The sequence below is a fragment of the Petaurus breviceps genome, unplaced genomic scaffold (genome assembly GCF_028583685.1).
Source record: "Petaurus breviceps papuanus isolate PSGF00001 unplaced genomic scaffold, PetGlider_PUasm1.0 40, whole genome shotgun sequence".
Lineage (NCBI taxonomy): Eukaryota > Metazoa > Chordata > Mammalia > Diprotodontia > Petauridae > Petaurus > Petaurus breviceps.
In genome coordinates this window covers 5,530,929-5,596,941 of record NW_027186315.1, presented here as the reverse complement: position 1 = coordinate 5,596,941, position 66,013 = coordinate 5,530,929, and the positions used below count along the sequence as shown (strand labels likewise).

Below are 66,013 nucleotides of genomic sequence, written 5' to 3'. Positions count from 1 at the left end.
CTCCATCTGTAGATGCCTGATAGCTTAAGCTGGATGTCACCCCCTGTCTGCAACTGTGATGTGTCACCCTTGGACCTGGCATCAAGCATATTAAGAACTGACCTCTCAAATGGGACCCCTAAGGACAGGGACAGCTCTACATCCGATTTCAGCAGCAAGTAGCCATAGAAGAATAGATCTTCACCCCTTACCACAAGATTTTGGGGCCCCATTTGTTCGGGGTGGGGGGAATGATGGGGAGCTTGTGCTCAAGCCCCACCCTAAAATATGTTTTTTTGTGTTTATTGTGTACTATTCTTGTTATATTGTTTTGAAATTTTGTTGACACCAGTTATTCCTACTGTATTTTTGCCAAGTAAGGGACATGAAAGATCTTGGGGCCGAATGTAAGGGTTATGGGATTTAAAGATCTCCCATGCCCCATGGACGTGCTGACATAGCAGAGCAAGAGAAAGTGAAAAGCCGAGCTAACGGTCCTGCGGTTGGCAGTTGGTGGCAGTTGCCTTTTTTTTTTTTTTTTTTGAGTTGGGACTCCTGCTGAGGACTGCCAGGGGCCGGAACTGCTGGGAGTGTGCTTCCAGGACGCTGGGTGGTTGCTGTGAGTGGGGAGAGGAGGACCTTTGCCTGAGGTAGCCTGTTCTGTTTTAAAGGCTTGAAAATGTGGGTGCTTTCTACTTTATCTACCTGTGCCAATGTCATAACTACTCTGATGGCTTTCACTTTCTGGTTTTGGGACTCAGTCTTTTGGTATCTTAATAAATTTTCTAGTTTATTTCCCCAAATGGTAAACCTGACGTATTTTGTGATGGATAATTATATCAGCATATTTGTAATCTCTTTAGGCATTGTGAATATGGCATTGCTGATACAGAGGCCAGATTTGAACTCAGGTCCTCATGACTCCAGGGTTGATGCTCTATTCACTGCACCACCTAGCCACCTCTATTTACCCTATTTTTAAGATGAAGATATCTGGTTTGTGAGAAATTAAATGCCTTGCCCTAGGCCATGAAGTTGGTAAGTGTCTAAGAGGAATCCAAATCCAGGTTTTCCTGTTCCAATTCTAGCATCCCCTCTACTATGCTAAACTGCATAGCTTAATATTGTTTTTGGTCCTCATTGAGGAAAAAGCTATTTCATGTCCATTTAGAGTTTTTCTACAATTTTCACATATACTATATATGTAATGACATTACTTCCATGCTGATGAATTGCTCCCATTTTTGGATCTTACTGAAATTCTGTGTGAATGTGTATAATATAAAATGGAAAATTGAGGGAATTGTTCATAGGAAGACTCCAATATTGTAGGACATTTTACACCTAATCAGAGCTTCTAATAAATACATCCAATTTATCCCTCATATGTAACATACATATATTCTTTTTGGACAGTATATCCCACATTAGAATGTTAGCTACTTGAGGTAAGGGATTTTTTTTTCTTTGTATTCCCAGTGCTTCAGATGTGTGCCCAAAACATTTTAGTTGCTTAATAAAAACTTATTGGTGGATAGATAAATCAAGCATTTATTATGTGCTATGACAGGCACTCAGCTAAGGAATGGAATACAAATACAAGGGTAAAAAAGAAACACAGCACAAACATTCTAGTAGAAGACAGTGTACCTTAGGGATAATCTTTTTAAAATGGGGTTACTATTAAAACTTTCTTTCTATGCAATAATTATATTTTTATATTTTTCTTATGAAAGCTATGTGGCAAACAAAGCAATCAATTTCCTCTCTCACCTTAAATGATTTATAGCAGCAAAACAAATTTTAATTTTAGTTTCAATTATCTGTAAACACACCTCAGTCCTCTCATTAAAATGGCATGTATAGAAAAAGTCTCCGTGATTTTTTCTTGTCTTCCTTGTTGAAGACAGAACATATTTGATCCAATGAATGTGCTCCTAAAGCTGGATATGATGCCTGTCAAGTCTAAAATACATCATGCTGGCTGCACTGCAAAATTGTAACTTGGTCCAATGATATTTTTTTTCAAATTTCTAACTTCCAGAAGGTCATTCTGGATTTATTGATTCAGTTTTCAACTTTTTAAAAAATCTATTAGATTTCTTTTGAAAAGTGTATTTGCTGATAATAGAGTGGGTTTTGGTGACAGCTTTCAGTAACATGTCACCCACAAAGTTGTGACTCCCTGTAGTCTTTTCCTGGGACAGATTGGTAATGAGCTCAGTCTTTGTCAGGCTGATTGTCAGTTCAGAGCACTGTGCTGACTTTGCTGTTCTGTCCCTCATCTGTGGGATTCTCCTTATGTGGGCATTTCTAAAGAAGAATCACCAGCAAACTAAGCTTTCTCACTTATACTGTAGTAGTTGTGATTGTGGTCTGGACCATAATCATACAAGCTGGAAAGGTTTCGCAAAGTCTGAGAAATAGAGCTTATTATCACTTTTCATATCTCTTGGTACATCAGAATACATTTCAAGTGACCAAAAAGAGAAAAAAAAGAAAAGAAAAGACAGCTTATCTTATTATGTAACTTTAGTTCATGTTTTGGTTTTGTTATGGTTTTGTTTTTGTTATTGTTTGTAAAGAGGGAAGGATAAATCTAGCTGTGAGACCACAGTAAGGCAAAGCTACTTGAAGTCTTGTCAGGAACACAAATGTCAGCTTTATTGTTGACAACTGACTGAGGACATTCTGGGTTACAGAAGCCTGACCAAGAAATTCCTAGATTCACACATCCCTATCAAATGCTATGCTCACCATTTTAGTATTTCACCACTTACCAACAGTTAAAAGTTCACACTGAAAAATTTATAGGATAAACTAATATAAGACCAGTCAGTAAATCAATAAATAATAATTAAGTACCTATTTTTTGTTAGGCACTATGCTCAGTGCTGGAGATATGCCCCCCCCCCAAAAAAAAAACATAAAAGACAATCCCTCCTCTCAAGTAGCTCATAGTCTAATGGGGGAAACACCAAATGACTTTGTATAAATAAGATAGATACTGGGTAAATTGAATATAATCAAATGAGGAAATGCACTCATATAAAGAAGGAACAAGAAAGGCTTTCTATAAAAGGTGGGATTTTAGCTGGAATATGAAGGAAATCAAGAAATCCAGGGTGCAGAAATAAGGAGAAAGAACATTAGACACATAAGGGGATATGTTGTGAAAATGGCCAGAATTAAGAGATTTATTTTCCTAAAACAAGAATTATTTTAATACCTCACAAACCAATAATGTTTTTATGAACTGCTGTTAATCCTATTGGATGAAATGAGCTTTTTTCTATGAGAATGAATGGAAATTCTTTGGGTGGTACAGGAAATCCTTCTTCTGGTATAACATATGCTAAATAAAATCACAAGTCCCCTCTCAGTGTAGCTCAACAGATGGAGTGCTGAATTCACAATGAAGAAGACACACTTCAGATCCACCTTTCATAACTTGGAGCTCTGTTACCATAAGCAATTCATTTAAACTTTATGAGCCTCAGTTTACAAATTTGTAAAATAAGGCTAGGGAAAGCTAGGTGGTGCAACGAATAGAGCACCAACCCTGAAGTCAGTAGGACCTGAGTTCAAATACAGCCTCAGACACTTAAAACATACTAGCCCTGTGACCTTGGGCAGGTCACTTAACCCCAACTGCCCTCCAAAAAGCAAAAAATAAAACAAAATGAAATAGGGCTAATATTTATGATGCCTAACTCTTTGGGATGATTAAATGAGATAAGGAACATACCACACATTGCATGCTATTAAAACATTATAAGAATTATTGTTATCAATTAGTTTTGATAATAACTGTCTGATTTATTCTTCTGTTTCACTTAAAGAAAGACACTGTGGAAAGGGAATTCATTTCTCAATGAGAATTATTTGCAAATGCACATGAGAAAAGGGGGATTCTATTTCTTTAGTGTCCAGAGACCATTCCACAGCTTGTCTATTATGGGAATTAACATTTTTTCCCAAGACATATTCACTTAAGATTGCCACAGAAATGTAAACTGATTTTGTATTATCAGGAGAGCAAAGAATTCTTAGCTTGGATATTTGTCTAATTTTGCACAGTGGAGAGGGGCCAAAATAATGGCTTTAGCTACTTACATTCTTTGAAGTGTTAAGCACTGATGAAACTGAGCTACTGACTAAACTTGAGTGATTATTATGTTACATAAACTGTATTATGCACTGTGGATATAAAATAACAACAACCACAAAAAAATTTCAGCTTATACTCTAAAGGAGATTATTTTCTATCAAAAGAAGACAACATATACAAAACACATGTATGACCCAAACTTGTATATAAAAATATGTAAAATAAATACAAATTAAGTTTAAGTCAATTTTTAATGAGAGTAGTACTAGCAACTGGGAAGATCAAGAGAGGACAAATTGAGAAGATAGTACTTAAAGTGACCTTTGACAGAAATTAACACATGCATTTAAGAAAGGAGTAAATTCCAGGAAAGACAAACAGAGTTTGAATCCAGATTGAAGCAAACTATCTTATCTTTTTCTTTTTCTTGTTTAGATTTGTTTCCTTTTTCCCATTGTTCATTCCATCTGATAACAATTCTTCTTTATAACCTGACTAATGTCTAATGTGAAAGTATTTGCAGATCCTATACTTGATTGTATGCCATTGTGTGTGGGGGGGGGAGGGAGGGAGAGACAGAAAATTTGAAACTCAAGAAATTGTGGAACTGAATCTTGTAAACTAAAAGTAAACAAACAGATTAATAAAGAACAAGAAATTAAAAAAAAAGAAAAAAATTCAGGAAAGGTGACAAAAAAGTGAGATGAAGTATAGTAAGTGAGGAACAAGAAAAAACTCAGTCTGGTGGAATAAAAATGTGTAAAATGAAGTCATTTAAATGAGCCTGAATACTGGAATTCAGACACTTAGCATCTAAAAAACCTTATAGCATTAATAGATAATGAAAACTCAGTGAGAATGTCAGTCCCTTCTTATAGTCAGTGAAATCAAGTCAAAAAGCATTAAGAGAGCCCAGGACTTTTACAAAGCACCAGGGATACACAGAAAGGAATAAAGGGAAAGGGAAAGGAGTTCACAGTATAATGGAGGAGGGGAGTGAAGAAATCTGTACCAAAATATTTTTAAGATATATAGGATATATTGCAGATAATTAACAGAATATGATAATATAATATTAAGGGAGACTAAGAAAGTCCCTATATAAAAATATAACTTCATCTGGGAAATCAAAAGAAGCCAGGAGAGCCAAAATATGGAAATGAGGAAACAGCGAAAGAAGAAAGAGAGAAAATCGGGGTGGCCAGGTGGCTCAGGGAGTAAGAGAACCAGCTCCAGTGTCAGGATGACCTGGAGATCGAATCCCAGACTCAGATACTCAGCACCACAACCAGAAATAACTGGCCGTGTAACCTTGAGCAAGTTACTTAACCCTGATTGCTTAAAAAAAAAAGAGAGAGAGAAAATCCTAAACGTCAGAAAAAGCCAGTGAAAATTCATAGAAGTGAGAAGTGTTCTATGTGAGGAACAGCAATGAGAACAGTGTCACTTGATAGCAGAGAATGTGTTGGAGAATAGGGTATAAGAATATTGAGTATGTAGGAAATGATCAAATTATGAATGGCCTAAATTCACACATTTTTCATATATGATACTGTATATAATAGGGAAACACTGAAGTTGATTGAATGGTCGGTCAGAGGGGGAAAATTGAAATTGTAAGACATTAGTTAGGAATAGAAATCTGACAACTGAGTAGCAGATGAAGTGGAAAGAGTTGAAACTGGAAGTAGAAAACACAGTGAGAAGGCTATTACACTGTTACTGATGTAAAGCAATGAGGAACAGACAGCTCTTGGGAAGTGATGATGTCAGGAGAGAAAAAAAAAGGAAGCGTGGGTAGCAGAGAAAACTAAAGCAGCTGTAGCTCTCTGTAGTTCTTCAGTCTTGCTTCTGACCCAGTTTGTAATACAATCCTGACCCTATCTACCACATTCCTTTCTGCTGAAATAGCAAAGAAAATATTATCTATTAGGGCAGGGCGACAAGTGATAGCTAACCTGAAAAAGAACTTTTGCTATTGCAAAAGGTTCCTAGCAACAGGTCCTGCCTGATCAAGGGATGTCACATCCTTTATTCCTACCCTAAAAGCCCCCACTAACAATATCTGCCCAAACTTGAGGTACTCCATTTTGGATTCACCTTCTTCCTAAATTGAAACCTGTATACATTTTATCTTTTTGTTCCTTTGGGGTGTTTCCACCCATGTGGGTGGGTCTACCTAATTGGTGAAAATCAACATTGTTGATACCTAAAATTTGCATTTAGGTTTGGGTTTGGTTTTAGTTCTGGGTTGTCCTGGCACTAATAGTTCATTCACAAAAATATACAAAAGATGATACAAAGGTAGAATCAACAAAACATGGCAATATATTAGATATGGAGGATGTAACAGAAAGAAGAGTCAAGGATGACAAGTAGGTTTCAAGTGACTGGGTGAACTGGGAAGATGGTGTTGCTATTGATAGTAATAAGAAAGTTAGGAAATCAGAAGTCTTTGAAGGAAAGTTCTGTTTTAGACCTGATAAGCTTGAGATTTCTGTGCAGCATACCATATGAGATAACCAGAAGGCAGTTGGAGATAAAACAGGAAATTATTAACAAAATTTGGGTTGCACAAGTAGAACTGAAAATCATCAGCCAATAGATGATAATTGGTCTATGATAAATAAGATCGTCAAGTGAAATAGTATAAAGCAAGAAAAGCAGAAGTCCCATTACAGAGCCTTGGGATGGATAGACGATTTATAGCCATGGCCTATCTATGAAGGCAGAGCAAAGGATCATGAGAGAATAGGACAATGTATAGATGAAGTGTTTCACCAAGAGGTAAAGTTGGAAAAGGGAGGATAGTGTAGCAGGAGCATGAGTCAATGATTTGGAAATAACAAAGGTTGTAGGGATCAGAAGTCATGATGGGAAAACAGAAGAGAGTTAGTGACTGCAAGGCAGAGGGAAAGTAGAAATGATGATAAATTGTGTTCAGTCAAGGTGATTTCAAGGTTTATCAAAACGGAAGTGCATCATGTGAGGTTGATAGCAAAATCAGGGATACTATCATTGTAACTGAGGTTTTAGAATTGAGTGAGTATAAATTTGTTTTTTTGAGGGCATATCATTATGTACATCAAAGTCTCATAGTATGAAGACAAGATGTGGGGAAGAGAGAAAAACAATGAACTAGTCATTAATGTGGGTGAGGAAAGAAAAGTGTCCCTGTTGTATAATAGCAACCAGAATTTTGCGTGAGATTTTTTTAAGTGATTGATGCTTTATTTTATACACATATATATTTGAATATTTGATTTTAAAACTTTCAATTCCAGATTCATTCCCTTCCTTCCTTGTCACCCACCCTTACTGGGAAGATAAGCAGTCCAGTGGAAGTTGTACATGTGTGGCTAATGGAAAACAATAACATAGTAGATACATTGTAAAAGACTGACTATATTTCCCTCCCTACTATCCCACCTCCAACTTGTTCTATTCTCTACTTCGATACCATCCCTTTTTAAAAGTGAGTGCTTCCAACTTCCCTGCCCCCCAGCCTGCCCTCCCTTCCATCATCCTCCCTCTCATCCCCTTCCCCCCCCTAATCTCCTGGAGGGTGAGATCCCCTATTTAGTGTGTATTTCCCTCCCTCCTCAAGCCAGATTCAATGGGAATAAGGTTGACCCATTCCCTTTTGCCTTCCTATTCTTCCCCTCCATTGTAACCATTTTCCCTTGCCTCTTCTGTAAGAGATAGTTTACTCCAATCTGTCTCTCCCCATCTCCTCTCATTATATTCCTCTCACCTTTTAATTTCACCTTTTAAGTATCATCCCTTCCTGTTAAATCGGTCCTGTGCCCTCTGTCTATGTATACCTGTAAACATATATACACACATTCACATATGTATTCATATGGCCATATACCCTCATATATAGACATACATATTTCTAATCCCTTCAGCTACTGAAAAAAGTTTCATAAGTTACAATTATTGCTTTTCCATGTAGGAATATTAATAGTTCAACTTTGATAAGTTCCTTATGATTTCTTTTCCCTGTTTACCTTCTCATGTTTACCTTGCTTCTTGTATCTGAATGTCAAATTTTATGTTCAACTCTGGTTTTTTCAGCAAGAATGCTTGAAAGTCCTCTATTCCACTGAATGACCATACCTTCCCCTGAAACATGATACTCAGTTTTGCTGGGTAGGTGACTCTTGGTCTTAATCCCAGCTCCCTTGACCTCCGTAATATCATATTCCAAGCCCTTCAATCCCTCAGTGTAGAAGCTGCCAGATCCTGGGTTATCCTGATTGTATTTCCACAATATTCAAATTGTTTCTTCCTGGCTGCTTGTAATATTCTCTCCTTAATCTGGGAATTCCAGAACCTGGCTATAATATTCCTAGGAGTTTTCTTTTTGGAATCTTTTTCAGGAGGTGATCGGTGGATTCTTTCAACCTCTATTTTGCCCTCTGGTACTAAAACATCAGGGCAGTTTTCTTTGAGAACATCTTGGAGGATGATTTCTAGGTTCTTACTTTGGTCATGGCTTTCAGGTAGTCCAATAATTTTTAAATTATGTCTCCTGGATATATTTTCCAAGTCAGTGATTTTTTCCCATGAGATATTTCACATTGCCTTCTATTCTTTCATTTGTTTGGATCTCTTTAACAGCATCTTGATTTCTCATAAAGTCATTAGCTTCCATTTGCTCCACTCTAAATCTAAAGCAATGATTCTCCTCATTGAGCTTTTGAGATTCTTTTTTGAATTTTGAGATTCGGCTTTTTAAGGCATTCTTCTCCTCATTGCCTTTTTGATCCTCCTTTGCCATTTGAGTCAGTCTGCTTTTTAAGGTATTATTTTCCTCAGTCAAGCTGTTGACTCTCATTTCATAATTTTCTTGCATTGTTCTCATTTCTCTTCCCAATTTTTCCTCCACTTCTCTTATCTGCTTCTTAAGGTCTTCTATGGCCTGTAATCAGCTTGTATTTTCCTTTGAAGCTTTTGGTGCAGGAGTTCTGACTTCACTGTTTTCCTCCTGTTCCATATTTTGCTCCTTTTTGTCCCCAAAATATCAATGTATTGTTAGAATCTTCTGTCTGCTGTATTTCCTTTCCTTTACCTGTTCCTTTTGCCACTCAATTACTTGACTTTTGGACTTTTTGCCACAGTAGGACTCTGCCACCAGACAGGGGAGCTTTCCTCCCAAACGCTGGGGTTTTCTCAGCTGCCAGAGGTATTAGATAGGTGCCCCCTCTGAGGTCTCCACACGCTCAGGCAAGCTGGACACGCACCCCAGGACCTCCACCCTAGACTGCAATCCAGATCCAAGCAGGTTAAAGCAAGAGCGATTACCCCTCAGACTGTTGCTTTGTCCCCCAACACTCTGCAGGCCAGGAGCTGAAGCTGACACGTGGTGCTGGCTGGCTGTGCTGGTGTCTCAGCAGCTTCTGGCCCAGGGGGTAAAAGCCATGCACTTCCACTTACTGGTCCCAAAGTCCAGACTGCACTGTCCTCTCACTTTGTCCTTTGCATCTATGTGTTGATAAAGCTGGTAACTGCCACCGCTGCTCCTTATCTGGAGTACCTCTGTCCAGCATTTGTTCAGGCTTGCCCTGTGGCTAAAGCCTAGGTGGCATGGGTCTGGGCTCAGCTCCCAGAGCACTGTGCTGGATTCCTTCCAGCCTGCCGAGCTGTTCTCAGTGGGAGGTTAGCTTCTCTGTGTCATTTTGTGGGTTCCGCAGCTCCAAAGTTTGTTTAGAGTCCCCTTTTTACATGGATTGGGGAAGGTGGAAGATGGAGCCACGGGAAAGTAGTGCTTCTACTCTGCCATCTTGGCTCCACCCCCTTGGTGAGATTTAAATGTGTACTTAATAAACTATTAAAGGGTAGATATTACTGAGTTATCGAGGTAGATTGAAAGCTTGGAAGTCATAATCTCAACTTGAAAATAAACAGATAGACAAACTTTCCAATTAACAGACAGACAGACAGATAGATAAACAGATATGTTTACATCTCTCTTTCTCTCTCCATCTTTCTGTCTCTGTATCTCTCTGTTTCTCTCTGTCTCTCTCTGTCTGTCTGTCTGTCACTCTCTGTGTCTGTCTGTCTCTCTCTCCTCTCTGTGTCTCTGTCTTTCTGTTGTTGTTCAGTCATTCAGTTGTGTCCAATTCTTTCTGACACTGTAGACAAGTACAAATGCTGCCTATGGGGTTTTCTTGGTGATGATTTAGGAGAGGTTTAATATTTTCTTCCCCATAAGCAAACAGAGTTTAATTGACTTGCCCAGGGTCACACAGTTGGCAAGCATCTGAGGTCACATTTGCACTCAAGTCTTCCAAATTTTAGACCCAGAACTCTATCCACTGGGCCATCTAACTGTCTTGTGTGGTGTGTGTGTGTGTGTGTGTGTGTGTTTGTGTGTGTGAAAGATGGGGGGGGTAATGAGTGAAAATGTCATCAGTGCTTTAAGGGAGAACCATGAAAACATCAGGTATGAGGCAAGTCTCATTGAGTGTAGGAAAATGTCAGATCCTTAGGACAAGAAGTAAGTAAATACCTAGCAAAGCATTCCAGGGAAAGAGAATGTTCCCAAGTTAAAAAAAAAAAAACATTAAATCACCATACTGCAAATAGTTGCGAGGCCTTCTAACTTCTGGTTCATCACTATTTCTTCTTATGTCAGAGCAAGTAACAAACCTCTCAGACTAATTGAGTTCTTGTCTGAGAGTATGGCATGAAAATTCCATTATCTTAATTTTGTAAGAATGATAGTTTGTGGGGTGGCTAGGTGCCTCAATGACAAAGCACCGGCCCTGGAGTCAGGAGGATCTGAGTTCAAAATCCAGACTTAGACACTTAAAATTTACTAGGCATGTGACCTTGGGCAAGTCACTTAACCAAAATTGCCCTGTGTTCCTCCCTCCAAAAAGCAAAAACATAATAAAAATAATTTGTGAAAAACCTTCCTAGAAATGAATACAAATATACACATAAACACATACATGTTTACATGTATGTATTCATAGACATATATACTATGTGTGTGTGCCCCCTCCATTCAATTAGGATAGCCTTATATAAAGGCAGTTCTTGATAAACAATTTTTGATTAATCAATTGTTGATGATATAAAATCAATATATCCGACCCCATCTGATATTATTAAATGTATTATGAGGTCACATTATAGGAAACTTTTATATTTTTCTACTTATGATATGAGTGTGTGTATGCATGTGTGATGTTGGCAATATCTAAAGTGGGAGAGGAAAAGAAGAAGAAAGGGAAAAAATTCATAACATATTTAAAAGGAATAAAAAATTGTACACAGTAGATTTACAGTTTCATGTGCAATCATTTTTTTTAAATTACACTGTTACAGAAACATTCTTTCATTGCATAAATTAAAAAAAATAAAATCTTTTTTAAAGAGAAAATAACCTAAGAAGAAAATTTGGATAGAAAATAAATAAGAAACCAGGTGCAGTTAGCTTAACCAAGAGGGATTAGCTGAAACACCCAGAAATCTGAAATGAAAACTTAAAAAAAAAAAAGTCTCACGTTATATTTCAAATTACCCACATGTGAACACAATTTATTCTCTACATTTTTGGTGCAGCTAGGTGGCTGTGAGGTGTCCCAGTGGATAGAGTACCTGGGTGTGGGGTCAGGAAAATTGATTTTCCTGAATTCCAATCTGGCTTCAGACACTTACCAACCATGCGACATTGGATAAGTCACTTAATCTTGCTTGCTTCAATTTCCTCAGCTGTAAAATTAGTCATAGAAGAAAATTACAATCCATTTGATTATCTTTGCCAAGAAAACTCCAAATAGAGTGACAAAGAATTACACATATCTAAAATGTTTGATTGATAACAAAATAAATTTGAATACAAAATATAAGAAAATAAATGTCATTTTCAAAGAATTGATGATTACCAGTCATTTTCTTAAGAAATATTTCAAAATAATTTAAATAAAAATATATTGAATAAGGAAACTCAAACAAACATACAAACAAAACAAAGAAAAAATAGCTCAAACGATGCAGGTGATACTCTCATGCTTATATATCCCCAAGAGTCAGAAAAGACCATTTTTTCTGCTTGCTTTTGCTTGGTAAAGAGGTATTGACTGCAACATGAGAAAAAAAAGTGTGGACTGAGGTGTTAAAAATAAATATGCCAGATACTTAAGGAGTGACAAAAGTATGTAATGTTTATTTTGTTTTGTTTTAATCTGAGGCCCACATATAGTGGTGACACAAAGAAATGCAGTGCTAAAAGGTAGCACTCATAAATGACATGGATTTTATCTATATTGGGCAAGAAAAATGTAAAAGAAAGCCCATGTTGTACATTTAAGATAAAGTGAATAGAGATAGGGAGGGGAGATAATCTTTGAATAATAGAAAACTGTTAAAATTGTTTGGTACACGAATGGGGACATTCATTATGTTGGATGAAGTTTGAGAGTGTTTCAACAAAGAAGATAGGGTTTATATTGTTCCAAGGTAAGTAAGTTGTAGATATCTCCTGTAGTTAATGGATTTATGCAAGAGACAAGCAACTTAACAATCATATACTTGCATATTAATGGGGTGAATCTGCACATAAAATAGAAAATAGTGTTTCAGTATGGATTAAAATAACCACAAAAACAACTTGAACTGGGATGCATTTGAAAATCAGATGTAAAATACACACTTTTAAACAGTCAAATGCAGGGCCTGGAATAGAATTATTCTTCAACTCAATTAAAAAAAAAAAGCAATGGTTGAAGTCTTAATTTTGGACAAGACAGAAATAAAACTGTAAAATGTTGAGATAGACTAAAATGTAAACTATATTATCAGTAAAATGTTATGGATATTAATATAATGCACGTAAATTTGTATATGTATATTTTAAAGTGTCTCATTTATATTTAAATATAAAAGAAAGAAAAGAAAGAAGTTCCTGTCTGAACAAAACATCAGTAATCCAGTAATGATTAGACTTTGTGTTACTTTTAGTGAGAAGGTTAAATGGTATATATATTTTTTAATATCTGATGGCACCTTTAAAATTTGAATTATTTCTTAAAGCACAGATAACCCATGAATAATCTAAAAAGGCAAAGGTGTCAAATGCATCCTTTACATATTATCATACATTTAAAACTGTAATTGAAACAGGAAATATAGACAAAAGAAACAGACAAGGAATGTAAATGCTAAATAATACAAAGGTGACCAAACAAATCAAAGACGTGCAAAGTATTTTGTGTGCATGGTTGTGGTCCCTAAAACCTGGGAAGTAAAGCTAGTGAGAACATCACCAGGATGCCTAAGGGGATATGATCTAGCCCAATTTAGATAAAAAGCAGACCAAATATGCTGTAACAATAAACACTATTTTGGGGAACATGAGAGGCAGCTTTATTTCTGGCCTCATAGGGGGAGACGTACTCTAAAAAATTCAACCAATAAATAATTATTGAAACTAATGATAAAAATAAAACAATATATCACACTTTCTTAGGATTTGTCCAATTTAATCATTAAAGTTATCTGTATGAACATATTAACTTAATAAAAATAAAAGAAATAATTATGTTAAATACCTAACATTTATAAACCACTTTAAGATGTATAGGTACATAGAAAGATGATAGATAGATAGATAGATAGATAGATAGATAGATAGATAGATAGATAGATAGATAGATAGATGGATGGATAGATAGACAGACAGATATATAGATAGATATAGATATAGATTCTCTGAATGTAGACATCTCCTTCCATCATAAGTCTTTTGGAATTGTCTTATAATCTTGCATTGAGAATAGTCCAGTCTATCAAAGATGGTTATCACACATATGTTGTGTCTGTTATTGCCTACAAATTTCTCCTGGTTCTGCTCCTCTCACTCAGCATCAGGTTGAATAAGTCTCTGCAGGTAAATAACAAGTCTGGATGATACTCATTTCAAATAGCACAATAGTATTCCATTATATTCCATCATAATCATTAAAACTAATGAAAAAAATATATCATACTTTCTTAGGATTTGTCAAATTTTGGGCATCCCCTTAATTTTCAATTCTTTGACACCACAAGAAAAGCAGCAATAAATATATTTTTTTTACATATAAGTCTTCCTCCCACTTCAATAATCTCTTTGGGATACAACCCTAGAAGTGGTATTACCGGAGCCCTTAGGGCAAAATTCTAGATTGCTCTCCAGAATGGTTGAATCAGTTCAAAATTCCACCAATAATGCATTAGACTTCCAATCTGTCCACATCCTCTTCAACATTTCTCTTTTTTTCCTATTTTGTCATCTTAGTCAATCTGACCGGTGATATGTGATACCTCAGAATTGTTTTGATTTGCATTTCTCTAATCAATAGTGATTTAGAGCATTTTTTCATATGCTTATATATATCTTTAAATTCTTCCTCTGAAAATCGCCTGTTCATATCCTTTGACCATTTATCAATTGGAGAATTATTTTTTTTCATATAGATTAGACTCAATTCTCTGTATTTTAGAAACGAGGCCTTTATCAGAGACACTGGTTATAAAAAGTCTTTCAAATTTCCCACTTCCCTTTTAATCTTGGTAACATTGGCTTTGATTGTACAGAAACTTTTCAATTTAATGTAATCAAAATTATCCATTTGGCATTGTATAATGCTTTCTAACTCTTGCTTGGTCATAAAGTCTTCCCTTCTCCATAAATCTGACAGGTAAATGATTACTTGCTTTCTGAGATTGCTTCAAGTATCAACCTTTATACCTAGATTGTGCAACCATTTAGACTTGATTTTGGTATATGGTGATAGATATTGGTCTATGCCCAGTTTCTGCAATACTATATTCCAGTGTTCTCAGGAATTTTTGTCAAATAGTGAGTTCTTATCCCAAAACCTGGGGTCTTTGGGTTTATTGAGGAATAGATTACTGTAGTCGTTGATGGCTGAGTCTCTCGTACCCAATCATTGTCATTGATCCACCAATCTATTCCTCAGCCAGTACCACGTAGTTTTGATGACTGCAGTTTTATAATACTGATTAAAATCTGGTATGGCTAGGGCACCTTCCTTAGCATTTCTTTTCATTAATTCCTTTAATATTATGGACTATTTTTCTTCAAAATGAATTTGGTTACTATGTTTTCTAGCTCTATAAAGTAAGATTTTTTTGTAAACTGATTGGTATGGCACTAAATATGTAAATTAATTTGGATGAAACTGTCATTTTATTATATTAGGTTGTTCTAGCCATGAACAGTTGATATTTTTCCAATTAGTTAGATCTTATTTATTTGTATGAAAAGTGTTTTGTAGTTGTTCAAAAGTGTTCATATAGGTTCTGGGTTTGTTTTGGAAGATAGATTCCTAAATATATTATAATGACTACAGTAACCTTAAATGGGATTTCTCTTCTATCTCTTGCTCTTGTATTTTGTTAGAAATGTATAGAAATGCTAGGAATTATGTAGGTATATTTTATGTCCTGCAACTTTGCCAAATTTATTTTCTCAAGTAGTTTTTTACTTGATTATCTAGGATGCTCTAAGTATATCATCATATCATTTGCAAAGAGTGATATATTAATCTCTTCTTTATCTAATTAGATTCCTTCAATTACTTTTTCTTCTGTAATTGCTACTGCTAACATTTCTAGTATCAGTTTGAATAAGAGGGGAGATAGTGGACATCCTTGTTTCACTCCTGATCTTATTGGAAATGCTTCTATTTTATCCCCATTACATATAATAATTTCTGATGGCTTTAAATAGATGCTACCTATTATTTTAAGGAAAACTCCATTTATTTCCTATTCTTTCTAGTGTTTTTAATAGGAATAGAAGTTGTGTTTTGTCAAAAGCCTTTTTTGCATCTATTGAAATGATCATACAGTTTCTGCTAGTTGGAATATTGATATGATCAATTATACTGATGGTTTTCCTAAAATTGAACCATCCTTGCATTCCTGGAATAAATCCTAAATTAGAGGAAGAAATAAATAGAAGAACTATAAAACCCTAAATCTGATCAAAGAATATTATTCTTGTGATAAGTTGCTGTAGGCTTTTTGTTAATAGTTTATGTAAAATTTTTGTATCCATATTCACGAGGAAAATTGGTCAATATTTTCTTTCTCTGTTTGTCTCTTCCTGATTTAGCTATCAGTACCATGTTTGTGTCATAAAAATTATTTGGTAGGTGTCCTTCTTCTCTAGTTTTCCCAAAAAGTTAGTAAAGTATTGGAATCAATTGTTCTTTAAATGTTTGGTAGAATTTGCTAGTAAATCCATCTGGCCCTGCAGATTTTTTCCTAGGTAGTTCATGGCTTTTTCAATTTCTTTTTTTGGAGATTAGGTTATTTAAGCAATTTACTTCCTCTTCAGTTAAGCTGGGCAATTTATATTTTTGTAAATATTGATCCCTTTCACTAACATTGTCAAATGTATAAGCGTACAATTGGGCAAAATAATTCCAAATTATTGTTTTAATTTCCTCTTTATTGGATGTAGATTCACCCATTTAATTTTTGATACTTAGAATTTGTTTTTTTTTCTTTCCTTTTTGTCATATTTACTAAAGATCTATCGATTTTATTGTTTTTTTATAAAACCAGCTCTTAATTTTATTTATTAATTCAACAGTTTTTTTTTAATTTCAATTTTATTAATCTTTACTTTGGTTTTCATTATTTCTAATTTAGTATTTGATTGGGGATTTTCATTTTTTTACTTTTTCTAGCATTTTTAATTGCATGCCTAATTCATTGACTTCCATTTTTCTAATTTACTCATGTGTACATTCAGCGATATAAAACTTCCCCTAAGAACTACCTTTGCTGCTTCCCACAGGTTTTCTCATTTTTGTCATTCTCTTTAATGAAGTTACTGATTGTTTCTATAATTTCTTGTTTGACCCACTCATTCTTTAAGATTAAGTTATTTAGCTTCCAATTAGTTTTTAGTCTATCATTCCATGGCCCTTTATTACATATAAATTTTATTCTGCCATGATCTGAGAGTGATACATTTAATATTTCTGCCTTTCTGCACTGAATTGTGTGGTTTTTATGCCCAAGAATATGGTCAATTTTTTTTGTATGTGCCAAGTACCACTGAGATGAAGGTGTATTCCTTTTTATCTCCATCCAATTTTCTCCATAGTTCTATCATATCTACACCCTCTAAAACTCTATTCACCCACTTGACTTATTTCTTGTTTATTTTGAGGTTAGATTTATAAAGTTCATAAAGGGGAAGATTGATGTCCCCCACTAGTATATTTTTTTTAAACAATCAGGTTTTAGTAACTTGTTCAAGGTTACACAGCCAGTTATTTTTGTGTGGGTGCCGAGTATCTGAGTCCAGAACTGATCCAAGGTCTCCCGATTCTGGGGCCGGCGCTCCTACTCACTGTGCTATCTGGCCACCCCACTAGTATACTTTTGATTTCTATTTCTTTCTCTTAACTTCTCCTCTAGGAATTTGGATGGTATACTGCTTGGTGCATATATGTAATATTCAGTAATGATATTGCTTCATGCTCAGTGGTACCTTTTAGCAAGATAGAGTTTCCTTCCTTATCTCTTTTAATTAGATCTAGTTTTGCTTTTGCTCTCTCTGATATAAGGATTGCTACCCCTGCTTTTTTTTTTTTTACTTTAGCTGAGGCATGATATATAAATTGCTGCAGCCTTTTATCTTTACCATGTGTGTGTCCCCCTGTTTCAGATGTGTTTCTTGTAAACAGCATGTTTTAGGATTATGGTTTTTAAGCCATTCTGCTATCCACCTCTGTTTTATGGGAGAGTTCATCCCATTCATATCCACAATTATGATTACTATCTGTGTCTTTTCCTCCATCCTATTCATTGTTTATGTTTTTATTTTTTCCTTCTCCCTTCACCTTCTTAAGAGTTTTCCTTTTGGCCTCTGCCTCCCTCAGTATTCCTTCCCTGTGACCCCATTTACCTACCCTTTCCTCTTGCTACTATTTCCCTCCATTCTAACCACCCTCCCTTTTTACATCTCCCTTATGCCTCCTACATAGGCACAATGGATTTTTTTTTACTTAATGGATTATGTTATTCCCTCCTTTAAACCAAACCAATGAGAGTAAATGTCATACAGTGTTCTTCTCCCTCCCTTCTTTCCATTATTATGCGTTTTTGTGTCTTTTCATATTAGAATTCTAAACTTAACTGATTATGTTGATCCCTCTTTGAATTTGAATGTATGAGAGTAAAATTCATATGATGTTCAGCTCCATCCCTCCTTCCACTCTACTATGGTATATTTATATGCCTCTTTGAGTGGCATAGTTTATCTTTTTTTTTTTCTACATCATCCTTTCCTTTTCTCCTATTATAAAACTGTCATACCCCTTAATAAGTTTTTTTTAACATCAGGTTATTTCATTTATACCCACACCCTCTATCTATATATATCCTTTTAAAATGTTGTGATAATTCTATTAAGATAATTATATAAATTTCAATATTGGCAGGTATGTGCTTCTCATATTGGGATGAAAACAGTTTTCTCTTATTAGATCCCAAGTTAAATGTGTGTGTATGTGTGTGCATGTGTATGTGTGTGTGTTTTCCTCATTTACCTTTTTATGTTTGTCTTGAGTCTTGTAACTAGATATAAAATTTTCCATTGAGCTCTGGCTTTTTCATCAGGAAAGTCTGGAAATCCCTTATTTCATTAAATGACCATCTCCTTGCCTAAAAGATTATGTTTAGTTTGTGGGGTAGTTGATCCTTGGTTGCAGTCCTAGCTTTTTTGCCTTACAAAATGTCAAATTCCAAATACCTCTGATCTTTTAATGTGGAAGTTCCTAGATCCTCTGTAATCCTGACTGTAGTTCCACAATATTTTAATTGTTTGTTTCTGGCTGCTTGTAGTACTTTCCCCTTGACCTTGTAATTATGGAATCTGGCAATTATATTTCTTGGAATTTTCAATTAGTTATCTGTTTCAGGAGCAGTCTGTTGAATTCTTTTGATAACTATTTTACCTTCTGATTCTAGGACCTTAGGACAGTTTTCTTTTACAATCATTTTGAGGATGTTGTCCAGGATGCTTTTTTCATCATGGTTTTCCAGTAGACCAATAATTCTTAGGTTATCTCTCCTGCATCTGTTCTCCAGGTCAGTTGTTTTTCCAGGGAGATATATTACACTTTCTTCTAATTTTTCATTCTTTAGGTTTTGTTGGACTGAGTCTTGATGTATCAGAGCATTTAGCTTCAATTTAATTTAATTTTAAGAGAACTATTTTCCTTAGTTTTTGAAGCTCCTTTTCCATATTTTTCATTTTCATTTTTAGGGATGTGTTTTCTCCATTTAGATTTTGAACCTCCCATACAAGTTTAAAAATTTTGCTTTTTAAGGATTTGTTTTCTTCAGTGAGATTTTTTTTTTCCAATTTGTTCACTGTAGATTTAAATTTATCTTCTAGTTCTCTAATTTGGCTTGTAAAATCTTTCTTGAGGTCCTCTAAGAATATTTTTTTTACACAATCTATTCCACTTATGGGATAGCTAATAATTATCTGCCTAGACACAGATTTAAAAAAAAAAGTGATCTTATTTCTCCTACCTTATGTAACAGTGTGACTATTTTTATTTTAACTTCATAGTGTCCCTTGGGGGATTTTCATGGTATAAAGTGGACATAATTGGTGCCTAACTTCTAATTTTTGCCAAACTTTTTTCAAGTTTTCTCAGCAGTTATTGTCAACAATCAGTCATTTCTCCAGTCAATTATATTTTGGCATTTATCAAACACAGAGTTATTGCTTATGATTGCTTCCGCTTATTATGGTATATTTTTTTATTTACTTTTGTGGGGAAGCATTTTTGCCAACAGATGGAAACATATATAAATTGGGAATTTGGGAAGAAAATAAATGAAAGATGGAAGCGAAGAGAGACAGAGAAAGAGACAGTGACAGGAATTTAGATGGATTGGTAGATATATGGATTACTAGAGCATCCTTTATTTACTTATTACATGCCAGGTACTGTGCTAAGTGCTGGTAAAACAAATGTTATAAAGAAATATATTTCCTTCTCTGAAGAATAAACTCCTCTCCATTATTAAAAAAAAAAAAAAGAACTGGGGAGAACAAAACAAAAAGGGACCATATACAAGTATAATGCATGTCACAGTAGGGTATTGAAATGAACTGGAAGTGCTGTGGAGGCATGGATAGTGGAAAGAAAATGGTCAATACAAGCGGGAACCATGATGTTTCCAAGCGTGAAGTCAAAAGTTGTACTGAGGAGGTGGCAGATATGATGGCCTCAAGTAGGGGCTATGTGGTGTGTAGATGTTCAGGTAATTTAACTGGTACCAAATTATCTTTATGAGTACCATTTTGTAATGTAATTTGAAATATGGAAATGTTTTGACAACTTCTTTAGCACTGTTTCCTCATTATTTTCCTCTGTAGTCTAGATATTTTCTCTTTCCTAATTAATTGTATTATCGTTTCATCTACTTCCTTATATTTTTATATAATCAAAATTCTTTAAAATAATTATTGCAATCTTGTCACTTTTGCTATACTGGCATTATCCAACCATGAACACCATGTAACCTTCTATTTATATTCCTTTATTGTTCTAAAGTGTTTTGTACAATTTCAATTACTATTATTGACTTTCCAGTGCTACAGCTTTTATGCCATTTTCTCCAAATTGGGATGGTTTATCTGTTTTTTTCTTTGACAATGATTATACTTTTTAATTTGTTTTTTTCTACTCTTATAGCTTCCATTATAAAGTAATGTCAGATAATAATTAGTAAAGGGGACAATCTTTTTCTCTAATTTTTGTGTATTGTGCAATTTTCTAAAGTTTCTCCATTGCAAATAATAATGACTATTAGTTTTCAATGTATATTAAGATTGTATTTAAAAAGTCTTATGATAATTATGTGTTTTTCAATTTTTAACATGAAGAAGTGATTTTTTTTCTAAAGTTTTTACTATATCTATTGGAATAAATTTTCAGGTTTAGGGAAATTGTCTTTTATATACATATATTCATATACATTACCATGCTAATAGTTTTCCAATTATTGATTTATTCCAAAATCCCAAAAATATATCTGATTTTATTATTATGAATTATTTTTACAGTTGAGATACTCTAGTCTCTTGTGAGGTGTTTATTTAATGTTTTATATTCATATTAATTTGAAACAACCAGATATAGGTCTGTCTTATCTCAAAGATATGCTTTGTCTTCCTTTGCTTGGGTAACAGAATTGTATTTGTCACCTAGAGAAAAAAAAAATAGGTTACCTTTTGACTATAGTTTCAAGAACAACTTTGCTAACTATAACTTTTTTAAATATTTGGTTGAATTCACTTTTGATTCCAATTGTCCAAGGGTTCGCTAACCCATTAGCAATTCATCTACATTACTAATGTATTCAAATTCTTTTATTATGTAGTTATTTTATGTTTTTTTTTTTGTAAATACTCATCAATTTCCTGGAATATAGTCTGCAATATAGCTGTTTAAATAACCATTTTATTTTCTTTATGTTTGTTGGTAAATCACTGTATTTTGATAATTTCCTTTCTTCACTCTTTAATCTGCTTAGCAAATAAACCTACAGATATTATAAATATTTAAAAATAAATAGTACTTATTTAATTAGTTCTATAATCTTTTATTTTATAATTTTCATTTTCTTCTCTAGCTTTCAATATTTCTTCTTTTGTACTTGTTTTAGGATGACAAACTTGCTAGCTTTCTATTTTTTTTTTAATAGAATGCTTTAATAATTGAACACCCATGTTTCTACTTTGTTAATGTTTTCAGAGATATATATTTTTTTCTTTGACAACTCTTTTAGCTGTGACTCAAATGTTCTGACATTTGAATATTCTTTAGTGACAAATATTTGGTAGAGTATATTTGACAATTGGCCTTGAATTATGGCTTGTGTTAACAATAATTAGGTTTAATCCTAGATATCTTATATAAATCGTTTTTGATAAGTCCCTCGCCTGAAAGTTCCTCTGAGAATATCAGAATTGCATTCTTTTTAAGATGAAAAAGAACCCTTAACTGTCATTAAAGGATTCAAAATAATTAGATATAGCATATAGATGTGATTTTATTTCATTGAATAGAGAATAGAATGGACTCACTTCTTCAGACTGTTGTATAAATGTATGATGGGATTGCCCTCCTTTTGTAAAGGAAAATACCCTTCATTGCTATAGAACTGACCACTCTCCTCCTGGATGCCTTACTTTGCCACAACCCACATAGACAATCAGATGTCAAAACTTGTTATTTTAATGTTCAAAACCTATGTTTATTCCTTTTTCAACATTAATATAACTATTAGCTTAGTTGTCTTCCATTATCTCCCACTTTGATTATTTAAAAAAGCATTCAATTTCAGTCTCCCTACCTAAAGTCTGTCTCTTCTCCAATACTTACAAAACTATGATATCATATTAATTTTCCTTAATCATGGATTGGACTCAACCAGCTACATTGGCTTTCTATTGCCTCTAGGATAAAACATAAATTCCTTCATTTATCTTTTAAAACCCTTTACAATTTGGACCAAACTTATTCATCTAGATTTTTTTAAGTTACTTTCTCTGCTGTACTCTGCATTACAATGAAATTGACCTACTCTCTGCTGCTCACTCATGACACTTCACACACACACACACAACTCAAACTACAGTTACTCTGTAAGTGAGAGGTTATTGTATTCATTTTCTACATCTCCAGCATTTTTCATTTTTTCTATCATTTTAGCAAATCTGACAGGTATGATGTGGTACCTCAAGGTTTAAATTTTTATTTGGGAAGATGCATACAAGTATGTGTGTATCCATGCATATATGTATTGTGTATGCATGAATATACACACATTTATAAGTATAAAAAGATGTGTGTAGTACATGTATTCATATATAATTTAATACATTCATATAATATATAATTTAGATTTTATTTTATATTTAATATTATATATTATAATTTATATTATAATATATAATATACAATTTAATACATTTAATGTATTCATATATAATTTTTATTCCATCATGACCTGAAAAGGATGCATTCATTATTTATGCCTTTCTGTTTTTGATTGTGAGTTTTTTATGCCATAATATATAATCAGTTTTTGTGTAGGTGCCATTTTTCACTGAGAGAAAGGAATATTCCTTTCTATAATCATTCAATTTGCTCCAGAGGTCAACCATATCTAATTTTTCCAAAATTACATTTATCTCTTTAATTTCTTTCTCATTTATTTTGTGGTTAGGTTTATCTACTTCTTACAGGGGAAGGTGGAGGTCCTCCATTAGTATAATTTCTTCCTGTCTGTCTCTTTCTGTAATTCACTTAACTTCTCCTCTAAGAATTTTTATCCTGCACCAATTGTTTCATATTTTTTTTTAATTTTGATGTTATTTCATTGCCTATAGCATCTTTTTAGCAAGACATAGTTTCTTCCTTATCTCTTTCAATTAGATTTATTTTGGATTTTGCTTTGTCTGAGATCAGTATTGTTACTCCTACTTTTTTTTTAACTTCAGTTGAAATATAATATTTTATGCTCTAGTCTGTTACCTTTTCCATGCATGTATTTCTCTGCTTCAAATGAGTTTCTTGTAAAGAATATATTGCAGGGATCTGGTTTTTAATTCACTCTGCTATCCACCTCAATTTTATGGGAGAGTTCTTTCCATTTACATCCAAAGTTATGATTACTAATTCTGTATTTTCCTCCATTCTACTTTCCCCCATTTATACTTCTCTCCCTCATTTCACCCTGTCCTTCCTCACCACTGTTTTGCTTCTGAAATCTACCTCCTTCAATTTTCCCTCCATTTTATCTATTCCCTCCTCTTTGTTTGCCCTTTCCCCTATTACTTCCTGTTAGAGTAAGATCAATTTTTACACTCAACTGACTTACGTGGACACTGTCTGTACTGGCTGAACTCCCCTTCTGCCCAAACAAGACATACCTTCCCTGAAGTCCTTCCAAGGTATCTGAAACTGCAAAATTTTTTCATACCAATCTTTTGTAGATTCTGTTGCTCCAGAATCCCTTTAGAGGATTGATTTAGCACTGTTTCCTAGGGAAAGTGGGGAAAACTCAAGCAGCTTCCAGGCTTCTCTCTGCCATCTTGGCTCCTAAAATTACTTATAAACCTGACTTCAAATGGACTATATTATTTCCTGTAATTTTCTTTATAATAATCTCTCTTTGGCCTCTTTACCAACTCTAAATTTTCCCTGATAGTTCCAGTAATTAACTCATATTCTCTTAATCCTGAGTTTCCCTTAGGGATTATTGAAATTTAATTGATTTTGACCTCAGTCAGTGTTTTCCCTTGAGAACATCAATATCTGACTATACTCTAATTCTCCACTCTAAAGTGAAACGCTCCTCAGATACATGAAACCACTTAGGCTATTAAGACATTGGATATATATTTAAGTAATATTACCAAAAAACAAAAAGAAAAGGAAAATAAAATATTAAGTGCATAAACAGTGAACATAGACTCTCTGTGCTATGGTCCTTCTTTAAAGATCTTTATCATTCTACACAAATAGATTGGTTACACAATTGCACCAGTCAGAATATTTCTCTTACTTTCATCAGAATCAAAGTCCATCATACAGATCTCTACAATCAAAATAACTCATCATTTCAGTGAAGGGAATATTCTTGAGTGTGAGCATCATGTCTCTGTCTCTTGCTTCTCCAGAGCCATAGTTTCTGCTAGCTTTATGGACATCTCCATCTGTTTCTTATCTAAGGGCTGTCTGTTAATGCTGACATTTCCATGGAGGGAACACAATGACACATAAGTCTCCCATCATGAAAAAATAGTCTTGCTAGCCACACTCCATTCTGTAATTTTCAGTTACTAGGCATTTATATTGGGATTTCATCATTATCCTCTTTCTAAAGTCAAAAGACCAGGGATATAAATCTTTGATGAGCTTTACCATTGTAACAGCAAGCACCCCAGCATTCCAAGGGTAGCTGCTAGCACAGGTTTTTGGATCTGCTTTGTTAAAGGAAAGCAACTCAAAATGGGTTAACAAGCTTACTTTAATCAGCCAGACATATATCATTTACCTTGTTCAGGGGAAAAAGGTCAGCACTCCAAACTTCAAAATATACAGACAGAATTATCAAGACATTAACAGATCAAGTAGACAGCTTTCCAAACTGTCCAACCATTATATCCATACCAAATCAACATCTGGGTTTTTCAAAGTGGGGGGGGGGGGCTGGACAACGGCTTCCCAGAATATAGATCAAATCACAGAACATTTCTCAAAGTGAGCCCCCAAAACAAAGCCTCACATCAGGGCTTATATAGCCTTCTCCTGGCTCAGAGAATGTAACAACCTTATTGACCCACTGGCCAATCAAAAAGTATCTACTGAAAAACAAGCCTCCCACCCCAGGCTTCAGGTGCACTTTAGCCTAGGGGCAAGGAAGATCTTCCAAATTTGTATTCCCATTACAACCATCCAGATGTGTTTATAGGAAAACAGGTACCCAGGAAAAAAATAATACTTTGTCAAGAAGACATCATGACTTCCACCCCTAATCTACTTTGCCTGGAGCATGGTCTCCTGAACATTCCTGAACTTCCCATTTTCCCATTGGTTTCCTAGTGATGATCTAGTGATGCTGTTGGATCAGTTGATGTCTGTGTCTACATTGGGAGCCAAGGACAGAAGCTATGTAGAGGGGGCAAAGCCAAGATGATGGGGTAAAAGTGAGAATTTATCTGAAATCACCCCTGAATTCCTTCAGTAATCTCTAAACAGTGAAGCTGAATAGTTTTTAGAGTGTCAGAATCTATTGGGAGACTGAGTGTGGCAGAGTTCTAGCCCAGGAAAGTGAGGAAGGGTAGATTTCTTGCACCATGCAGGGGGAGCACAGAACACAGAGTCTGTGGGTTACACCAGCACAGCCCAGACCATAGCAAAGCCAGGAGGAATCCCAGCTGAATTGACTTGGCCATCACAGGGGTGATTCCCAAACTTCTCACCACAGGACTTGGATCTGTAGGAGCTCAGTAAAAGACAGGTACAAGGCTGATGGCCACAGCAGCACCTACTCCTGGGGCTATCAGTGATAAGTATGGATTTTTAAAAATCACCTACCTGAGCTTCTGTGAACCAAGATGGCAGAGTAAACTATAGCTGCTCTCATCTCCCTCTCTGACCATAAAAAACCCAGAGAATATTGCCCCTGTGTAAAATCCTGAAATATTGGAACCAGCAGCAGGTTTTGGGAACCTGGAGGAAGTGTGTGACTGTGGTTGTGCTGAGGTTAATATGCAGGATAGGAGCCATCCCAACAAGCCCTATCCCAGCCAGCCAGTGGGACATACTAAGCAAGCGCTAACACCAGAACCCCAGGTTTGCCTTGGCACAACCAGGAGAATCAACAGACACAGGACAACCCTGGACACCAGCACCTGAGGTTTCCTGAGCTATAGCTGAGGGGCATGAAGGCAGAATCCTGAATTTACCAACCACCCCTCTCACACACCTCACACTATTAGCTTCATTGTAATCCCAGAAAAACACTGAAAGTCATGACCTTTCCCCCACTCTAGGAACTCAGAGGCCACAGCACAAAAAACTAATAGCCATGCCCCTAACTAGCAACATTAGAAGAGTGGGTATGAGCCCTTTGTACCCCAGAAGCAGGGATCCACTTTAAAAACCAGGAAATAGGCAATCACAATTGGCAAAAAGTAAATTGGAAAAACAAAGACTTTAGAATCCTATTATGGTTAAAGGGCAGAGCAAGGTTCACATTCCAAAGAGGTCAAATTTGACACTATATCCACATCTGAAGTCTCAAAATGGAATATGAGCTGGTCTCAATGACAGAAAGCATTCTTGGAAGAGCTCAAAAAGGATTTAAAAAGTCAAATTAGAGAGGTGGAAAATAAATTAACACATTATTTAAAAATATATTTGGAAAAATTGAAAAAAATATCAATGAAGAAAACAACTCCTTATATAGTAAAATTTATCAGATGGGAAATAAGGTTCAAAATCTAACTGGAGAAAATAACTCTTTAAAAGTAAAAACCAAACAAATGGGAAAAGAGGTTCAAAAACTTACTGAGGAAAACAATTTGCTAAAAATTAGAATTAGACAAATTGAAACTGATGACTCTATGAATGTCAAGAATCAATCAAAAGAAATCTAAAGAATGAAAAAATAGAAGAGGGGTGGCTAGATGGTGCAGTGAATAGAGCACCAGCCCTGGAATCAGTAGGATTGAATTCAAGTTAACAATTAGTAGCTGTGTGACCTTGGGCAAGTAACTTAACCCCAATTACTCTTCAAAAAGCAAAACAAAAAGAAAAAGAAAAAAATAATAGAAGAAAATGAAAAATATGTCACTAGGAAAAGAAAAAATCTGACTTGAAAACAGATCCAGGAGAATCAAAGAATAATTTGTGTACCAGAAAACCGTGATGAAAAAAAGAGCCTGGATAATATCTTCCAAGAAATCATCAAGAAAAACTGTCCTGAGGTCCTAGAACCAGAGGTGAAATAAGTATTGAAAGAATCTACCAATCACCTCCTGAAAAAGATCCCAAATTGAAAACTCCAAGCAATACTGTAGCCAAATTCCAAAATTATCAGGTCAAGGAGAAAAAAGTGCAAGCAGCCAGAAATAAACAATTCAACTACTGTGGAACTAAGTCAAGATCACACTGCATCTAGCGACATCAATAGTAAAAGTTCAGAGGCCAGGGGGCAGGGAGTAGGGGGGGGGGGCAATCCAAGATTATGGAACATAAGCAAGAACTTTTCTGAGCTCCTTAGTGAATTCCATCAGGCACCTCTAAAAAGTGAATCTGAACAGATTTTAGAGTGACAGAGTGAGACAGAGACAGAGTGAAGCAGAGATTCCCAGTCCAGGAAAGTGTCCATGTAGGACTGGTCAGGGGGGATACTGAGCATGTGGGACCAATACCAACACAGACCCGAGAGTGAAGCACAGCAGAGTGAAAGCAAGCTCCAGCCAGTGAATTCAGCCACCTCAAAGGCAATTCGAAGACGTCTCACCAAAGGGCAAAGTATTGTTGGAGTTGGGTAAGAGAAAGCACAGGGCCCAAGGTAGCAGCTTCTCCTGGGGCTATTAACCCACAGCCTGCATGTTTAAAAATCACCTACCTGAACTCCTGGGAACCAAGAAGGCAGAGTAAACCTTAGCTGCTCTAAAAAACCTCCCTGACCCTGAAAACCCAGAGACTAATGCTCCACCCAGGGTAAAATCGTGAAATAAAGGAAACATCTGCAGGCTTGGGAGGATTAGAGGAAGTATGTGACTGAAGCTGTGCTGAGCCTGAAGTGAAGGACAAGAAGAGTCCCCATAAGCCCCACCTCAGCTAACTAGAGGAAGATCTGTTGGCTCAGGGTGGTGGAGCCAGGAAGTTTTAACACTAGAAGCCCAGGTGTGCCTTAACAGAATCAAGGCAATCTACAAATACCAGCATGGAAGGTCTCCAGCTTCTGGGCCTGCCAGAGCTGTATCCCAGAAGCACAGAGGTAGAAACCTGAAATGACCAGAATTCCCCTTCCCCACACCTTACTCTGTGAGCCTCAGGGTAACCCAGGGGAAACACTGAGAGTCCTGGCCTTGATCATATTTTAGACACCCAGAAGCTACAGCACAAAATGTAAAGAAGTAGGACCCTAGCCCCCACCTTGAGAAGTGTGGATCAGAGTCATCTGTACCCCAAAAGCAGAAATCCACTTCAAAAGTCAGGAAATAGGCAATCACAATGGGCAAGAAGGAAGCTGGGAAATCAAAAGGAAGAATCAACCAATCCTATTATAGTGAGCAAGAACAGCCAAATTTAGAGGACAACATTGATTCTATACTCACACCTGAGACTACAGAAGGAAATATGAACTGGTATCAAGCCCAAAAAGGATTTTTGAAGAGCTCAAGAAATATTTTAAAAGCCTAACTAGAGATAGAAGATAAATTGACCAAAGTGGAAAAAAAAAATTTTCCTGAAGAAAACAAATCCTTAAAAAGTAAAATTTGTGAACTGGGACAGGAGGTTCAAAATCTAACTGGAGAATATACCCCCCCAAAAAAATTAAATGAGAACATATGAAAAGGAGCTTCAAAAACTAACCAAGGAAAATAATTCACTAAAAAATAGGTCAGTCAAATTGAAGCTAATGTTTCTATGATGCATCAATAATCAGTCTAACAAAACATAAAGATTGAAAAATTAGAAGTGTAAAATATCTCATTCAAACAAAAAAAAATGACATGAAGAACAGATCCAGAAGAAATAACCTAAAAATTATTGGTCTATTGGAAAGCCATAATAAAAAAAAAAACAGCCTGAAGACCACACTTCAATAAACTGTCAAAGAAAATTGTCCTGAAGTCCTAGAATCAGAGGGTAAAGTAGTTATCAAAAGAATTCACCAGACTCCTTCTGAAAGAGATTCCAACTTGAAAACTCCAAGAAATATAGTAGCCAAATTCAAGAATTATAAGGTCAAGGAGAAATATTGCAAGCAGATTGAAAGAAACAAAAATATTATAGAAGTACAGTCAGGATTACACAGGACCTAGGAGCTTCTACATTAAAAGATCAAAGGGATTGGAATTTGATATTTCACAATGCAAAAGGGCTTGGACTGCAACCAAGGATCAACTACCCATCAAAACTCTCCATAATTTTCCAGGAAAGGAGATAGTTGTTGAATGAAAAAGGGGACTTCCTGACTTTCCTAATGTAAAAGCCAGAGCTCAATGAAAAAATTGATCTCCAATTACAAGAATCAACAGAGACATAAAAAGGAAAACAAATAAAACACATGCACACACACACACATGCACATGCATATGTTCACACACAAACAAAAAACTTGTGATTCAATAAGAGCAAAATGTCTACATCCCTATATGGGAATCTGATACCTGTCAATATTAATATTTATATAATTATTGTGACAATTAAAAGGGATATGAATAGATAGAGGGTATGGGTATAAATGAACTAATATGATGAAAGAAAAACTTATTAAGGATTACAAAGTGAATGTAATGGGACAAAAGGAAAGGAAGTGGCAGAAAAGGATAAATTATGCCACATGAAGAGGAATCAAGACATACTATCATAGAAGGAAAGAAGGGAGGGAGATGAACATAATATGACATTTATACTCATTGGTTTTGGTTCAAGAAGGGATCAACATAATCAGCTAATTTTAGGATTCTAATGTGAAAAGATGCAAAAACTGATTATAGTAGAGGGAAAGGAGGTACGGAGAGGAGTACTATATGAAATTATTGTTATTGGTTTGTGTTCAAAGAGAGAATAACATATTCTGTTAAGTATGAAAATCTTTTGCGCCCTACAGGAAAGAGGAGGGGTAAGGGGGAGAAAAAGGGAAGTGGTTAGAAGGGAGGGAAATAGTAGTAAGGGGGAAGGGTACATAAAGTGAGGGATCTGTGTAGGGAGGGAATACTAATGGAGGGAGTGGTCAAAAGGGAAACTTAAGGAGATGAAGGGAGAAAGAAGAAATAAAAACATTAACAGGGGAAGGAATAGGATGGAGGGAAAGACACAGATCTTGTTCTGTGAAAAGAAATCAGAACTGTTTCTTGAATGTGAATAGGATGAACTCTCCAATAAAAAGGAAGTGAAGAGCAAAATGGTTTAAAAACCATAAGCCTACAATATGCTATCTAGAAGAAACACATTTGAAAGAAGGGGATATCCCAAGGTTAAAGGCAAAAGGCTGGAGTAGAATATATTATGCTTCAGTTAAAGTTAAAAAAGCAGGTGTAGAAATCCTTATCTCAGATAAAGCAAAAGCAAAATAGACCTAATTAAAAGAGATAAAGAAGGAAACTATATCCTACTAAAAAGCACCATCAAGAATGAAGATCATTATTGAATATTATGTATATGCACCAAGCTGTACAGCATCCAAATTTCTAGACGAGAAGTTAAGGATATTAGAGAAGAAATATATACCAAAACTATACTAGTGGGGCATATCCTCCTGCTCTCTGAACTTGATAAATCTGACCTCAAAATAAACACGAAAGAAGTAAAGAAGGTGAATAGAATTTTAGAGAGGGTAGATATGAATTGAATGGAGATAAAAAGGAGTATACCTTCTTCTCAGTGATACTTGGCAAATACACAAATTTTGACCATGAACCAAGGCATAAAACCCTCACAATTCAGTGCAGAAAGGCAGAAATATTAAATTCATCATTCTCAAATCATGATGAAATAAAAATTATATGCAATAAAGGGCCATGAAATGATAGACTAAAAACTAATTGGAAACTAAATAACTTAATCCTAAAGAATGAGTGAGTCAAATAAGAAATTATAGAAACAATCAGTAACTTCACTCAAGAGAATGACAATAATGAGACAACATACCAAAACTGGTGGAAGGCACCAAAAGAAGATCTTGGGGGAAGTTTTATATTGTTGAATGCATACATGAAGGAAATAGAGAAAATGGAGTTCAATTAATTAGGCATGAAACTGAAAAAAGCAGAAATTGAAGATACCCAATTAAATAATAAATTATAAATAAAGAAAAGCAAAGGAGAGAATAAGAAAACTATTGAATTAATAAATAAAACTATAAGCTGATTTTATGAAAAAAAAAACAGAAAATTGATGGAACTTTAGTCAATATTTTAAAAAAAAAAAAGAGAAGAAACCAAATTAAAAGTATCAAAAATGAAAATGGTTGGGGTGGCCAGATGGTGCAGTAAGTAAGAGAGTAGACCCAGCATGGGGAGACCTGGGATCAGTTCCGGCCTCACATACTCAGCACCCACACAAAAATAACTGGCCGTGTAATGTCGGATTCTAAATCCATGGGCAGCCAGGCCTTACCTCTCCTGGCACTTCTGTGCACATCAGGACATGGGCAGCCACATTCTACATAACAGTCAGGAGCCAGCAGAGATGGAGAAAAATCTACAACCTTTATTACGGCGCTCTCTTGTTTACATCTTTCATCTTCCTCCCCTGCCTCTCCCATCCCCTTCCTTTTATCCCTTCCAGCAGGCTTGTTTGTACGAGCCTACATGGCAAACTTGTGCAATCCTACATGGCAAACAAGGGTCACAGTATGGGGAGGTCTGGAGTTCATCCGTGTAAGAACAGAGCTTATTGCATGGAACATCTGGTATGCAGAACACCATGACTGGTACATGACTCAGGGCGATTTATTATCTCTGAGGTGTGCTGTTCTTCCACTGTTCACAGATTGCTCTGAGTCTCATGTCCTGTATCACGGAACTGCATAGCCAGTCCCCCAACAGTGTAACCTTGAGCAAGTTACTTAACCCAAATTGCTCAAAAAAAAAATGAAAATGGTGAATATCCCTCGAATCAAGAGGAAATTAAAATAATAATTTGGAATTATTTTGCCCAAATGTATGCACATCAATTTCACAATCAGTGAAATGGATGAATATTTACAAAAAAATATAAGTTGCCCAGATTAACTAAAGAGGAAGTAAACTACATAAATAATCCCATGTCAGAAAAAGCAATTGAATAATTCATCAATTAACTCCCTAGGAAAAAATTTGCAGGGCCAGATATATTTACTAGAGAAGTCTGTCGAACATTTAAAATACAATTGATTCCAATACTTTACAAATTATTTGGGAAAGTGGAGAACAAACTGGAGAAGAAGTATTCCTACCAAATTGTTTTTCTGATGCAAATTTGGTGCTAATACCTACATCATGAAGAGAGAAAATGAAGAAAGAAAATTATAAAACAACTTCCCTCGTGAATACACATGCAAAAATTTTAAATAAAATATCAAATAGACTACAGTAACTTATCAGGAGAATAACACACTTTGATCAGGTAGGATTTATACCAGGAATGCAAGGATGTTTCAGTATTACAAAACTATCAGTGTAATTGATTACATCAAAAATAAAACTAACAGAAACCATATGATAATCTCAATAAATGCAGAAAAGGCTTATTAAAAAATACAACATCCATTCCTTTTAAAAACACTAGAAAGTATAGGAATAGTCTTCCTTAAATTACTAAATGGCATCTATATAAAACCATCAGCAAGTATTATATGGAATGGTGAAATGCTAGAAGTATTTTCAATAAGATCAGGGGTGAAACAAGGATATCCACTATCACTCCTCTTATTTAATTTGGTACTAGAAATTTTAGCAGTAGGAATAAAAGAAGAAAAAGAAATTGAAGGAATCAAATTAGGCAAAGAAGAGACTAAGCTATCACTCTTTCCAAATGATATGATGATATACTTAGAGAAAGCTAGAGAATCAAGTAAAAAACTACTTGAGATAATAAACAAATTTGGCAACTTGCAGGATATTAAATAAACCCACATAAGTCCTCGACATTCCTCTATATCTCTAATGAAATACAACAGCAAGAGATAGAAAGAGAAATCCCATTTAAAGTTATTGTAGACATTATAAGATATTTCAGAATCTACATGCCAAAACAAACCCAGGACATATATGAACACAATTACAAAACACTTTTCATTCAAATAAAGTTAGATCTAATTAATTGGTAAAACATCAATTGCTCATGTTTGGGTCAAGCTAGTATAATAAAAATTAAAAATTTACCTAAATTAAATTACATATTTAGTGCCATACCAATCAATCTACCAAAAAAATTCCTTTATAAAGCTAGAAAAAATAGTAGCAAAATTCATTTGGAAGAAAAAAGGTTCAGAATATCAAGGCAATTAAAGAAAAGAAATGATAGGGAAGGTGGCCCAGCCATACCACATTTTAATCTGTGTTATAAAGGAGCAGTATAGAGTAGTGGACCAATGGAATCAATTGGGTACAAGAGAGCCAGCAGCCAATGAATATAGTAATATACTGTTTGATAAACCCAAAGACCCCAGTTTTTTTCAGATAAGAAAGCACTATTTGAGAAAATTGCTGGGAAAAATGGAACATAATATGGCAGAAATTGGGCTAGAACAATATCTAACATCATACACCAAAATAAAGTTGAAATGAGTGCATGATCTAGGTATAAAGGCTGATACTGTAAGCGATCTAGGAGAACAAGGGATCGTTTACCTGTCAGATTTATGGAGAGGAAAGACTTCATGATGAAAGAAGAGTTAGAAAGCATTATAAAATGCAAAATAGATAACTTTGAGTACAGTAAATTGAAAAGCTTCTGTACAAATAAAGTCAGTGTTACCAAGATTAAGAGGGAAGTAGAAAATTGGGAAAGAACTTTTACAACAAATGTCTCTGATAAAGGCCTCATTTCTAAAATATACAAACAATTGAGTCAAATCTATAAGAATACAAGGCACTCTCCAATTGATAAATGGTCAAAGGATATGAACAGGTAGTTCTCAGAAGATGAAATTAAAGATATCTATAAGCATATGAAACAATGTTGTAAATCACTAGTTATTAGAGAAATGCAAATCAAAAGAACTCTGAGGTACCACATCTCACCAGTCAGATTGGCTAAGAAGACAAACAGGAAAATGATAAATGCTGGAGAGGATGCGGAAAAATTGCAACATTAATTAATTGTTGGTGGAATTGTGAACTGATCCAGCCATTCTGGAGAGCAATCTGGAGCTATGTCCAAGGGCTATAAATAAGTGCATACCCTTTGACCCAGCAATACCCCTTCATTATCTATATCTCAAAGAGATCAGAGAAGTGGGAGGAAGACCCGCATGTACAAAAATATTTATAGCAGTCCTTTTTTGTGGTTGCAAAGAATTGAAAATCAAGGGGACAGTCATCATTTTGGGAATGGCTGAACAAGTTGTGGTATATAAATGTATATGTGGTATATGAATGTATTGGAATACTACTGTGTTGTAAGAAATCATGAGCAGACAGATTTCATAATAACTTGGAGAGACTTATATAAACTGATGCTGAGCAAGAAGAGCAGAGCCAGGAGAAATCTGTATACAATCACAGATTACCTTCTATAGACTGGGCTCATCTCATCAATATAAGATTATAAAACAACTCCAAAAGACTCATGATCTAAAGAGACATCCACATCCAGAGAAAGAGATGTGGAGACTGAGTGGGGATTGAAACAAACTTCTTTCTGTATTTCTTTTTCTTTTTTGTTTTGTTACCTCTTTCCCACTGATCATTCCATCAATTATAATCCTTCTTTATAACCTGACTAATCATTAATGTGAAGATATTTGTAGATCCTATATTCGAGTACATGCCACCATGATGGGGCAGGGGAGGGGAGGAGAGGGAAGGGGAGAAAATTTGAAACTCGAGACTGTGGAACTGAATATTGTAATCTAAAAGTAAATAAACAAACTAATTTAATTTAAAAAAAAATTTTGGAAAGGAATGCAAAATGTGTGCCAGGCCATTCACTGTGTTCTGATGGTGCCCTGGTGTTTGTATGCATTTTAAAATGACTGAAGTGTGCCAAACCTGAAATAAGTTAAAAAATGGCAGACCTGCCTTTTGGACCTAGAATGTGGCTTACTAATTCAGGTCCATTGATGTAGGACTGTCCTTTAAGGATGCCATGCCTAAGTCTCATGTGAAGAAAGAATACTACACTCAGAATGCTGAGCAAGAGATTTTTAACTTTGATGGAACTTGGCCAATTGGTGTTCTTGAGAAGGTTGCAACTATAAATGACATGCTGCTCAAACTGGCTCAGATGACCCCTTACTACAACTAGGATAATACTCACATTTGTTCCTTCTTGGTGAAAGGAGAATGTAAAAGAGGAGAGGAGTGTCCATACAGACATAAGAGGCCTACACACCTTTATGATCCTCTTGCTGATCAGAACATCAAAGATCAATACTACAGTATTAATGATCCTATGGTAAATTAAGTTGCTAAAATGGGCTTCAACAATGCCTCACCTGGACCCTCCACATGATAAGACCATTACCACTTTCTATATTGGTGGCTTGGAAGATGCAATTAGTGAGAAATCACTTTTACCAGTTTGGTGAGATCCAAATGATTACAGTTGGACACAGGCAGCAATGTGCTTTCATCCAGTTTGTTATAAGGCAAGCTGCAGAGATGGCTGCAAAGAAGTCCTTCAACAAATTGATTGTGAATGGGTACAGGCTTAATGTGAAATGGGGAAGATCTCAGGAAGCCAGAGGAAAGAAAAAAGTAAAAAGAAAGAATCACAGACTCTGGAATTAAGCTGGAATCTGTACCAGGACTTCCTGGAACTCTTCCTCCTCCTCTAGCAGCTGAAGAAGAATCCTCTGCCAATTATTTTAATCTCCCTCGCAGTAGACCTTCAGCAATAGTTAATATTGCCCTGCCCCCTCCTAGTGGTATTGTACCTCCTCCCTGTAATGGGATTGGGAATTTGAAGATCTTCCTTGCCCCTTAATAAAACTAGGGAAATTTGAAGACCTCCTCTGCTTTAAAAGTAAACTCTGCCCCCTAATAGGCTTAATGTAATCACATGGAGCATCCAATGGAGGGAATTTGCTAATGGATGGAGCAGAACCCACAGGAAACTTCCCTCCTGTTAAGATTAACTCTGCCCCCTGATAGGCTGAAAGTAATTAAATGGAGCCTGTGGTGGGAGGAGTTTGCTGATGGAAGGCATAGCCCACAGGAAGCTGGTAGCCAGAGGCAGAGAGATGGGGGGAAGAGAAGTTCTCAGGCCAGGAGATATAGAGGTTTGTGAGTAAATATTGATCTTGTATTGGTTTTGGGGAAGGCTAAAGGATGCTGTGGCTGTCAGTACAATTATAGCTTCTTAATATATTTGGTACTAGGATGGAATCAGCTTACTGGTTTGGGGATTTAGTTTTCTGGTGTCTAAATAAGTGCTTCAGTTCTGTCCTCTACCTGGAGAGTTTGATATATTTTGCAGTCGAATATAGTGAGATATTTAGAGTCATGCTCTTGATCGTGATCATGTATGGAGTAAATATTGCATGAACACTACACTCCTCTACAAGGTTTTGGACCATACGTGTTCCAGCCAATGGGAAAATCATCTCCCTTCATGAAAGCTCCAGGACCCATCCACTATATTTCTCAGTATCCTCAGAGGATGGGGTCTCAAGCAGAAAATCAGCAGTCCCTAAAATCCTGATACAATGGTAGGCTCTGGGGAGAAATGGCACTTTAAAAACATAATAAATAAATCTTAGAGGACAGAGAGATAGAGACAAAGAGAGAGAGACAGATGAATGAATGAATAGGGAGATAGATAAATGGATAAATGAATGAATAAATAAATGAAAAAAAATAAATTTTAAGCTGGTAAAGACCAAGATCATGCAGTTGAATCCCCTCAATTCACCAGTGAAGAAAACAGGGCCCTGTGAGGTTAAGAGAATTATACAAGATAAGAAAAACAAGAAGTGGCAGAATCTGAAACATATTTATAATTTATTCCATTAAACACTCTAATTCCTAAATTTGTATGTATATATGCCTGTGTGTATGTAGAAGTAGGGAGAGAGGAGATTCTTCTTCAGGTGTGACTTTGATCAGATTAGATTTGTGGTCTCTTTCAATTTATTTCTTATGATTCTATAATATCTATCTGATCTACTGAACATGGCATTACCTGCTAGCTCATTCCCTGGAGAAAGAGTTTTGTTTTGTTTTGTTTCCTTGAACCTCCCAGGAAGAAACAGTATTTACTCCTTTGCCACTCATAGCCTTGAGAATTTTCATGAGTAAGTAGACTATAATGTGAAAACACACTAGCGTGGACATTTCCAGAGACAGCATAAGTAAGGAGAGCAACCTACTGGTATATTTTGTGACATTTGATGAAAAGAAATGTCTAAATTTTCAAGGAAGAGGTATCAAAGTAACGTAGACTAAGATGATGCAGTAGTGGCCTCTAATGTTGTTGTAAATGTTACTATTAGTAGCACACTCTGGCAATAAGTCTCACAAGGCTTTGTGGGGAAAATTTTAGACACTACATTTTTCCATGTAGTAAGTACATATTAAGTATTTTTTTTAATTGAAGTGCAGAAGACTTCTCAGAAATGAAATTTGGGGCCGTTCAGGTAGGATGGGACTGTTCTATACTGTGTAAAATGTCAAAGAATTCTCATCCTTTGATTTTACTAGGAACGGAAGGTATCATCTTCTGGATGCTATTTGCCCTAGTTCAAGAAACACCAATAATCTGTTTTATATAGCCTTATTGTCTTGGGTGAAGGGAAATAGACACATAGGATCAAAGAGATAGGCTTGAAAGGTACATTGTAGTCTATCTTGTACAACACACTCATTTTACAGATGAAGAAACTAAGGCCTTATGGAGAAGGTTAAGTCACTTACCCAAGGTCACACAAGTTCCAGAGAGAGGATATCTATAGAATCGAAAAGCATTTATTAATTCATTTAAGTACATTTGTTTATTTATTAAGTTTGTTAAGTATTTATTAAGTTAGCACAAAGGACTATGCTAAACATAGTGAATAAATGGAAAGGCAAAAGGGTCCCTGCTTTCAAGGATCTGACATATTTGTAGGAGTGAATACATAAAGAAGAGTTCATTTGTAGGTGGATGGGAAAGATTCATATTTACTTAGGTTCTATGATCCTGGTGGGATGTGGGTGGGCAGAGTTTGGTTTAGAGCTATTGAAATAAGGATTACTATGGTGGTTCTAGTGCCTAGTCTCTGTGAAGACCTCTGATACTCAGTTACAGCTCAGGTGAGGGTGATTAAGGAAGATCTTGGCAAACCTATGGCAGGGCCTCAAAATTTGGGAAGGGGATTTATGTGTAATAATCTTGAAAAGGTGGGCTGAAGTCAGGCTTCAAGGGTTTTAAATGCCAGCCAATAGGGAGACACTAGAGCTTCTCGAATAGGAAAATGACAATCCTACCTTTGCCTCAGGAACATCATTTTGACATTTGTATGGATATGGATTGGTGAAGAAAGAGACATGTGGTAAAGAGACCAATTATAAGGCAATATTAATAGACTAGGTAAGAAGTGATAGAGAAGCGTACCTTGTATCATATCCATATGTATGGAGAAATGAGACTAGATGGAAGAGATGGGATGTTAGATCAACAAGACTTTTCAACTGATTGAATAATTAGGGTGCGAGACAAAAAGGAGTTGAAAATGAACTTTCCTATTTCTATCAGGAAAGGGTGTGCATTCAGGGAAATATAATGACTTTTTTCTTTTGATTATACTGTGCTTAAAGATGATTATAGGAATATATATAGACTATACATATATATATATATATATGTTCAGAAAATACATAGTGAGTTGGTGAGAAACTACCTTACATAATATGGTTTACTAATACAATGCAAAGCTCCCACATTTCTGAATGTATTTGTTGGCTGCTTTATTGGCTTATCTTTAGTTTCTAGGCTACATATTTCTCACCCAGGCTGGCATTTGTACCTCAAATTCTGATTCCTCCTTTTGCTCAATCAGTTGAATTTTTGTTTAATATTCTAAAATGCTGGATGTATTCTGGAGTTTACTGCAAAGATAGTACAGGATATTCCAAGTCACTTAAACTGACAAGTTGGTTTAGTCTCTAGTGATTATTTCTTTGAAATGCTGGCTGAAACCTAACAAAGACAAAGGGGAGAATGACATCCAAGAATTACTACAAAAATCACTATATTTATTATGGATCTGTCATATTTATTGTGGTGTGCTGCCTTTTTTTCTTTTTTAAAGTAAAAAATTCTAGATGGCACATTTGAAAAGATTTTTATTCCCTTTATTGTTTTCTTGTCTATGACTGTGACCCTTAAAATAAATGTTATGGCTTACTTATTTTTGACATTTATGTTACTTTATTGTTATTGCCTAAGCAAAGGAATGCTGAGATTCTACTTCAATTAGTCCTCAACAGTGTAATGGAGCTTTCAAGCTAGAACTATATACTAGGGCCATTCATATACTGTATGGGCTATCCATAAAATAACATAATGCAGTCTAATATCGCTAAATACAATTTAAAGCTAACAGGGATGATCAATAAAACTGTAATGAAAATTTAAATGTAGTGTAGGCTCAATATAGATTTTGTGACTTTTCAGGACCTCCAAATTCAAGTCAGATATTTTCTTTAAGAGGAGCATTTCTTTAAAGATTTGCTTTTAGATTTCTTTTCCTTAGATTTCATTTTGAATAGGTAAAAGGCTTCCTTTAGAGAAAAACTTGGAAATGATCTAACATTGCAAATCACTATACTTATAATGTAAAATGAACATTTCAGGAAGATAACAGGAACTATGTACCTTTTAGTGAAAATGATCAGGAAAGGCATGGTGCTATGTATATGGATATTGGGACTGAGAGCAGAACTTCTTAATATCATGCAGAAGCTTTTTCAGTATTAAAAATGTCTCATTACTGGCAATTCTACTTGTTTTGACAAACCAGACATCTGTTGTAGTAAAATGAATCAACTATCCCTGCAATATTTTATCTGGAAATTAATTGGTCAATCATTTGAATTCCAGCAGGTGTGTGGCTCTGCCTACTTTTATGGGGTGTGTGTGTATATATATATATATATATATATATATATATATATATATATATATATTGGCATAAAAACAGATGTTTAGAAATCTATTTGTTCAAACCTCCAACTTGGGTGTCTCTGGTTACTTTGATTAAGCACACCAGTACAGTAAGAGCAAGTATTAACAGCCTGTTTGGGAGAACATGTAGTCCTAGTGACTTCCTAATTAGCACTTAGTCAAAATCAAAATTTCACAACTGAACAATCTCCTTGGAGGTCATTTTTCAAAAGCTTAAAACTCCACACACCATAACTTGACTGATTTTTCTTTGGGTTAGTGTATCTTTTAATGTTTTAATTTCGAGAAGGATTCAAAGGGAATTTCCATCAATGAATTACTATTCCAATAACTCTATACATCATCGTATAGAGAGTCTGGAATTCTCAAAGGTTATATCAGCAGAACATCAGCTCTGGGAAGTTCTGTCAAGTTATAACTACTTATCTTAGGGTACATTTGCTGATTTTATGACATCTGATCACCAGTGTTACTGATTTTTAGACTTTTTTTCACTAGAAGTTTCAAAATTATGATATTTCAATATAGAGATATTACATACATATCTGTCTACTATCTATCTATCTACTTTCTATCTATCTATCATCTATCTATCTATCTATCTATCTATCTATCATCTATCATGTATCTAGGCAACAAATCCTGCAATTGACTACCAAGGTATAGCTGAGTTATTATTTGCATATAGGCAAATTGAGAACCCACACCATTAAATTTATATAACCTAGAATTACTGAAATACAGACTGTGGTTACTAAACAGCACCTTAGAATTTCATCATTATTCCTCCACTCCATTCAATTCATGAAATATTAATTAAAAAAAAACACTACATGCAAAGCACTATGTTGGGGAAGAAATAGGAACTGGACCCATGATTTCATTGCTATAGGAATCCCAGGTGTGCATAGAGGCTTGTACCAAGTAAAGGTATAGATGCTTGGCGCATCCTCCAATTAAGAGAACAAAATTCCTGGTAGATGACTAACCCAAGTTGAAAGCACTCCCTGGAGCTCTAGGTACATTTTTATTCATAGAGTTCTAGGGAGGTAATGACCATAAGAACAATATTATCTTCTATGCCCATAAGGGATGGACTATTGATAAGTATCACAGATAATAAAACATGTATATACCCCCCTACACACAGACAGGCACACACACACATATTCATTTTTCTCTACTCTATTTATAAAATAACTGAGCATGCAAGATGGATATCCTAGATCAATCCCAAAGATATGCCATTTGTAAAAATGTAATTGGGTGTGGGTATGGAAATGTTTTTTAAAAGTTTTTATCCTGACATATGTCTGTAAATATATATATATATATATATATATATATATATATACATATATGTGTGTGTATGTATGTATATATATATGTGTGTGTACACATACATATATACATATATAAAGAACAGATTCATGTATGTATGTATGTATGCATGTATTTATGTATGAGCTAGGTAAAAACCATTCCATGATAGATAAATAAAGGTTATGAATAGATACTTTTCAAATGAAGAAATCTGAAATTTCATCCAAGGAAAAAAAATAAGCTGCATTAACTGAGGAAATATAAATTTATATAATTTTGAGGTTCTATCTCATATTACTCAGACTGGTAAATGTGAGAATGGAGAGAAACGATAACTCTGAGGAGAGGGAAGTATTATGGGAAACGAGGTACCCAGTTGATGGAGCTATGAATTTGTCCAACCATTCCTGAAAGGTTATTTGTAACCATAACCAGAAAGTTAGCAAAATATGCATATGCTGTTGTATGTACATAAATATACCCAACTATATGACTTTGTTCTAAAGAAATCAAAATAAAGACAAAACAAAATAATATATTAGCAGTTCTTTTCATGGTAGACAAGAATTGGAAACTAAGAGAGTGTCTACTTGTAGGAGAATGGCTAAGATATTGTGGTATATGCAATTTTAGAGGAAAAAGCTACTATGGCAACAGGGAAAATCAAAACACAAATGCAGAAAAGGACAGCAATGTCAAAATGCCTACATATAAAGACTCAAAGGGGAATATGAAGTCTCAAGTCAAAAACTCCTCTTGAAAGAGCTCAAAAAGGATTTTTAAAAATCTATTAGGACTGGCAGAACAAAAATTGGAAAAAATGAGAGGTATGAAAGAGAGAATCAAGAGCTTGGAAGGGGATGGACAAAAATTGACTGAAGAAAACAATCTCTTAAAAATTAGAATTGGGCAAGGGGAAGCTAACAATTATATCAGATGCAAAGGATTAGTCCAACAAAATCAAAAGAATTAAAAAAAAGAAAAAAATGATAAATATCTCACTGGAAAAACAATTAATCTGGAAAATACTTCCAAGAGAGATAATTTAAAAATTATTGGACTATCTGAATGTCATGATCAAAAAAAGAGCCTGGACAGCATCTTTCAAGAAATCATCAAGGAAAACTTCCCTTATGTCCTGGAAACAGAAGGTAAACTAGGGATTGAAAGAATCCACTGATTAACTCCTGAAAGATTCAAAAATGAAAACTCACAAGATTACTATAGAAAACTCAGAATTCCCACGTCAGGGATAAAATATTTCAACCATCCAATATGAAACATTGTGGTTCAGGGAGCCACAGTCAGAATAACATAAGGTTTAACAGTTTCTACTTTAAAGAATTGGAGAGCATGGTCTATGAAAGCAAAGGACCTATAATTACAACCAAGAAAATACCAAAAAACAACAAAAAAAAGGAAAATGACAACTGTTGGAGGGGAGGTGGAAAATTGGGACACCAATGCATGCTATTAATGGCATTGGGAGCTGATTTAACTATTCTGGAGATTTGTAACTATTTTTTTTTCTTCTGTGTTTTCTTTCCCAACATGACTAAGATACAAATATATATTAGGGTGGCTAGGTGGCACAGTGAATAGAGCACCGTCCCTGGAGTCAGGAGGACCTGAGTTCAAATCCGGCCTCAAACACTTGACACAATTATTAGCCATGTGACCTTGGGCAAGTCACTTGACGCCAATTGCCCTCCAAAAAGATATATATATATATATATATATATATATATATATATATATATATATACTGTGTTTCCCCGATAATAAGACCCATCCCGAAAATAAGCCCTCCCCTTACTGTGTAAGATTCCTCTAAAATAAGCCCTCCCCCAAAAATAAGCCCTATTGAGATTGCTACTGTAGTGAAGGTGATCCCCTGCGCTACACGCTACATTACGGTACCCTCTGTATGCACCGTCCTCCCCCCCCCAGGTGAAACGCACGCTGTGCTCCGAGCTGCATCCAATCAGAGCTGCAGGAGTGAGCGCATCATCCTGTTCTTCCCCAGTGATTTGCTTATTGAATAAAGGTACATTTTTTTGTTCACATTTACCTGTTTATTAAAATTGCTGTCAATGTTCATTAAAATAAGCCCTCCCCTGAAAATAAGCCCTCTGGTGTTTTTCTGTCCAAAAAAAATAATAAGACAGTGTCTTATTATCAGGGAAACACGGTGTATACACACACACACACACACACACACATACATATATATATATATATATATATATATATTTTTTTTTTTACATAATTACACGGATATAACCAATATCACATTGCTTGCTTTTTCAATGAGGGAAAGAGGAGAGGAATTTTGAAGAATTCACAATTAAAAAAATTAATACTAAGAAAAGTTTTAACATGTAATTATATTTCCCTCCCCTGGAGGTGAAAATTCCTGTAGCTAACAATGAGGTTACCTCCCAATCTAGCTTCCCCCAAGATTAACAACTTTGCGGTTTCAGCAGAGTTAGCCTGGATGTCTTGTAGCAGCAAGCACCCCAGGGGTCACCAGGGTGGCTGCCAACACAGGTTCTTGGATCTGCTTTGTTAAAGGAAAGCAACTCAAAATGGGTTAACAAACTTACTTTAATCAGTCAAACATATAGCGTTTCCCTAGTTCAGGGGAAAAAGGTCAGCACCCAGAACTTCCGAGTATACAGATAGAATTATCAAGACAGAGAAAAAGATCAAGTAGACAAGTTTCTAAACTGTCCAACCATTACATTCATAGCAAATCAATATCTGGGTTTTTCAAAGCTGGGGGCTCTCAACAACGGCTTCCCACAGTCACATCTGATCAAATCACAGAACACTTCTCAATCACAGAACACTTCTCAAAGTAAGCCCCAAAACAAAGCCTCAAATCAGGGTTTACATAGCCTTCTTATGGCTCAGAGAATGTAACAACCTGGACCCACTGGCCAATCAAAAAGTGTCTACTGAAAAACAAGTCTCCCACCCTAGGCTCCAGGTGCACTTTAGCCTAGGGGCAGGAAAGATCTTTAAATTTTCATTTCCATTACATGTCTTTATGCTTCACTTAGGACTTAGAAGTAAGATTAAGTATAATATGTTGTAATATCATAATATAAATATATTTTATGTATTAAATATTTATATATTTTATATAATATAATATTTTCTTTATGTGTATAAATATAATTTCCACTTAATATCATAGAGGACTTATGTATAAGTCCCATATAATTATAAGATTAATTACAAGTCCTTTATAGGCATAAAGAAAAATATTAAGAAGGGAAAGTGTCTCATGAACAAAACAATTAGATTCCCATTTCCATATACTTTCTCCAAAGCTGACTATTTCTTCTTTAATACCCCCAGCAAATAAAATTGAGAGGAGGAGTTGACATATATCCAATTTCTTAATGTTAGCTTCAGACTCAATCTCAGCTATTCTTCAACTAATTGTCTTTTTAAAAAAATATTTTTCTCAGTTACATGTAAGCATTTTAAACATTTTTCAAAATCATAAGTGCCAAATTCTCTCCCTCACTCACTCCCCTAAGCCTTAATTTAGAAGGCAAACAACTTAATATAGGTTATACATGTGCAGTCATGAGAAATATTTTTCCATGTGAGTCATGTTGCAAAAGAAAAGATAAGCAAAAAAAAGAAGGTTTAAAAGTATGCTTTAATCTATATTCAGGCTATGTTTCCCCCCCCTGAAAGAAAATACATTTTTTTTTAATAATAAGTCTTCTGTAATTCACTTGGATCATTGAATTGCTGAGAATAATTGCTGAGAAAGTCATTCACAGCTGATCATCATTACAATATTGCAATTACTAGGTATATTTTCCTGGTTCTGTTCACTTAACTTTATATAAGTTCATTTAAGTCTTCCCATGCTTTTTTTAAACCATACAAACCACAATAGTATTTGTAGCAGCAAGCACCCCAGTGTCCCCAGGGTGCCTGCTCACACAGGTTCTTGGATCTGCTTTGTTAAAGGAAAGCAACTCAAAATGGGTTAACAAGCTTACTTTAATCAGTCAGACATATATCGTTTACCTTGTTCAGGAGAAAAGGTCAGCACCCTGAACCTCAAAGTATACAGGCATAATTATCAAGACAGAAACATCAAATAGACAGATTTCCAAACTGTCCAACCATTACATCCATACCCAGTCAACATCTGGGTTTCCACATTCTGGGTTTTTCAAAGCCGGGGGACTCTCAACAACGGCTTCCCAGAATTCAGATCAAATCACAAAACACTTCTCAAAGTGAGTCCCAAAACAAAGCTACACATCAGGGCTTATATAGCCTTCTCCTGGCTCAGAGAATGTAACAACCTTATTGACTCACTGGCCAATCAAGAAGTATCTACTGAAAAACAAGCCTCCCTCCCCAGGCTTCTGGTGCACTTTAGCCTAGGGGCAGGGAAGATCTTTTAACATTTACATTTGCATTACAGTATTGCATCAAAAATAATGTACCAACTTGTTCAGCCATTCTCCAGGTGAGGGACATCACTTTGATTTCTAATTCTTTGACAGCAGTAAAAGACCTGGTAAAAATATTGTTTTACATATTGGTCTTTTTCCTTTTCCTCTCAAATTTTTGCAATACAGATCTAGTAGTGATACTGCTGGATCAAAGATCATGTACAATTTTATATACGCTTAGCCATAGTTTCTAATAGTTCTCCAGAATGGTTGGATCTGCTCACAATTCTACCAACAATGCATTAGTTGCCTGATTTTAATACATCACCTCCAACATTTTTCATTTTTCTTTTCTGTCATATTAGTCATTCTGATAAGTGTGAGGTGGTACCTCAGAGTTGTTTTTATTTGTTTTTCTCTAATAAATAGTGATCTAGGTTACTTTTTAATATGACTATAGATAGCTTTGGTTTCTTCTTCTGAAAACTGCCGGTTCATATCCTTTCACCATTTGCCAACTGGGGAATGATTCATAATCTTATAAATTTGTCTCTATATATTTGAGAAATGATGTCTTGATTTATCGGAGAGATCTGCAGTAAAAATGTTTCCCCAATTCGCTGCTTTCATTTTAATTTTTGATGTATTGATTTTGTTTCTGCAAAATCATTTTAATTTGATATAATCAAAATTATTTGTTTTACTCCCCATAATGTTCTCTATCATTGTTTTGTCTTAAATTCTTTCCTTATCCATAGAGGTGACATGCAAAATTTTACATACTCCCCTAATTTTTTCATGATATCACTTTTATGCTTAAATCAAGCACCCTTTTCAATCTTATCTTAGTATATAGTGTAGGATGTTGGTCTATAACTAGTTTCTACCAAACTGCTTTCCAGTATTCCCAGAAGTTTTGTTATTGTTGTTTGCTTGTTTGTTATTGTATTTTTTTTCAAATAATATGTTCTTGTACCCAAAGTATGAGTCTTTGACTTTTTAAAACAAACAAAAAAAAAACATTACTGTGGTCATTTACTATTGTGTATTGTATACCTAAACTATTCCACTGATCCACCACTCTATTATTTAGTCAGTTCCAGACAGTTTTGATGATTCCTGTTTTGTATTACAGTTTGTGATCCAGTATAACCATTAGGCTACTTTCTTTCACATTTTATTTTCATTGATTTCCTTGATATTTTTTTTTGCTTTTTTGCTTTTTGGAGGGTGAAAGGCAGGCCAATTGGGGTTCAGTGACTTGTCCAAGTTCATACTGCTAGTAAATGTGTCTGAGGCCAGATTTGAAATCAGGTTCTCCTGACTCCAGGGCCAGTGCTCTATTCATTGTGCCACTCAGATTCCCCTCCACCCACCCCCCCAAGATATTTTTGACATTTTATTCTTCTATATGAATTTTATTATTTTTTCTGGCTCTACAAAATATTTTTAGGGATTTTGTGTGACACTGAATAAGTAAATTAAATTAGGTAGAATTTCCATTTTTATTACCTTGGCTTACCCTATCCATCACCAAATAATGTTTTTCACATCATTTAAATCTGACTTTATTTATGGGAATAATGTTCTATAATTGTTTTCATTTAGTCTTTTGTTTTGCTTTGGTATTTAGACTCCCAAATATTTTTATTGCCTTTAATTTACAAAAAATTTCTAATTCTTCTTAATGGACTTTCTTATATATAGAAACTTTGATGATTTATGTGGTTTATTGTATATCCTTCAACTTTGCTGATGTTATTAATGATTTTGTCTAATTTTATTTGGTTCTTTAGGATCCTCGAAGTATATCATCATATCATATGCACAGTAATAATTTTTGTTTCCTATTCTATTTCCTTTGGTTTCTATTTCTTCCCCAACAACCATTTGATGTTCAATCCATCTCGTCAAGGGCCTTGTAACTGTACTCTATGAACCTCCACTCTCCTACTAAATAAACTTGATACCTGACACATAGTTTTCTTTTCCATGCAATTTTGATTCCCTTCCATAACCAGACTTCTCAGGTCCTCAAACAATCTCTCATGGCCTCTGTTTCCAATCTATTTCAACATGGCAGAAATAGTAAGATTCCACTCCTTCCCACATGACCAGATTTTGGGAGCCAAAATATTTGATTCAGATTGATTCCTGGGTGGTGGGCTCCTATGCAGATAACCTTGATGACCTTGGTTTTGGCTTTGGCCTTGAAGCCAGCTGTGGAGAGCATCCTTTGTAATGTGACTGCATATGAAAGTAGCTAACTGACTTTTCCTGAGACATTTTGGTGCCTAGATAACAAAATCCTTATCAAATTATCTATTCTGTGCTACTTCCAGGATATAACAGACTAAGATAAAACGTGAGTCCTTTTCCTCTGTCTCATTGCTCTATAAAAACCTTGTCCTGAGAATCAATAAATGGAGTTCATAGTTCTTCCTTGCACTACCCACATGGTCTGGTCATTTCTTATTCACATCTCCAATCATGTTTAGTTCTGGACAGTGAGCAGCCCACAGCAACCAGACTAGGCTATGAATGCCAGAAATGCTAGTTATTAGGTTAAAAAAAGGATCAAGGCCAAAAGGGAAGAATAATGAATGTAATTCCTAGAGGCAAAACAAAAACAAAGCCAGTAAAAGATCAAGACACAAATAAGGTCCAGAACTTGAGTAGGTATGCTGGTTTTGTAATGAAAATTTTAGCCATGCAAGAGACATAAGTATAACATGGGAATGGGAAATGAGGACATGCAGCATTGATTTCGTATTGGAAATAGGTACAATCAGGATGATGAGGAGCTTTTTCTCAAAGCTGTGTTTCCATCTCCCATCTCTATATTTTTACACAGGCTGAACATGGAAGGTAGGCCCCCCTCATGTCTCCCTCTATATCCCCACCTTCTTTTATGTGCTTATGAGATGTTCAGGGAGGACTATAACATCTGGAGTGATCAGTTACTTTGCCTTTTTTCATCTCTCTTTGAGATCTACCTATCATTCAATTCTCACTTGTGGCTCCAATAAATTGTAGCAGGTGTAGTAGCCACACCCAAATAAAACTGTCTTGGCAGACAAGTTAAACCAGGTTGAAGCTAACCAATGTTTCTTAAGCATTTTGGGCCTCAAAACTGTTTCTGAGTTAGGGGTACTTCTACCCCAAGCATGTGAAGACATCTGTCTGAATGGGCAGATGAGAACAGTTTATTCCATTGGCGATGAAGGCAGTGGAAGCAGACACTGTGGAATTCTTAAGACTCTGGTCAGGCATTGAAGACAACAAAGTCATCTACTGCATCCCAGGTCATCACCAATCATCTTGATATTTTTTTTTCTTGGCACTGAATTTAGATAATTCTGGAAGAAAGAGTGAGACTCAGAATTTTGTGCAATTCTGTATCAGTTAAATCCAATTCATGCACAAGTCAAAACATTACTTTGTGATAGGTCAAACTGTATTAAAGGGAAGACCAGAAGTAGGAGCAAAAATTATAATCTTTAATGTAGGCAAGGGAATTGCAATCCCTGTAGGAATCACTATGTGGCCTCAATATACTGGAATGCACAGAGATGGTTGTGTTCTTTTAGAATACCAGAGTGGAGGGAGAGGGATACAATTTTTGTTATAGCCCAGCAGTTAGAGTAAGTTGGGACATTCTAGAATTTTACCAGGTAAGTGGGAATCTCAGGAGGGAAAGGTTGAAATTTTATAAGACAGACAGAAGATGGGTGGGATGGGGTGAGTTAGGGAGTGTGGGAGAGAAAGATGTTGGTGGTAATAATATGTGGTCAGTTTCAGGCAATTCATAAGTCTGGGAATGGGGCAAGATCAGCTACAGTCAGCTCATAGTCAGATGTGATTAACAAATGTCACTGGTCCTTTACAAAAAAGAAAGATGAACAACAGCCACAAAAACAAAATTCTGTTAAGGTCTACAAGACTTAAAATAGTTTTATTTCCTATGGAGAGGCATTTTTCTTCGTTTTTTGGTTTGGTTTTTTGTTTCGTTTATTTTGTTTTTTTCTGATCATCATAGTCGTTAGAGATCTTTTTTCCATTCAAGCTCTTGTGAGTGCATTTATGCATGCATGTGTGTGTTTCTATGTATATGTATATGAGTACAAGCACATATATACAGAAATATACATATACATATAAATATTTATGATGGGGGATGGGATCCCAATAGTTTCAGCAGGAATTCTGATCTTATCTAAGACCAGAAAACCTGCAATATAGTCTGGAAAGAATTCAAGGTCTCAAGCTTAATTGGAGTGAAAGTTGTAGAAGTTTATTGTTACGCTTCCATGAGAAGTGGGCAAGAGTCTTTTAGGGGACTTGCAAGTGAGAGGGGTACATGCTTTTACCTTTAAAGGGTAGGGCTGCCATTGTCAGGGCTGACCAGACAGGAGGGGGCTCAGTGCATAGACAAAGGTCAGAACTGACCAAGAGGAGCATGTGAATACATAGTTTAGATTAATTTGGGCCAGGCTGAAGGAGACAAAAGGCAAGGATAAAGGAGGGTGTGGGCCAGGCCCAGAAGAAATGAAGAGACTAAGTAAGAACAAAGCCTAGGTGGAGTGTGGGATAGGGAGAAGGGGCAGAGTTCAAGGGTGGGAAAGGACAAATTGCAGTTACAACTTCACAGACTGGTTTTACAAGTTGGTTTCACAAATTGACATAGACCCCAGGTACCCCATCATTTACAGCTTTTTTTCTTCCTCTTAATAATAATACCCAGTGACTGCCAGTATTGCTTCAGGCTTCCACTACACCCCCCTCCAACTTCCCCCTCCTTCACCCAACCTCAACTCAGTACAATGATTGGGTAAGTGAGCTCTCCACAAAACCACTAGAAGTTTGTGCCAGACAAATACCAGTATTATTATGCACAGGAGAATAGGACTGAAAGCCAGGGCAGCTTGCCCCAGTCTGCCAAATGTGGGTAAGTTTTGGAGGTAAAAGTCTCAAACTTGGTAGCACACAAATTCTCAACTGTGTGCTCTCTCTATTCCACACCTCCCTCCCTGAGTATATCTCATATCCCAAAAGATGTCAAAATCCTTTAACAAAGAACAATTTCATTATAGCTTTGTATCCTCCGCATCCAGTACATCCCCTTACATACAATAAGTACTCACCATATTTTTGTTGTTAGAATCAACATCTCAGAATCACAATCTCAGAAGGACCTAGTGAATTCACACTACAACACAAAAGATTAGGAAAAGAGTAAGTTATCAACTGTGGGAGGATGCCTATTGAGCACCATTCTTCCCTTCCTAAAAGGCCTATTTTACACACCACTCCCTACTTGGAGCTTTCCTCACTTGTCTGGCTAAAAGTTGCCCTTCCAACTTTGAATCTTTCAGTCAGCAATCAGTCTCTTCTAATAACATTCTAACTTGTATTATGGTTATTTATAGACAAGACTTTTCCTACTCAATTCAAAAGTCCTTGGCTTCTGGGACTGTTTTTCATCCTTGCCTAGATGGTACCTAGTACAATTCTTTACACATTCTAAACTCTCAGTGTCTATTTGTTGAATTGAATTTAATAGAATCTTTAAAATGGAGGATTTAGACTAGAAGTCTCTAAGGTTCCTTCTGGCTTTAAATCCTAAGGTTTTTAAAATTTGAATTGAATCAATTTGAATTGAATTGAAAAGACCAAGGCTTCAGGTTATCAGTGATCACATTAGAAACCTCGATCCTCACTGGAACCACTAATAGCTTTAACATCTCTGCTTGCATAAAAGCTACCTGGTCTTATGCACTTAATATTCCCAGTGATTGGTACAGGCATCTATGTCAAAGATTCCCCAGGGCACCTATCCTAATTCTGTTTCTAGCTCTGTGATAATAACAGAAGTCAACTCATACAGTGACCTCTAATTTGCTGTATTCAAAGGTTTAAAAAGAGAAGAGAATGCAAATTCAAATGTATGAGTTAGGTCTTTCAGTGTGCAATCACTGTATCAGGATCCCTGCTGGTAGTTTGAGAAGCAGGACTGATCTTTTCCCTATTTTAAAAATGGTTATTTTGAATGTTGAGTTAAAGAGCTGTAACTTCCTGAAGTAATAATTTTAAATGATTTAAAATATTTCTTCCATGGTAAAGTCCTGATGATTCTGGTAGATTTTCCACATTCATGCTTGCTGTTTATCTAAATCCAATATGAAGGAACATTTCTATTTTTTGTTTTTGTTTTAAATTTGAAGGGTGATGTGTGGTGTTAAGCTAGAAGTTTAGGCATTTTTTTTCCCATAGCATGATGTTCAATTGTCTCTTATGAAGAAGTGTGATGGTTTAATTTGTAGGGAACTTGAAATATTTGATTCTACTCATTACCCATAGGTTTAGCACCATCTGTCTCAAATATATATGTATTCTCAGTTATATCATTTATAGTGAGGTACACAATCTTCAATATTCCTAAGCTCTAGTCTTGAATAGTTCAAAATTGATAAGGTTAATTTGACAGGGGGTCCTTGATTTTAAAGTCATCTTCCTTCATTAGCCTACATAAGGGACCTTTCATGGCACTGAGGAAGGCAAATTCATGCTTCCATCCCTATGATGCGATGCTAATAGAGAATAAAAGATATCCCCCACTGATTTGTCCTTTAAGAACGCTTTCTTTATCAGTTACAAAATATACTAATATAAATTGGTCTCTTTTTAAAGCTAAAATTAAAATACTGTTCATATGGCAAGTTACATAAAATGTGAATTATCAATAAAAAGGATTTTAATTACTACAATTTATTTCTAGGTTTTGAAGAAACATTATTAAGTCACCTGTTCAAATTATTTAAAGTAATATTACGTAACAACAACCTGCTTGTTTAGTTGTGGAATATGTATATCGAATAATTTTTAAACAAATAAGAAAAAGGAATCAATAGATTGCTTCATCTTGAATATCACTACTTCCTTTCTCTCATACCGTAAAGAAAACATGGATTAAATGCATATAAAGAATTCTACTTTTTTTTTTCTGAAAGTGGTTTTTGATATTATGTTTTTATGTATAGTTGTTTCTTGGACTAAAATATTCTGGTCTTCCTTATTTTGTAAATTTATATGTGCATCTATACATACATATATGTATTGTGCATGTGTACATACGTGCATGTGCACATATGTTGTTTATTTTATACATGTATGCATGGATACATGTGTGAAAACACATGCGTGCCTGTATTGTGTACACATAAACACACTGCACACCTTCTGGTTGTATTAATATTCTGTTTACTAAGATCCCTAACTTCAGTAGATCTTTCCAGGTAGCAAACTATTGTAGCACCTGCAGGGTCTTAGCCCTAATTTCACACTATCTGCGCTGGTAATGAAGTTGCACAACCTGCTTTTTCCTCCTTCTGTTTCCCTCTCTCAAATTAAAAAGATCAGGATAGAGCAACTAAATATCTTAAAGATTTCACCTGTCTCAAGCACAGATGACACTGAAGGAAAACAGCTAGTATTGTAGCCCCAGTAGCCTTTCTTCCAATGAGCTTTTAGACTTTCTTCAGCTTATCTTTAGCATCCTAGCACAGCCACTAAAGTTTCCTGTTAGCTGAATCTCTTACTGGGTTTTTTACACTGTTCTTGGTAACTTCCAAGGTCAACTCCTTAAATGATGAAATTTCCTGTATTCTCAATGCATCAAATCAAGGCCTTCTGGTGGATGAAGACTTACTTTCTTTCATGCATGATGCAAAGCTCATGAAACTCACCCTTCTGTCCATTCCGAAACCAAGTCTTCAAATTTCGCCTACTTTCTACATATTTGATTTGTCATTTCAGTTTAAGCTTCTCAGACGAAATGCAGTCACATGAAAATGAACTAAGAAAACATCATACCTTTCAGCTTGAAGTATTTCTTTACCTTCAAATAAATTTTTTAATAGTCTGTGTCATTCTTCACATTTAATAGCAAAAATGTTTTTCTTCATACATTGATTTCATCTGTTTTCCTAATCAAAAGTTATTTTTTGCCCATAACAACATAAAACCCTGCAGTGCAAATATTCAGGCCTATTCAAGGACATGCTAATTCTAGTCACAGAGCTAATAATTGAAGATAAAGTTACAAGCAGAAGGAAAGACAGACCCTGCACTCAAGGAGCTTACGTTATAATTGGGAGGTTATCATATGCACACATTCACACATATAAAGAGACCTGAAAGTAGGTGTAAAGTACCCTCACGAGATCAGGATGGAAAATTCCAGAGAGAGAGTCAAAAGTACATTTTATAAAGGGAACAAAGCATTGCTAGCCTGAGCCCACCCCAAAATGGAGATGCCTGAAAAACTCACTAGTGGGAGAATATGGTTGGCATGGTAGAGTGATACTTCAGGGTGAAAAGGCCAAAAACACTAAGGGTACTTCCAGGGTAACAAGGAAGCTGAGACTATTCAGAAGTGGACATGAAAGTAACATAATAAAATTATGCAACATAATTAATACATTTATATTACAGCAATACAAGATATGTGTTCTTATTCAATACAATCAAAATAAATTTATAGGAAACATTTTTATTCATGGCAATCAGTATTATGGATATATGGGCACATATACACTGTAATTAAGTCAATATATGGCCAATTATGACATATAAAATTATATATATATACATATATATTTAGATATAGCAATACTTACTATATGCAAGGTATTGTGATAAGCTCTGAAGAGAAAATATAATACAAAAAGTCAGTCCTGCCCTTGAAGAGTTTACATTCTAAAGTGGGTAATCAATATAAAAAAGATTGCTAAAATAAGGAGATAAAAGTTGAATTAGAGTGCAGATATGCAGTTGAGAGGTTAGGGATTCAGGAATAGGATGAGGAGGGGAATCGAAATCTGCCCTGAGTTCTACAAAAGAGAAGCTTCAGATCAAACATAGGAATGGGAGAAAGGTATGGATCTTTTAGGGGGATGTTCTATGTTGAGAAGACTATAGATGTCACTGAATATTCAAGGATGAGGTGGACCTAGATCTTGAGGCAAGTTCCAAGATTAGAGAGAACAGTTTGGATTTCTGGGAGTCAGGAACAGCATAATGACACAAATCTCTTTCTGTCATCTATCTATCTACCTATCTATCTATCATCATCATAATCATCTACCTAATATCACTGAACATGAATAACAATTTAAAGATATTAACACTGAAACAGTTAAAATCTTTTTTTTTCACTGTAGCATTATATTAAATATAATGTACAAATTCACAAAATGCAATTCAGCAGAATAAGTGGCCAGCTTGCAAGTTGTGTTTTCAAGGACAACTAATCAAGTGCTCCAAATCCAACTGGTACAACTTGCCTATGATATTATGAAAATGACAGCTCTATACAGAAAATTTGGCAAGACATGCCACATTTCGGAAAATACTGCAAATACATTTTTTAATGAATTTAAAGTGTTTTTTAATCAAATTATCCAAAAATACTTTTAATTTTTTTTGTTTCTTTAAAAAAAATGGGACAGAGAAGTAGGACAAGCAAAATCATAAGAAAAAATGAGAAATATAAAGCTTGGTTCTCTAATTACACTACACATATAGGTGTAGAGATGCATCTGTATGTGTGTGTGTATATATATATATATATATATATATGCATATATATACACATACATATTTACACTACTACTGAAAGGGAAATTGAGAGGACTAAGATTTGAAGATAATCTAGATGTCATTAGTCATGAACAAATCATTAAATAATTTACCAAGTTTTTGAGAGAATACCAAGACTATGGAATTATTATTTGAAAAAGGAAAAGAGAGTGGGGAGGGGGAATATAAAGTTTGCCAGTACAGATCTGCTTTGATTGATGCCTTAATGACTAAAAGATGCACCTGGCAAAAAGGAAGCTACACTGCTGAAGCTCTTCAGGGAGCCCAAACAAAAATATGGTTTTCTATAGCAGCTGCAAGGGAAAAAAATAAAAAGAGCACCAGAAAAAGAAAAGATCCTTAGAGGAAAAAACTAGCATACATACACACATATGCATATGTATACATATATAACACTTTGCTCTCTCTTCACCTGCCTCTTTACATATGTGTGTACATATCTATTTATGAAACTAATAGAAATTTTCAATGACATATTAAGGTTATTGTCTTCTTTTATTTCATTTTCCTTAGTTAATGTTTTCTCAAAGGTTTTAAAAAAATCTTACTTCTGGTAAATTTTGTGACACATGATCTACCATCTGAAATGATTACATAAACATATAGACAAAAATGTGCCAGGGAGTGGGGATTGAAATTAGGTTTGATTAAAATTCTCCTTTGACTTCAGACCTTCTTTTTTTAATTATTTCAAAGATTAAATCAGCAAATTGTCAACCCTTTTCAGTGAGAATATGATCACAATAAAGCTTGTTTTAAAAGATCTTTTGTTTATAATATTTTTCCTTGGATACATACTTATTTTAGGTCTCATCTGTATTTCCATAATTTTCCATTTCTCCCCAAACTATATTTCCTAGTTAATATATTGCTAAATAGCACCTCAGAAAGAATTCTATGATAGTTTTATATTGGTATAAACTTTATTTCAACTCAAATCACAACCTTGTCTTGGAATATGGATGAGTACCTAGTAGGAAGGAGACAGGGAAAATCAATCTGTTTCATATAGGCCACCAAGTAGTCATCAAATGGAAACAAATCTGTCTTTCATTTCACTCTGATTTTTAAGCTCATTTCTCTCATCATTTATCTTCTTTACTTTTTAAAAATTTCACTTAATATTTTCCCCATGGTAGCTTTTATTTTCAGCCCTTTGTCCTTCATCCTTTCCTTTTTATTTTTACTCTTTCTCCCTTTCTTCCAACTCATTCTTAGGTGAGTTATTTACAAATACTGTTGAACACTACAAGGTGCCACTCCCCCCAAAATGATGCTCACACAAAAGTCCATGAGGAAGGCACTCTCCCTCTCCTTGCCCTGACACACATATTTTTTTTTCTTTCTTAAGAACATTCATTGTCAAGCCCTGCCTTTTCTTAGAGCAATGCTCAAAATGTCCTTTTGTCCAAGATTTGACCTCCTGAATTTTGATTTTATAATTTAAAAAAGTTACATAAAGTATAAATTATGCTAGTTTAGTAAATAAGAACTATGACAAATAAAATTTAACAAGAAATACTCACTCCTGAGAAATTTTCATCTTTTAATAAGCAGTGATAGTCTAAATGTTATGATTAATTCTGATCTAAGGATAATATCCCTTCTGTTAAATGAACCAGGTCTTCAAAGGAGTTCATTCTTTCATATAATTATCTAAAACTTTTACCTTCATTAACACACTTTGAACTTTACGAAATTAATCTGCTTTGAAATGCATCATAATTATTATGAATTCCCCCCTCCCCATTTTCAATGAAGAATCTTAAAATTACAAATGATTTCATGACAGACATAGGACTGAACAGGCGTGTTCAAACTAGTGCTCTTTCATTTCCTGGCTATGTAATATGAAAAAGTCACTTAACCTATCTGAAATTATCACAAGATTATTAATTTAGACTTGGAAGGAACCTTGGAAGGTAGCACCTCATTTTATAGATAAGGAAATTGAAGCTGAGGAAGAACAAATCTATCTATCAGCTGTAGATAATGCATGTCCTGACTTCCTCAGCAGATTGTTTTGAGAACACTATTGCTCACTCTGATTTTCCGGATAAAATGCAATATGAACACAAGAATGTTTTGAAAATTATAAAGTATAAAAAATTGCTACAACTGTTATATAGTATGGAAAAGCTTTGTTCTTGGAGTCAGAGCATTTGTATATGAAGCTCGCTTCAGCACTACGCTAAGACCATGGAAAAGTGACAACTTTTCAAAGCCTTAATTTTCTCATTTGTAAAATGATACATTTGAAGTACCTCTTCATAAGGACATGGTTTGGAAAACACTTTGAAAACCTTAATGTACTATATAAATTCATCAATGCAAATATAGTAGCAGTTACTCAATACCTACAATGAAAACATGTATACACCCCAAATTTTAGAAATGGGGGTGTGAAAGGAAGGGTCTACGTCTGCCTCAGATGTAATTCTTATCCCTGTCCTGGGCTCTCATTTCTCTGTAGGACTGCCAGCACTTTTGTATCTATAGCAGAACTGCTGTCTTTACTTTCTCCTTCCTCCCTGTCATGAATTTTGCCCACTTCAGTGGAGGTACCCAAAGCCCTAAAAGTAAACATATGCACATGCATATATGTTGTGGGCTGCTCAGTGTCCAGCACTTAAGCATGACCAAAGACATGGATAAGAAATGACCAGGCCATGTGGGTAGTTCAAAGAAGAACCATGAACTCCATTTATTGATTCTTAGGACAAGGTTTTTCTAGAGCAATGAGACAAAGGAAGGGGATTCAAGTTTTGTTATCATTGCCTTAGTCTGTTGTATCCTGGAAGCATCACAGAATAGATAATTTGATAAGGATATGTTCTCTAGGTGCCAAAGAGTCTTAGGAAGAGTCAGGTGACTCCTTTCATATGCAGTCACATTACAAAGTATGCTCTGGAGAGCTGGTATCCAGGCCTAAACCAAAGCAGAGCTCATAAAGGGCATTTGCATAGGAGCCAACCATCAAAAAATAGCTAAAGTTTTGGGGAAGATCCTATTGGTCTCAGAACTCAAACAACATCCTCTTAAGTGTAACCCATAACAAAGAACTCAAGAGCTAACTTTACAAAGAAGTCCCACCTCAAGGATCTCTTTGATAATAATGTTCACTATTATTGGTTAATTATCTGAGTCCTGCATTAGGCTTCTTTGGCTCCCCACACATATATTGGTATACATACATGCATGTGTCTCTGTGTGTATATTTGAATATATTATATACTAGTATTAATAATAATATTATAAAATGTTTTTAAAATTAGCATTTGCTACTATTGCAATACAGTGTGAAAGAGCTTTCTACATGGAGTCAGGATATGAAGCTCACTTCAGGCACTATTAAACTATTAACTAATTAAAACTATTAAAATAATAAATTAATAATACTTTTAATTATGAAGAATTTTGTGATGTGTAGACAGTTACAATAAAACTTAGTCAGTAAAGTTATACTTTTAAAGATTTCCTTTGTAATACATTCCAAGTATAAGTTTTCATCTACTTTTTTCCATAATTTTATGAATCATATTTTGTTGTGTTTTTACCTCAAGATGATCTAAGAGAGAATTTTTTTGGAACCCTTCATTTTACCCATCCATAGGCTTTTCAAATACAACATACTACCTATCAATGTTTTCCATATTTTCCAAAATATTTCCATATTTAATATTGTAAAAACTTCCCTTTATATCAAACCCTAGTCTTGTCATGTAATATACATGAGTTTATTCTTCATAATTTAGCTCTGAGACATTATTGTTTCAAAGAACAATTTTGAAAGTTAAGTATTTGGTAATCAATATGGCAGAGGAAAGGCAGAGCCCTGATTGAGCTCTCCCAAATTGCTCTCCAAATAACTTTAAATAATGCTTCAGAATTAATTCTGGAGTGGCAAAACTAACAGAAAAGTATGGGGTGAAATAGTTTTACATCCCAAGAAAACTTAGATGATCAGTAGAAAATGTCTGTCTCACTGGTGGGAATGCAGCCCGGTACAGACAGTATCCAGAGAAGTCATAAGTAAGCCTTGGGGACTACTCAGAAGGGGCAGGTGCTAATAAAACAGAGAGCAGATTGGGGAAGACAGTAGTCAGGAGGAAAACACTTTTGAGGAGGAACAGGGTGAAAGGAAAGAGAAAAGAAAATAAGCAGGGTAAAACAGTATGGAAAGAAACATAGTTATCAGCCCTGTGAATTTTTGTTTTACCATAAGTTTCTCTGATAAAGGTCTCATTTCTCAAACTGAGTCAAGTTCATAAGAATATCACTACTAGCTCTTTATCCCAAAGATATAAAAAGGAAAGAAAGAAAGAAAAGTACTTACATGTACAAATATGTTTATAGCAGCTTGTTTTGTGGTGGCAAATACTTGGGAATTAAGGGGATATCCATCAATTGGAGAATGGCTGAACAAGGTATGTGATTGTGAGGGAATACCCTTATGTTATTAGGAAATGTGAGCTGGGTACTTTCAGAAAAAAAAACAAACAAACAGGAAAGACGTGAACTGATAAAAAGTAAATTGAGTAAAACCAGAACAGTGTCTAAAGGAAGAACAATACTTTACAATGATCAACTATGGATGACTTAGTCATTCTCAGCAATGAACATGAAAGACTTATGATGAAAAATATTATCCACCTCCAGAGAAAGAGCGATGAAATGTAAATGCAATTTAAAGATACTTTAAAAAAAACTTCATTTTTCTTATTTTTTGGGGGGTAGGTCTATTTTCTTTCACAACATGACTAATATGGAAATATATTCTGCATGACTGAAGATATATAATATATACCAAATTGCTTGCCTTCTCAATGAGAAGTGAGTAAAAAGAGGGAGGGAGAAAATTTGAACCCAAAATTAAAGAAAAATGATAAAATTATTGTTATTTGTAATTGGAAAAAGTAAAATATTTGGAAAAATAAATCATAAGCAGTCTTTATTAGTTATTGTATACAATGGAGTACTGAAATGAAACCCGTGACCATTTCTTCCCTTTTTGAAGGCAAAAGTGTCTTCATATTTGGAGAGACTCTGTCTCAATGGATTTTTAATTTATCAAGAGATATAAAGTGTCACATCCTGATTCCAAACTTCTAATGCTTGAACGAACCTTAATAAATCATACCTCCCTCTACACAGGACTACACCAAACCCTTTTCTTCCAGGCAAGAATGTATCCTCCCACACATATTTTTAGAAACACAATTGCTCACTCTGATTGTTAGGATAAAATGAAATATATTAAAGAATGCTAAGCACAATATAAAAATCATTCTGCAAAAAGTATTTTTGGGGATTGGGGGGTAGGAATCATACACTAAAATATGACCGTGAGTTTCTATTAAATTCATCCATTATATTATTCCCTGCACAATTGAGTGCTTTAACATTGTTATTTAATTTGGGAAAGATTTTAGGGGTGTGATTGTGTATACAAAGTCTGAGATAATTGGCATATCTGGACTTCTAATAAAAGAGGCACATTAGGATGCTACTTCATTGATTTTTTAAGATAAAAGAGAGATATCTCATAGAACAATAGTAGTCCTTTTCTGATTGGAAGTCAATTGTGGTAAAGGAGAAATGTCATTGGGTTTGGAATTCGTTGAACTAGGTACTTGTGTTGTATCTGACACTTATTAAGTATCTAACCTTGGGAAAATCACTGAGTTTATCTGTTTCACTTTCCTTTTCTGTTGTTGGTTTTATTTTGTTATTTATCTTTTGTTTTCTAAGAGGACCAATGACATCATGGGGTGATGTCTTGACTTGAGCAACTATTTGGATTTGTGAGCCAGTTACACAAAGTTATCAGTCTCATTATCTCTTCCAGATTTATCAAAGTACAGTGGCAAGACAAAAGTTAAGATGATTGCCTGGGATGCAGTGGGTGACCCTGGGTCTTTGTTGTCTGATTAAGCTCTAATTGCTAATTATTTATTTACTTACTCATTTACTATTTATTTATTTATTTATTGCTTTTTGGAAGAAAATTGGGGTTAAGTGACTTACCCAAGGTCACACAGCTAGTTTTTTGTGTTGTGTCTGAGGCTGGATTTGAACTCAGGTCCTGCTGACTACAGGGCTTATGTTCTATTGACTGTGCCACCTACCTGCCCCTCTAAGTGCTCTTTAGATCCTATTTCAGCCACCTTCATGGCCTTTGGAACAAACTGTTCTCATGGTGGAGAGTGGGAAATCTTCACGTGCTTGGGGCAAATATTTCCCTAACTCACTGACAGGCTTGAGTCCCAATGGGTTTGAGGCTTATTGGCTACCCTCAACTTGGTTTAGCTCATCTGCTGAAATGGCTCTGCTGGGGTATGGCTAATGCACATGATACAGTTTCTTGGGACCACTTTAAAACAAATATAGCATCTATGCAACATACCTCCCAGGACAGTTGTGAGAATCAAATTAGGTGTTTGAAGTTTTTTGCAAACCATAAAGCATTGTATAAACATCAGTTATTATTATTCAATCCGTGACAAAACCTGTTTCTAAGATAAAGCAAGAATCTGAAATAATGAAAAGAATGTTTCTCTGAATAAATGTCTGTTGTATGGTATAGCAAGGAATCCTAAGTTTTTAAGTGACTAGGGCTCTATGTTTTGGCTCTTTCACTTACTCTGAGTTTTGACAGAAGCATGACTTAAACTCAGGTCCCCTGAATATATTCTCTCTTTCGTGACTTTTTCAATACCTATCTCTTTTAATTTTTCTCCTAAATTCAAGTCTAATCCTCATTTTATTTTGGTAGTTCATCTTCTTCCTAAGCTTTAAGAAAATGAACATCTTCCTGGGCCTGACCTTGACCTTCTTTTATTCTCTCTCTATATTTTTATTTTTATACTTCTTTTTGGCAATTTCATTAGCTCCTGTTATTTCAATGATTATTTTTATTCAGATGACTCCAATCTTTATCTCCTACCTCTGACTTCTTTCCTGCCTTTCAGGTTTGCATTTTCAGATGCCTGCTGTATATCTCCGACTGAATATCCTGCCTATATTTAAACTCGGAATGTCCTTAATTGCACATATGTTTACCCTAAAATCTATTCCTCTATTCAAAGTCATCATCTATTTAAATGTCACTCCTATAGTTCTAGTTAACCTGTCTTAAGTCATTAGATATAGACTTGAATTATGCTCTCCATCTCTTTCATTCTTTCTCTTTTTTATTCCCCGAGTGCCAACACCTTAGTTTGCATTTGCATTACCTCTCCCCTAACTAATATTGTTTTTTTTTCTGACTCCAGTTGTCTATTTTCTAAAATGTCTTTCATAAAGCTATAAAAGGAAGATTCCTAAATAAAGTATTCTGACTATATTTCTCCCCACCTCATAAACATAAAATACAATTTCTTTAGGCTAGAATTTGAGGCCCTCCACAATCTGATTTAAATCTGCCTTCCCTGGTTCCATCCTGTCCTTACATTATACTACCCACACTTCATATATTTCTTACTCTAATTAAATTGCTTAATTTATTGTTTTCTAATATTGCCTTTCTTTCTCTGTAGTCTTGATGGGGGGATGGCTATAGGTTATACAGGAACTCTGATCCTTATCGATGACCAGAATGCCTGCCATTCAGTCTGGACAGAATTCAGTAGCCCAAGCAGTCTTGAAGTCAGGATTGTAAAAGTTAATTGTTACACTTTACAGAAGTCAATGGACCTTAGGGGACCTGCAAGTTTATTGTTATGCTGTACAGTGGGCAAGAGTTCTTAGAGAAACTGCAAACTTAAAGAAAATATAGGCATAGTTTTTAAGAAGTCTAGGCAATAAATTAGATGTCAATTATGCTAACTAGGTGAGTAAGGGTGGGATTAGGGAGGAATTAAGGAGTGGTCACTGCTTAAAGGAAGATTCACTTTTAATGTCAACTGTGCAGGCGTACTGCCCATAATTCACTGGGAAATAGCCCAAGGGGGGGCTACCTGGAGGTGTGGTTTTGTCCTGAAACATCACTAAGTCAGCTATTGGTCAAGGGCTGACTGAGAAGTTCCCAGTCTGCCACCCATCAGTGTCATGTTTGACAAGATGGATGTGGGGAACCACGGCTAATGGAAACTCAGTATGTGGATAATTGGCTAAGGAGTTAACCTATAGATAGTGCTTTGAAGGACTCATAGGAGCAGCTGACCACTTACTAAGGGAAGATAACATTTGCCTAAGCTAAAATGTTTATAGATCGTTTAGTGAAGGATTCATAGGTGTAGCTTGTTATTGTTCCAAGCAGAGATAAAAAATTCATGAGTTGTTGCTGGGCAGAGTGCTGGCAGGGGGAAGGGGCAGACAATGCTCTGAGGCTGGGAGCGGGGGGAATGTGACTTTTACAGATTGGTTTTACAAATTGATTTACAAACTGATGTTACAAACTGATATTACAGACATAGATTCCAAGCACCCCATCAGTCTGTGAAACCACCTTGACAATTCCCTATGGATGTCACCCAAAGTTCTGCATGTTGAAATCCTTTTTTTTTTTTTTTTCCTATCAACATCTTAGGTACATGAAGCCTTCCATAACTGACTCAACTAGATTTTTCCCTATTGCCTTTAATTTCTCAACATCTTGTTTGAGCTCTTTTTTATATATAAAATTCTAAATATTTGTTATGTATCTCTTTTATTTTCTTTTTAAATATCCTGCTCTCCCTAGTGCCCCCCCCTTTCCAACAATGCCTAATTTGAAATACATGGCTCCATCTCCTTTTTTTTTCTTCACAGATGTGTAACATACTTAAACCAAGGTCTTCTGAAACCCACGCTCTAAAGTCTCCAAGCTCTGTCAAGATGTTCATGATATGGTAATGTGTTAGTGATTTGTGCACACTGTCTCTTTTGCCCCTACATTGTAAACTCCTTGAATAAAAATAAAGTTTATTTCTTTTTGTTATGTATAATTTTCAAATTCCTAAAAAATATTATAGTTGTAGGTTGATAAGGAGGTACATGGTAGATATGGTAGGCTACCAATGAGGAACTGGGAAGAAACTGTATAAAGGATGTCATCAGTATAACTCGAGGGGAAAGTGGATTTGTCATGTGAAAATAATGAGGAATAAGTAAAGATCTAGGCAGGCGTGGGGAACCTCCTACCCCATTAACGCCAAGTACACACAGAATGGCATCTGGATTATAACAAGATGACTTGGGTAAGAGACAGATGGAGAGAGCTCAGGAGAGTGGGGATCTGCTCCAATTGAGGGAGCATCCAGTTCAATGAGATACAGATATGTCAAAGAATCTGTCTAGTGCTCATCATAGGGCCTTGCAAAAAGTAGGCTATATTAAGTGATAGCTAAATTAAATGGAAAAAAAAAAGATAGCTAATGTTAGCATTAGTCGGATTTTTATCATTACATATATTTTCATAGTTTGAGAGACACCTACAATACCAATATATCATGACCCATAACCAATTTAAGCACTTTTATGATTTTAACTGTTTATAATGAAGTCAAGACTATTAAATTGCAAACTTCTGTGATCTATATAGATTTTTCAACTGGGCTTAAAAAATAGCAGGTGACAAAGTTGCATTTACAGCTAGGGCTCTTTCCTCTGATTTCAAACAAATTTGCAAATAACAGAAAAGCCAAAATACATTCAAATGTAAATAAGGTAAATAAGGAGGGAAAATAACCAGCTTAATTATGCATTAGCACATATGCTGATAAAAGCCACACAATAACAATTTTTGGTCATTTTTTTTAAGTCAATACGTGCCTCCAAGGCAATATACATTTAAGCATTATTTCTCTCAGAATCCTAGTGTGGAACATGACCTCCCATTACTAAAAAGAGGATAAAAAGAAACACACTTCGTATTCTTTGTCTCCCTAGCTGAT

General features: G+C 35.2%; 1 pseudogene; it reads left to right on the top strand.

Moving 5' to 3' along the window:
- The first annotated feature begins 28,088 nt into the window (after positions 1 to 28,088).
- LOC138170911 (pre-mRNA-splicing factor RBM22 pseudogene) lies at positions 28,089 to 37,260 on the top strand (annotated as a pseudogene).
- Positions 37,261 to 66,013: the final 28,753 nt, after the last annotated feature.